Genomic DNA, 72089 nt, shown 5'->3' on the forward strand with positions numbered 1-72089 from the left:
TGAATTCAGCTTATCTTCTGCTAAGTGAATACTGGGGGCATCACTGACTCCAGCATGTATTCCTCACAACGCTGCATCTAGCAGTCTGGTGAAGTGCCTGACTCTGGTGCCGCTGGGCAGCGGCAAACAGGTGACACCACAGCTTGAGGCCTAGTCTTTGCTACGACTGAGGACACACTGCTTCCCCTGCTATTCACCAAAAAACCAATGAAGTGGACTTGCAGCATTCCACCAATGTCCAACAGGGTGTTGCCATCACAAAAAATGTGACTAGCACTCCCTGCTCGACTGCACACCTCCTCCATGAATAGATGCTTCTCTGTCAAGGGCAGCATCACGGACTGCATCAAATAGATCTCGTTCAGTTTATCCACCAATGAGCAACTCACCGATGAGGTAGACCTGCAGTACTTTAAGTTCTTAATGTCCAGCAGGGACTTGCAATCGTAAAAAGTTTCATTTAAAAAAAGACAATGACACCTTTGGTTGATTCCATACAAGTCTGTGTGCACCACCATGTTACTGGAAGTCTATTTCTAATTCTTAATTTCCGATGAAGAATAATAGAAATGTTTAATGTGAGTACTATGTTCTTTATTTTGTCTCCTTAGTTACCGCAACTCACGTTTTCTTACTTATATCAATCAGAACTGTCACCTTGAAAGATTTCTGGATGTGTTATCACAGATTCCTCTGTTCTTGTACCCCATTAAAGACAAAGCTGTTTAGATTATGGTGCCTCTCCACACATTATTTTTCTTCATAATTATCTGCCTTGAGTAATGCTTGTTCTCCACGGCCTCATATTGCTATGCTACATTTTCAACTTCAATCTGAGTATTTGCAAACTCATTTGTATTGCTCAAAATCAAGATTGTATATATCCTAATTTCAACAAGTATACAGTATCTTTCTCCCCAAACAGAAAAGCGTCATGACTATCTCCTTTCCTTTAGCTAATTACCTATCTATACTGCCAATCCTTCATTAATACAATATGCTTCTAATTTTAGAATGTCTACTGTCATCAAATACAAATCTGCAGCTAATCTATCTAACACTGCAAGACTGAAGTGACTAAGATTGATAAAGACAGGTCTACTGCCCATGTAGTGCATTGTGTACAAAGCTGGACAGGCAGTACAACACCTTCTCAAAAATCACTTGAGCTGGAAACTTTCTGCAGGGTTTTTAATGAGAAAACTTTGTGAAATTGCAGAAAGTTAAGTAAAACACAGATTAGATTCAATACAGAATCATAGTGTGTCTGAATATACTAATATTATCGATTATTCTCACGACCAGTACCACACACATGCAATATTCTATAGTTATGCTGTGGACTAGAGTGGACTCATGACACAATAATAGCTTAATAGTGATGAACAATTCAAACATTCATTTTGTAAAATGTCGTATGACTTGGGCGATCATGGTCTTTCCATGATTATGATTGTCCCTGGCAAATTTCTCAGTTTGCCCACTGCCTTCTTCTGTGCAACGTCTTTACAAGATGGGTGACCCCAGCCATTATCAATACTCTTCAGAGATTGTCTGCCTGGTGTCAGTGCTCGCATAACACCAGCAGCAGATATGCACCACCTGCTCCCATGGCTTCACATGACCCTGATCGGGGTCTAAGCAGGTGCTGCAAGTTGACCTGCAGTCTAGCGGATGGAAGCAGTGCCTTACACCTCCTTTGGAAGAGATGCATCTCCAACCCGCCACCCAGAAAGAACAATAAACCTAATATTTACTTCAAAGTACATCTACTAACTGTTTACCAACATTAAGAAAGTTTAAGACTCACAAATATTACTGTTTCAAGGACAAATAGAGAGTGGATGGAGATGCTTGCCTTTCTATTATATTTGCTCCAAGTCAAAATCCAAAGTAACCTGCACAGGAAATGAAGTAAAAAAAACAGCTTATGAACAGGAAGTGATGTTTGTACAAAAAGAATGACATACAAAACAAACAGTGCCTCTAGAGGCAGAACAGGGCATTTAGCTCTTTGAATCTTCTCCACCATTCACTCATACCTCATTTATTTTCCCTCTCAACTCATTCTCCTCCCTTCTTTCCATAACCTTTGACACCCTTACTAATCAAAAACCTATCAACCTCCATTTTAAATATACCCAATGACTTGGCCTCCACAGATGTCTGTGACAATGAATTCCACAGATTCACAACCCTTTGGCTAAAGAAATTCCTCCACATATCTGTTCTATTCTGAGGCTGTGTCCTCTGGTTCTAGACTCGCCCACTATTTGAAGTATCCTCTCCACAACCTCTCTATATAACCTTTCAATATTTGATAGGTTTCAATAAAATACTCATTCTCCTAAACTGAAGCAAGTAACGATTAGCTGTATTTGTCACCTGTACATCGAAACATACAGTGAATTGTGTTATTTGTGCCAACTACCAACACAGTCCGAATATGTGCTGGGGGCTGCAAGTGTCGCCATGATTCTGGCACCAACATAACCTGCTCACAGCTTACATCTTTGGGATGTCAGAGGAAACCACAGCACACAGAGGAAACCCATGTATTCAAAGGAAGAACATTTAACCCTGCACAAATGGTGGCATGAATAGAGATGGTCCCGTAATAGTGTTATGCCAGCCAGTCTGCTACTGCACTGCTCCAAAATATGGATGGCTTCATGAATTTGCATGTCATCCTTTCACAGAGGCCTTTCTAATCCTTTCTGTATTGTTCCAGTTTTAGTATATCTGCTGCCAAAGTGAGTGCAGGCCCCAAGCTATCAATAATAAACTGCTCCTAATGTGTTAACCGAAGATCATTTTCATAAAATTCCTTTGCACCCTTTCCAGTGCCAGCATTTCCTTTCATAGAAAGGTTTCCAGAACTGCTCACAACACTCAAAATGTGGTCTCACCAATCCCTTATAAACTTTCAGCATTATATCTTTGCTTTTATATTCTAGTCCTCTCAGAATGAATCTTGAAAATGCATTTGCCTTCCTTACCACAGCCTCAACTTCCAAGTTAAACTTTAGGGAATCCTGCACAGGGCCCCCAAGTATCTTTGCTACTCCATAGAAACCATAGAAACCACAGCACAGAAACAGGCCTTTTGGCCCTTCTTGGCTGTGCTGAATCATTTTCTGCCTAGTCCCACTGACCTGCACACGGACCATATTCCTCCATACACCTCCCATCCATGTATCTGTCCAATTTATTCTTAAATGTTAATAAAGAACCCGCATTTACCACCTCATCTGGCAGCTCATTCCATACTCCCACCACTTTCTGTGTGAAGAAGCCCCCCCTAATGTTCCCTTTAAACTTTCCTCCCCTCACCCTTAACCCATGTCCTCTGGTTTTTTTCTCCCCTTGCCTCAGTGGAAAAAGTCTGCTTGCATTCACTCTATCTATACCCATCATAATTTTATATATCTCTATCAAATCTCCCCTCATTCTTCTACGCTCCAGGGAATAAAGTCCTAACCTATTCAACCTTTCTCTGTAACTGAGTTTCTCAAGTCCTGGCAACATCCTTGTAAACCTTCTCTGCACTCTTTCAACTTTATTTATATCCTTCCTGTAATTTGGTGACCAAAACTGAACACAATACTCAATTTTTGAATTTGCTCCTTATTTAGAAACTAGTCTACATCTTTATTCCTTTATTGGTTTATTGGTTCCTTTATTGGTTTGCATGACCAAACACTTCCTTACACTGTATTCCATCTAACAACACACACAAAATGCTGGAGGAACTCAGTAGGCCAGGCAGCATCTACGGAAAAGAGTTCAGTTGACATTTCAGGCTGAAACCGTTCAGCAGGACTGGACAAAAAATGCTGAGGAGTAGATTTAAAAGGTGGTGGAGGGGAGAGAGAAACTCAAGGTGATAAGTGAAACCTGAAGGGGGAGGGGTGATGTAAAGAGCTGGGAAGTTGATCGGTGAAAGAGATACAGGGCTGGAGAAGGGGGAGCCTGATAGGAGAGGACAGAAGGCATGGAAGAAAGAAAAGGGGGGAAGGAGCACCAGAAGGAGGTGATGGGCAGGCAAGGAGATAAGGTGAGAGAGGGAAAAGGGGATGGAGAATGGTGAAGGAGATGGGGGGGGGGGGGAGCATTACCAGAAGTTCAAGAAAACGATGTTCATGCCATCAGGTTGGTGCTACCCAGATGTGTTCTGTGGCCTCATCATGACAGTAGAGGAGGCCATGGATAAACATATTGGAATGGGAATCGGAAGTTGAATTAAAATGGGTGGCCATTGGGAAATTCTGCCTTTTCTGGTGTACGGAGTGTAGGTGCTCAGTGAAGTGGTCTCCCAATCTACGTCGGGTCTCACTGATATACAGGAGGCCACACCGGGAGCACTGGACACAGTATGTGACCCCAACAGACTCACAGGTGAAGTGTCACCTCACAGGGAAGGACTGTTTGGGACCCTGAATGGTTGTGAGGAAGGATATGTAGGGGCAGATATAGCACTTGTTCCGCTTGCAAGGGTAAGTGCCAGGAGGGAGATTAGTGTGAGGGATGAATGGACAAGAGATTCATGTAGGGAGCGATCCCTGTGGAAAGTAGAAACTGGGGGTGGGGGGGGGGGGGAGGGATAGATGTGCTTAGTGGGGATCCTGCTGGAGATGGTGGAAATTGCAGGGAATTATGTATTGGACACAGAGGTTGGTGGGGTGGTAGGTGAAGACAAGAGGAATTCTATTCCTAGTAGGGTGGCAGGAGGATGGGATGAGAGCAGACGTGAATGAAATGGAAGAGATGCAGTTGGGGGTAGCGTTGATGGTGAAGGAAGGGAAGCCCCTTTCTTTAAAGGAGGACATCTCCTTTGTTCTGGAATGAAAAGCCTCATCCTGAGAGTAGATGTGGCAGAGACGGAGGAATGGAGAGAAGGGGATGGCACTTTTACAAGTAACAGGGTGGAAGGAGATTTAGTCCAGGTAGCTGTGAGAGTCTGTGGGTTTGTAATAGCCATAAATGTCATGGTCCGGATCGGGGTCTCTTTAAATTTACTATGTTTATGTTACGATCTGGACCGTTGACTCCCTGTTTCCCTCTGGTTCACTGTCTTCCCGTGTCCCTTGGCCTTGGTGATAAGAGGCAATTTACTCTTGGCTGAACCAGTAGTTTATAGTCTCCGGCTTTCAACTGTTCGGTGCGGGAGCGTCTGCAAAGTCACTAAAGGTACGGCGTGCCAATGTCATCTGGCTGGAGCAAGCCTAGTCTCCACCTGAAGCGAGTGCCAGTAATTCCCCTTTCCTCACCAGAGCAACCCTGTCAAGTTACCTCGCCAAAGCGAGCCTGCAAAGTTTCCTCACTGAGGTGGGGCCGTCAGTTAACCCGCCAGAGGGAATCAAGAACTGCTGTCTACTGTTCCCGGGCCGAGTCGAGAGCTCGCCACTACCCGGAGGCTCCAAGTCAAGTCCTGGCTCTGGGGGCATTCAAGTACCAAGTCAAGTCCTGTCCCTGGCGGCATCCACATACTGAGTCAAGTCCCAGTCCTGGCGGCATCCAAGTTCCGAGTTGAGTCCCGGCCCTGGCGGCATCCTAGTTCCGAGTCGAGTCCTGTCCCTGGCGGCATCCAAGTTCTGAGTCGAGTCCTGGCCCTGGTGGCTTCCAAGTTCCGAGTTCAAGTTCTGGCCCTGGCGGTCTGTGATTCCTGTTCTACCCCTCTGTCTGAATCCCTTCTCTGCCCCTCTCACCTCTAGCCCTGGTCTGCAGCCCTCGCCTGCACTTCGGTCTAGTTCTATCGCTGGAGCTAGATAGGTACTGTCTGGTGTTCTTTCGTGTTGGTCTTGTCTGGTCCTCGCCTCCATGGGGTAAGTCAGGCTGTCTTGCCGTCCCCCACGGGGGATCATGTCTTGTCTTGTCTTGTCCTCACCTCCGTGGGGTAAGTCTTGCCATCTTGCCGTTCCCCCGTGGGGGGTCATGTCTTGTCTTGTCTTGTTCTCGCCTCCGTGGGGTAAGTCAGGCCATCTTGCCATTGCCCCGCGGGGGTCATGTTTTGTCTTGTCTTGTCCTAGCCTCCGTGGGGTAACTCTTGCCGTCTTGCCGTTGCCCAACGGGGGGTCATGAGTCCCGGCCCTATGCCCTGTAACCAAAGAGTGGTCCCGGCTCTCTGTTCTGTGTGTGAGTCCTGGCCCTATGTCCCATATCCAAGGAGGGGTCCCAACTCTGTGTTCTGTGTATGTGCCCATGGTTCCATGTACCTGCTCTCCCGAGACCGAGGCTCTGTTTTTCCATGTTCCTCCTCTCCCTAGCCCAAGTCATGTCCATACCTGGTTCTGGGGTCCGAGCCCGGGGCACGACCCAGGTACTGGGTCCTTGCCCAGTCTCTGGCTCAGAGTCCATACGGTAGCCTCTTCATGTCGCCGCTAGTTCTGGGATTCAATTCCGAGTCCTAGCCCAGACCCCTAGTCCCAGCCTAGTCGTAGTCCTGAGACCTTGTCCAGTTCGCTATTCCTGCTTCTGCTTTGCTCTCCTGGTATCAAACAATAAACTAAATTTAATTAACCTCACAAGATGTGTCTTGCATTTGGGTCCACCCTTGCTCCCAATGCCCCACCATTGTGTCATAAATAGATAAGCTGTATCCAGAGATAGAGGCAGAAAGATTGAGAAAGGGGAGGGAGGTGTTGAAAATGGACCAGGTAAATTTGAGGGCTAGGTGGAAGTTGGAGGTGGATGAAATTTGAGTTGAGGTTGGGTGTGGGAAACAGCCCCAGTACAGTTGTCGATGTAACAGAGGAAAAGTGCGGGATGGTCACCAGTGTAGGCTTGGAACATAGACTGTTCCATATAGCCAACAAACAAGCAGGCATAGCTGGGGCCCAATGCTAGTGCCCATGGCTCCACCTTTTGATTGAAGGAAGTGGTAGGAGCCAAAGGAGAAATTATTTAGAGTGAGGACAAGTTCCACTAGGTGGAGGAGACTGGTGGTAGAGTGGAACTGATTGGGTCTGGTATCCAGAAAGAAACGGAGCCCTTTGAGGCCTTCTGGGTGGGGGATGGAGGTGCGTAGGGACTGGACATCCATAGTAAAAATAAGATGATGGGGCCAAGGAACATGAAATCATTGAAAAGATCCAGAGCATGTGAGGTGTCACAGATATAGGTAGGAAGGGACTGAACGAGGGAGGATAAAACAGAATTGAGGTATACAGATATGACCTCAGTGGGGCAGGAACAAGATGAAATAATAAGTCTATCTGGATAAACGGGTTTGTAGATCTTGGGTAAGAGGTAGAAAAAGGAAATGCAGGGTGCGGGAACTATCAGGTTGGTGGCGGTGGATGGGAGATTCTCAGAGTCAATAAGGTTGGGGATGGTGTGGGAGACAATGGCCTGGTGTTTCTTAGTGGGGTCCTGTTCGAAGGGTAAGTAAGAGGAGGTGTCTGAGAGTTGGTGCTGGGCCTCAGCAAAGTAAAGGTTGCTTCACCAGACTACTATAGCACCTTCCTTATCTGCGGGTTTAATGGTGAGGTTAGGATTGGTGCAGAAAGAGTGGAGAGCAGAGCGTTCAGAATGAGTCAGGTTGGAATTGGAGAGAGGAGTGTTGAAGTCTAGACGGTTGATGTCCTATTGGCAGTTGACAGTGAAAAGGTCCAGAGCAGGCAGAAGAACAGGGCGGGGTGTCCAGGAAGAGGAGGAGGGTTGAAGATGGGAGAAGGGTTCATTGGTGCGGGGTGGAAAGTCCCTGCCTAAGAAATAGGCTTGGAGATGGAGGTGGCGGAAGAAGAGCTCAGCATCATGGCAGGCATAGAACTCACTAAGGTGTGGGTGCAGGAGGGCAAAGATGAGGCCCTTACTGAGGACAAAGGAGAGGGGAAGGTCGGAGAGGATGATGAAGACTCAGCGTGGCTGCGAGCTGACCCTTCTTTGCCATTCTCCCAATCTCTCTAAATCCTTCTGTTGACTCCCTACTTCCTCAAGATTACCAATTCCTCAAACTATCTTTGCATTATCCACAAACCTGGCCACAAAACCATTAATTCCACATCCAGGTCATTAACATATAACATGAAAAGAAGCGTACCTCACACCGACTCTTGTGGAAGGCCATTAGTCACCAGCCAGCCAATATTCTGTCCATTGCAGCATCTTTCTGGTAATACTATGGGCTCTTATCTTGTTTAGCACCCTCATGTGTAGCACCTTGTCACAGGCCTTCTGAAAGTCCTTGTAAACAACATCCACTGACTCCCTTTTATCTGTCCTGCTTGTTATTTCCTAAGGAATTCCAACAAATTTGTCAGGGCAGATATCCCCTGAAGGAAACCATGCTGACTTCAGTCTATTTTATCAAGTGCCTCCAAGTACTCCAAAGCCTCATCCTTAATAATGGACTCTAATGTCTTGCCAACCACAGAAGTCAGGCTAATTGGCTATAATTTCCTGTCTTTTGCCTCCCTCCCTTCTTAAAGAGTGGAGTGACATTTCAGATTTTCCAGTCGTCCAGAACCTTTCCTGAATCTTGGAAGTTCATTTCTAAAGATCGCTACTGTTTTGAATCTCTTCATAAACTGTGACTTGTCTTCCAAACATTTCTCAAATTGGATGCCTGTCCAATAGTGTCCCATCTTGGCGCTTGTTTTGGATGTTTCACAAAGAAGCACATTCACTGTGGACAATTTCTTTCACCTCATCATCAATCTCTTTTTTGAGGATATGTTTCTTTCCTGAGGTTGGAAATTAATCTACAGCTAAGTTGACTGTGTTCCAAAGAGGACCGTGAGGCTGTATGCATTCATTTTAGTTCCACTTCATTAGTAGCTAATTAGCTCATGGGAGAGACCATTTATTTTGAGGCTCATAAGTGTAGCTTGTGTTACATTCTACATTGAAAAATATGCTTCAATTCTCAGTACAAATCCTTATTGCCTGACTGCCAAAGTATTTACTTCAGCTTGTTTATATTTTCAATTAGTCAATTAGGTTATTCTCCTTATTACAACTTAAGAACATTCCACTCCTTATGCCTGCTCGGCACCCAGTAAAGCCAAAGCTGAACTTATACCTCAGTGCGATTTTTCAATGTTAGTCTTGATTCCCTTAATCTCTCTTCTATGCAGTCAGTAGCTGAACACCCACAGACTGTTTTGGGCAGAGAATTCTAAAGATTCAATGCCATTTTTGTGATGAATTTTTCTCTCTACTTTTTCCATCTGTCTGATGCCTTATTTTGATACGGTATGACGTATTTCCTGATACCTCAGTAAGGGGATGGACCCTGTCAAGGTCAGTAAGTGTTCTAAAGGCTTCAACCTCTTCCTTTTCAAAACTCAAGATCTTCAGAATCTTCAAGACAGAGGAAAACACCGTGGCCCAAGAGTCAATGTGAATCTTTGTTGCATTCCCTTTATCACAAGAGTATCTTAGACTATAAGGTCATAAGACATAGGAGAAGAACTAGGCCAGTTGGCCTATTGAATTCGCTCTACTATTTGATCATGGCTGATTTACTTTCCCTCTAACTTCTCACCATTCTTCACATCAACAAGGAATGCTGTTGCAGGAAAGCAGCATCCATTATCAAGGACACCCACCATCCACGTCATGCTCTCTTCTCACTGCTAGCATCGGGAAGAAGATACCAGGTCCTACACTAAGTTCAGGAGCAGTTATTTCCCCTTAACCATTACCTCTTGAACCAGAGGGAATAGCTTCACTCCACATCACTCACCCCAACACTGGGCTGGTACCACCACCTATGGAATTACTACCAAGGACTCTTCATCTCATGTTCTTGATATTTATTGCTTGTTTATATATTATTATTATTTTGTTTTTTCCTCTTTTTTTTTTGAACAGTTTTACACATTGGTTGTTTGTTCCTCTTTGTTGGGTGCGGGTTTTCATTGATTCTTTTATGTTTCTTTATATTTACTCGGAATGCCCACAAGAAAATGAATCTTAGGGTACTATATGTTGACATATACAGTATGTACTTTGATCATTAATTTCATAGTCATAGTCATACTTTATTGATCCCGGAAGAAATTGGTTTTCGTTACAGTGCACCATAAATTATTAAATAGTAATAAAACCATAAATAGTTAAATAGTAATATGTAAATTATGCCAGGAAATAAGTTCAAGACCAGCCTATTGGCTCAAGCTGTCTGACCCTCCAAGGGAGGAGTTGTAAAGTTTGATGGCCACAGGCAGGAATGACCTCCTATGACGCTCTGTGTTGCATCTTGGTGGAGTGAGTTTCTGGCCGAATGTACTCCTGTGCCCAACCAGTCCATTATGTAGTGGATGGGAGACATTGTCCAAGATGGCATGCAACTTGGACAGCATCCTCTTTTCAGACACCACCATCAGAGAGTCCAGTTCCATCCCCACGACATCACTGGCCTTACGAATGAGTTTGTTGATTCTGTTGGTGTCTGCTACCCTCAGTCTGCTGCCCCAGCACACAACAGCAAACATGATCGCACTGGCCACCACAGACTCGTAGAACATCCTCAGCATCATCCGGCAGATGTTAAAGGACCTCAGTCTCCTCAGGAAATAAAGATTTACTTAGAACTTTCAACATTTGACACCTTTACTAATCAAAAACCTATCAATCTCTGTTTTAAATATACCCAATGACTTGGTCTCCACAGCCATCTGTGGCAATGAATTCCATAGATTCACCTCTCTTTGGCTAAAGAAATTCCTCCTCATCTCTGTTCGAATGGGTCATTCTTCTATTCTGAGGCAGTACTCTCTGGTCCTAGACTCTCCCACTGTTGGAAATATCCTCTCCATATCTTCTCTATCAAGCTCTTTCAATATTTGGTTTCAATGAGATCCCTCCATCATTGTTCTGAAGTACAGGCCTAGAGACAGCAAACACTCATTAACCCTTTTGTTCCCAGGATCAATCTCACAAACCTCCTTTGGACCTTCTCCAATGTCAGCTCATCTTTTCTTAAACATGGAGCCCAAAACTGCTCATAATACTCCAGATGCAGTCTGACCAATGCCTTATAAAGCCTCAGCTTTATATCCTTGCTTTTATATTCTAGTCCTCTCAAAATGAGCTGACATTGCACGTGCCTTCCTTTCCTCAAGTAAGAAGGTTTTCATAGCTATATGCCTAACAATTCTTTAAAGCATCCATTCTTGCCATTGTAATCCTTGTAAGCCCAAAGGACCTACTGAACTACTCCCAGCAGCGACGACCTAATCTGGAAGCTGATTTACAGAATTCCATTGTTGGCCCAGGTCATCTGCCTTGCCCTTGGGTGGGAGCCATTTCAGCAATCACGATTTTACAGTAATGTTATGTTTCATCCGCTGGAAGGTCAGTCCTTGGCTCCCTGTATCAGCCTTTGTACTTTCTGCCAAGCTTTTGTTCTACCTTTTTTGTGTTTCCCCTTGGATGTCTTGGTATATTTAACATTTAAATAAGATGAAGTATCATCAGTTAAAAACATACAGTAGCGAAGCAATTTTCCAGTATTATGTCTCAAGAGTGGTGTTGAACCAGAATAGGAAATATTAATTTTTTTCATTGTTTTTAAAGTTCGGCTAAAGTTTACAGGCTTTTTTCAGGTCATGAAACAATGGGATACATTACATATATCATATTACATGCAACTTTCAAATGCATATGCTGACGGCTTAGCTAGTTACCAGACAGACTTTTCCTAAACCCCCTACATTTGACCTCAACCTCTGGCAAGGATTAACCCTGGCGTTGCCAACTAGGAAATATTCAATCGATAAAACTTAGCACTTGCTGCAAAGTTTACGTTAGCATGAACCTAGCCAAAATTTCGACCCAGGAGTCTTTTTTCTAAGGTAGTGATTCTTTCCTTTCTAATTAAAACATATATTTTTCTGCCTTCAGCACTACACCAGAAGCTCTATTTCTGTTTGTTTTCTTTGGCTCTTAACCTGCCATTTAATTTTAATTTACAGCCAACACAAGCAAACAGGTAGCAAATCTTGGACTGTGCTGTATAACTGCTGCTGAAATCATTTTCTCTGGGATTTTCCCTCTTGTACATAACATGAATTGTACTTAAATAAAGTTAAAAATACCCCAAGGCACATTGGTAATTTTAGGCAAATTTCACATTCACTTTCCAGAGTGCCCTTATAGAATTTTTATCTTTTTCAGAGTGTGCAGTGTAGGCTTGATCTGTTAAGTATATAGATGTGTGCTTTTCAAACAATCTGATGTTACACATTCCCAACAAGTATATTGTTGGGAAAGGGACCTGTTATCTCCAGGCAGCTTCCATGTGTACCAGGAGATGGCAATATTGTTGCATGTTTCAAACACGGGATATAAAAGCTCAGCTGTTGAAGAATCATAAATGGAGAATACTGTATACAAAGCATTTTTTAATAGGAGCTTGATTTACATCTCCAGTTATTTGTATCTAAACTTTATATGAGAACTTATGGATGGACAATAATTTCCCCAGGGTTGTAATGGGGGGGGGGGTTGGTTATGGAAGTGGAATGGGGGTCTTCATCAGCTCCTGTAACTGAGAGTGTATTAAACCCAGTCAAAAGAAACCAAGGAAGTTCCCAGTATAATCTATGATCATTATAAATTCTAGGGAAATTTAAGCCTTGACCAACGAAGAAACACTCAATTTCCAATTGCATTTATTAAAACAGGAAAACCACCCTCTTAGAGACTGAAGCCACTTTCCAACTGAACGGTCAGAAAATCAGTGATGGTATTAAAATCATTTTAATGTGCATAAGGTGCTGGATGTTACTGAAGGATTTTTTTAAAAATTGAAAAATTAACATTATTTATAATTATCTCTTTGCTTCACATCTTGTTTTAGACCAGTCATTGCAATAAATAATATAAAACAGGAAGATTTCAGTCAGTCTGTGTTTAGTCTGTCGTCCATGGGTTGACATATAGAGGATTATTTTGCTGCATTTTGTGTATGTGTGTGCGTGTGTGTGTGTTTGTTTGCATAAATTTTAATTGCATGAGACTTCCTCTGCAAATGATATTAGCTAAAATGCAGTTTGAATATTTCACTAATTTACCACCTGTACTTTCAGAGGGATGCTTTGTTCAAACTACTTTAAGTACATATATAGGGCTAAACTACTGACTGTGGCAGGCAGTTCCAAACAGAACCACCAACATTCAGCCATTTAAACTGAAGTTCCGGACTTCCGCGCGTGAACTGTTAAACACAGAAGGTCAGGACTTATTGAGAGATTCAGACAGCCAAGTCTATAAGTTTTGGAATTTCTCATGTAATGTTGAACATTGGGAAATTGCCACAAGGCTCTTTCATAGGATCCAATTTTCCCTTGATTTCATGAGGGATTGCGGAGCAAAAGAAAAAGTAAGCTATTTTTCAATTTTTTTTCCCTTCACATTAATATTTTAAGTGATCTCTAAATCAGTTTTTTTAGTTATTTTGAACAATTTTTATCTCTATTTCTTTCTTCATTTTGATCCAAAAGATTTTTTGAACTAACCTTAGATCTCAGGTGGATGAAAATAAAACATTAAAATCAATGCTAAGTTTCAACACAGGCACAGCTCTACTCCAGCCCTGGTTTACCAGCTGAGAAAGGTTGGCGAGGCTGTCTTGGAGGATTGGAGAAGGGCACTTTTCAAAATATCTCTGTCTATTCTGCAGCTAAGCAGAAGAGACAAAGATCTGGAGAATCAAGTGGGTAAGGCTTCCATACCTGGCCAGGTAAGTGGAGGTGTGGGCAGACCCTGGGCATGAATTCCATGTGATTGGACCAGATCACAAGGGTTCAATCCAATGGATTATTTTTAGTTTAAGAACATAACAGCATATTACAGACCCTTGAGCCTATGATGTTGTGCAAACCTTTTAACGTACTCTAGGATCAATCTAATCCTTTCCTCCTACAAAGCCCTCCATTTTTCTATCACCCATGTGACTATCTAAGAGATTTTAAAATCTCCCCTGTGTGTCTGCCTCTGCCACCACCTTTAGCAGGGCATTCTGTGCACCCACACTGTGTAAAGAACTTACTTTTGATATCATCCCCTCCCCAACGCTTTCCTCCAATCACCTCAGAAATATGTCCCGTTGTATAAACCATTTTCTCCCCGGAAAAAAAAATATCTCTGGCTATTCACTGGGTCAATGTCTCATATTGTCTAGTTGCACATGTTTATGAATCGAAATCAGATTTTAGATTTCATATTAAAGAGAATGAAAAATAAAACTAAGAGGATTGTGAAGAATGGGAGCTGAGAATGTATCATCTGTTTCACTAACTGAAACAGAAATAAAGACTTGGCTTTCTAAAATGCTTTAGAGGCTTCATATTATCCCAAAGTTGTAAGGCAAATGAAGTATTCTGGATGTGTGGTGACTATTGTAATGTACAACATTGTGCAAAAGTCTTAGGCATATATGTATACTGTATTGTTGTTCATTCATCGTCATCGTCGATGAAGACCTTGGCACCATTACGATGATGATGGTGTCGAGACTAGCGCGTGACTTGGATTTAAGTGAGGGAGAGTTGCGTAGCGTCAGCCTCACTCTCTCTTCCCAATTCCCATCTGGATCCAGTGGCAAGACAAGAGTCAAGATGACTGGAGATGGGACTAGGCACAGTGGATGACCAGGACATCTTCTGTGTCTTGTCCTACTCTACACGTTCCACAATGCTTGCAGAGACCGCCTTCTTGACTATTGGACCTTCCATTGGTCTCGTCCGCTCAATCCGCCGGAGTCTGTCTTCACATGCTGGGATAGACATCTCCCTATCTCACCGAGGGTTTGAGACCCGTCGGCTACCCTCACCTGGTTTAGCCGGCTTGTCGAAGCCATTGCCCGGGGTGTGGCCGCTGTCGCATGCAAACAGCTACAGGGAGCCACAGGTGAGAGCTGAGTGCCAGGTGGGGACCAAAGGTGGACTAACTGCCCTGAAAAGGACGCGACATGTTCCCCCACCAGAGGTGCTACCCCTCCCTGACACCCCATACACCCCTTATATACTGTATAGCTATATATAGCTAGGGTGTATAATACTTTTGCACAGTATTGTAGTAATTTTATGTAATGCACTGTACTGTTGCCAGAAAACAAAACAACTTTCATGATATACGTGAGTGATGATAAGCCTGATTCTGATATGAGTCTCAATTGTGGACTGAAAGTGGGAAGGGGACAGGGAGAGGGGAATCATTGTTGGGAAAAAGGGAAGGGAGAGGGGAGGGAGTGGGAAGCACCAGAGAGACCAATTGTTTGGAATCAAATACCATTGCCTGGTGTTGCAGGGCTAGGTGCATGTGCGTCTGCACCACCCCCTACTCTTGGCACTCCTTCTCTGCCACCTGTACCACTCCACCCTCGCTATTCCCAGTATTCTTTGCCCCTGCCAGATTTATGAATTCAATCTCCGCTCCACATTGGCAAATACAGTACTGCACAGTCTTAGGCTAAGATGGCCATGACTTATGCACGGTACTGTAGAACGGATGGTAATCAATGTGTAAACAGTAACGTGATATCGAACAAATTGTTTTGTTTTAAAATCATGACGGAAGGATAAATATCTCTCAGAAAACCAGGATTAACTCACAGTCATTTAAAGAATCTACTACACTTACATGAGAGGGAAGAAAGCCCACACTTTTTTCATACTAAAACCTTTTGTTTCACAGAATGTGAATGTTGCCAATGTGGTCATCATTTTGCTGTCTAGCCCTTGTTATCCATTGAACAGAATGTCTTTCCAGGCCATTTCAGAGGGCATTTAATGTTGGGTCTCCAGTCAGACATAGACCAGACATGATATTGAGCACAACTACAAAGAGTTCTGCCACAAGAAAGCAAAATCAATCCTACTTTACAACTCCTCCCTTGGAGGGTCAGACACCCTGAGCCAATTGGCTGGTCCTGGACTTAATTCCTGGCATAATTTACATATTACTATTTAATTATTTATGGTTTTATTACTATTTAATTATTTATGGTGCAACTGTAACGAAAACCAATTTCCCCCGGGATCAATAAAGTATGACTATGACTATGACTATAAAGCACTCCCACCATCCAAGCCTTGCTCCTGAACCAGCATGGATAACTTTGCTCATCTCAACCACCTCAACATTGAACTGAATCCGCACTATAGGTAGATACTTTATTGATTCCAAAGGAAATTACAGTGTCACAGTAGCATTATAAGTGCACAGATATACACAGATTAGAAGAGAAGTAAGAAAGAATAAAAATAATTTACCTCAAATAGTCTAACAGGAGGGGTTATCACTTCCCTGTCAACACTCACAACACGCTGGAGGAACTCAGCAGGTCGGGCAGCATCCGCAGAAACGATCAGTCAACGTTTCGGGCCGGAACCCCGCGTCAGGACTGAATCATACCCAGAATCATTTCCCTGGCTATAAGTTGATTCATTATAGAGCCTAATGGCCAAGGGTAAGAATGACCTCATATAGTGCTCTTTGGAGCAGCACAGTTGTCTTAGTCTTTTACTAAAGTGCTCCTCTGTTCAGCCAAATTAGCATGCAGAGGGTGAGAAAAATTTTCACCCATTTTCCATCGGGCCCTTTGTTCTACCATAGCCTCCAGTGTGCCCAATTTGACTCCAATAATAGAGCCAGCCTTTCTAATCAGTTTATTGAGACTGTTGGCATTACCCATGTGGATACCATTGCCCCAGCACACCACCACATAGAAGATTGTACTGGTGACAACAGACTGGTAGAACATGTGAAGGAGATGCCTGCATACTCCAAAGGACCTCAGTCTTCTCAGGAAGTAAAGGTGACTCTGGCCCTTCTTGTTCACAGCCTCTGTGTTGGTGCTCCACTCAAATCTGTCATCCAGGTGAACCCCCAGGTACATGTAGGTCCTCACACATCCACGTCCTCACCATCAATTTCAAGGACTCTACAGGATGTTTCAGAATTATTTAATTATTATTATTATTATTATTATTATTATTTGTTTTTTTTTTGGTATTTGCAGTTTGTCCTCTTTTGAACATTGTTTGTCCGTCTGCAGTTCCGATGAAGGGTCTCGGCCAAAATGTTGACAGGCTATTAACATCCATAGATGCTGCCTGACCTACCGAGATCCAGCACTTTGTGTGTATTGCCAGTCTTTGTGTGCAGATTTTCATGGACTCGATTGCATTTCTACTGTGAATGCCTGCATGAAAATGAATCTCAGGGTAGTATATGGTGACACATATAGAGTTTGAGAATAAATTTGTTTTGGACTTTGAGAACAATTGCAGATTTCCTCCACCAAAGGACACCCTTGAACCAGCAGTTTATTTGTTACAATGGAACTTCCCCATGTATCAACCCACTAACTACAGACTGTAGTGAATTAATCCTCACATCCAATCCTTGGAGCATACTGCAGTGCAGAAATCTGAGAAACATCGCTGAAATGAGAAGAAAGGCCAAGATCCATTAAGTAATGCACCACCGAATCTCAAGAGGGATGATCAAGTAAAGTTAAAAGCTAAGGCTGAATGGCATCATGCCCAAGTTCTTTAAATACTGCACACTGTGGGTGGAAGGAATCTGGAGGGATAGGAAGTTCATGGTATGAAGCATTAGGAAAGAATGAGCAAAAGACAGGCAATTGTGCAGTGCAGAAGGGAGGAAGGATATCCTGGATAGCACACTATTTTGTACTTTGAAGGAACAAGACAGGAAAGTTCAAATGAACAATGGCCATAGTAATAAATTAAGTCATGACAAATATGAAGAGTTGTAATAGAGGAAGACTGCTGGTTATAAATAAAAGATTGCTGGGCACACCCCTTCCACAGGTATGAGAGGAATGTTTGAGCACACTCCCCAGGTGTGGGGGCAGGGACCCTGCAAATGATTTAAGGTTCAGCACTTCTACAAAGGTGTTCTAAAATACGCACTCACACGCAAACACGCGTGTGCACATCTGCATCGTTTAAATGCTTAATGCTTGTGAAGGATCATTGAAAGGGGGTGTCTGTATCTGTGCATGCCCCGCTCCTTCACCCAACCCCTGGTGGGATTAGAAATCTGTGTAGGAACTCAGCGATCACTGTTTTAGGATGTATGGGTGCCAACGTTTGCCAGAAACCTGCAGCCTGAACTTGATCCATAATTAATTCTCAGGCCTCCTCTGGAGCAATTTGGAGGAGATAGTGGTGTCTATCACACCTCCAAGACCCAAAGAAATCAGGGCTGCAGGCCTGACCAAAGGAAATCCTGTTGAAGTCCCAGGAGAAGGAATGTGGAGTGGTTGTAGAAGAGTGCAGTGTTTCTCAATCACTGTAAATTCACTTTCCAAAAGCAAACTTTCAAATAGAGCTTTCAACCTAATTTATCTAATTATTTCTTTAAAAACTGCACTTGGTGGTATTCACACAAGCCACTACATTTTACCTATTTTCCCATACATATCTGGGTGTTGGGGTGGAGAATCACCTTTACCAAAGGAGGTGTGAGGCATTGTTTCCCTCCACTAGCCTGCAGGTCACCCTTGGGCAAGGTGTAGCACCTGCTTAGCATCCCCCTGCCCCAATCAAGGTCACATGAAGCCATGGCAGCAGGGGTGGATGGTCACATGAACAGCTGGTGAATATCACAAGTCCTGGTTATGCGACCACTGACACCAGACTGACAACCTCTGAAGAGTACTGATAATGGTTGGGATCATCTGTCTTGTAAAGACACTGTCCAGAAGAAGGCAATGGCAAACCACTTCTGTAGAAAAAAAATTGCCAAGAGCTATTATCATGGTCATGGATAGAACATGATTGCCCATGTCATACAACGTGACATATAATAATGATGTTGACATTGATGACAATTAAATCAAAGAACTTCCATTGTCAAAGTACGGAGGGTCTCCAATCACTGGAAAATTTACATCATCCGGCACAAAAGTAGCTGGATACGAAATGCTATTGTCATTACATTTGGATATGGAGCAAGACACCGAAGTGGGTTGATAGTTCACAGACTTTGATGCAAACAGATTTAGAAAGAAAAGAAAACAATAAACGCTAGGCCAAACAGGACTGTTAACTAAAACTCTCAATTGAAAAACAAAGCCAACACTGAGGCTAAAAGGAATAACTAAATATAAAACAAATAGTGCTAGACTTCAGAGTCAGTTAACTCGACAGTCCAAGTTCTCAGGCAAGGCATGTTGCAAGTAGGCGGCGAAACATTGCTGTACTTTGCTCAAGTCTAAGACAAAAAGTGCTAAGGCAAAAAGAATGGAGTTAAATACCATCACAATGAAACAATAATTAACTGACACATGCATATTCACAAGTGCAATTGTCGTATCTGCTGTGCTGCCAAATCCGTGGTTGTGACAGCTACAGTCTTGTATGGTCCAGTTCATCTTCTGCCTTCTTTAAATCCTTCCAATACCCACATTGCTGAAGAGAGCACACAGTATTTCTCACTCACATAACATCTTCTTCCACTGTAATAAGCTCAAGACACTCAACACTATTGGGGGACAAGGAGGCTGTTTGATAGGCCTCCATTCATTTCAGTAATCTTTCACTTGCTTCACCACTGGTACAATGTCAAACATATTTTTATGACAACATTCACCAAAGCTACTCTGATCATACATCTGAAACCAGCAATCTTCATTATTTATAGTGGTGTTCAGGGCAGCAATGGAGGCCCTCCATCTCTGGCAGGGTTCAGGGCTTGTTATTGAAACAGCAATGAGGAATTTCCACTATGAGGAAGGTTAAAAGCAGCAGTTCACTGAAGCATTCTCATCTGGGAGGTCTCATCAAAGTCAAACATCATCCTCCCTTCCTTCATTGTTAGCATATCTAAATTCTAAAACACTCTACTGTACAACACTGGTTCTGCAGAGACTGAGGTACAGATCATCATCTCATCTTGCAGGGTAATTAAAGATGGACAATAAATTCTAGCCCAGCTAGTAGAGTTCTCATTGTGTAAGTAAAATAAATATGACATACAATAGCTCTTATTAATTGAAAGTAGCCAGTACTACCGAAGGGTCTCAGCCCGAAATGTTGACTGTATTCTTTTCCATAGACGCTGCTTGGATTTCCAGCATCTGCAGATTTTCTCTTGTTGAGGAATGATAATGTATTACATACCCAGTAATATAACTGGGCTTGTAATACAGATCTACTTATTACAAATGGATAAATTTGTATGCATTTCATAATTAATCATAAGATCTTCCCGATTTTTTTTGTTTCTCCATCTTCCAATTTGCCATTTAAAATCCCTCTTAATTTTCAATATTTTCCACATGGCCTTGGTCATCTGTTCTCATTCAGCTTGGCCCACTTTTACTCTATGCCTCCGCAAAGTTGTTTGGGGCAACAACTATGTTAAGAGTACCATGGAGAAGTGAGATTCTGATTATTTTTAGAACAGCACCAAATGATGTCTTCCGGATCATCCTCTTTACCCGTTCAGAGCATGGAGCCCCTCCTTAATGTCAAACAAAATGCAACTATCTATAACCTCTAACACCCACACATTGCTATTGTGAGAAGTTAAAATTGGAGAAGTATGTTCCCTAACCTACTTCCCATAATCCTGTTCCTTCAAATGTTGAGCAGCTTTTTTTTATGGGAAGTATGTTAGGAAACATATTTCACCAAGTTTTAACCCTGATTATAAAGAAATCCCTCTAAGAGGATCATAATCTTGTCATAGGGTTTTGAGGCTTGCATGCCTGAATGACCCAGAGAGCTATGTTGGTTGGAGTCAGGGCATTATACTTTGGCTCTTGGTAGGTTCACCCATGTCAAACAGGTCAAACGATAGAGGCCAGACTAAGAGTGGCCCACCGGTCCTCCAGGTTCGGAGGGGGGGTGGGTTCAGCTCAGGGCTAATAACATTGACGGGTAAAACATACTGTTAAGGAAACAGAACTTCTACATCTGAGTGCGATGGTATTCCTGAGTCTCCAGCTGGGGCTTGCATGACACACAGTAGGGAAAACCAAGAGGAATCTATTGACATGATAAAGGAAGCCCTGAACACCGCCAGAGATGGAGGACCTTCATTGCTGCCCTAAACACCCGTAGGTTAATAGGCAGCAACTACTAAAGGAATCACAAAATATGAGACATTGTGTCATTTGGGATCAAACATATTTTCGCAAGTTCCAAATAGTCAACTGGATTTACTCTCTAGTTGGCTGTCACTTATAACTAACTGTAGAATCTGAACAGGAAATATTCATTGGAGACAAAAGAAAATTGCAGTTGCTGGAAGATAAAGGAACAAACAATTTGCTGGAGGGAATCCATGTGGGGTGGAGGGAGGAATTGTTGACATTTTGGGTCAAAATATTACATCAGAAAATATTCATTGATGATTACAGTTCTGTGCATAATACTGATTAGGTACTTAGCTTAATCATCTCTTATAAAATTAACAATTATTCTAGGCCAACAGTAATATCTCAACACACACATCACCAGTGACTTTCTGACTGTGAATTTAAAATGAATGAAAATCTCCAGTGGAAAAGCAGTTATCAAACAGTATCAGTTAAATAGCTTATTACCAGCAAATTCTAGTTTTTGTTGTTGGGGAGAAATAATGCTTCAAGGTGCTATTTTATGCCAAAAATTCAACCTGCTCTGAGCAGAGGCTTTCTTCAGTCTATTCCAGAGTAAAAGGGAGTGAACCTGACAATTGGAAATACATTCTGTCAAAACAACTAATTAATACTCTTTATAAACATTGTGCCAAAAATAATTAGATTTTGTTGGAAAAATTATTTGTTCAGAATAGGGCATCATTCCACTTTTCCTTTAAGGAAATGTTCAGTGGCTCTCCAACATATGCTTGAATAAAGTGCCAGAGTAAAAATCCTGTCAGAATGAATTCTTCAATCCTTTATACTGTGTGATCAAAGCTCAAAGCAAATCCAAAGTAAATTTATTATCAAGGCATGTACATGTTACCATATACTACTTTGAGTTTCACTTTCTCGATAGCCCTAATATTGTATTTCTTCATTACTGGTAGGATGCCAGTATTAACATAGTTTAAAACTGTTCTCAGTCCTGTTTGGTTGTTAAACGACACTACTTTCTGGTAAGTCGAATGGCTTGTAGATCTCTGCTCAAAGAAAGGGCTTTCCATTTGACAGCTGTCCAGCAGAGCTTTGTTCCATTTATTTCTCTGCTTTGGCAGCTTTTCAGTTGGCTAACAAGCACAAACAGTAAGGAGCGTACATTTACTTCATATAAGTTCTTAGCAAATTGAATCTGAAGGATGTTAGGATCTTGGGAGATATTTGTTTTTTGTTACATCTTAGGAACTCATGTAATTATCTCCCCTTATCTTCTTCAAACCAACCATCTCCCAACCCATATTTTTTTCCGTTGACTTTAATACAGGAAAGTTAGAAGCTGGGGACACAATTACTGAAAAACACACTGCTGGCATATGCCAAAAGCAATGCAGCAGAATATTTCTTTATCTCCAGATGGTTTCTAATACTGATTTTAGACATTACAAAGTGCAGTTAAAATGCTGTTGTTCTCAATGAAATGTATTCAAAGCATTAAATTATTAATAATGCTTATTTTAATAGAGTGACATTGACTGAGAAACTTTCACATCACAGCTCTTGCTAATAATAGTGTAAATGATCTTAATTAATTTACTCAACACAGGCCAGGACTTTTTCAGTATTGTGTAAGATAAACCATGCTATCTGGTATCTTCATGTCCCATAATGCGCAAGTAAAGGCATCCGTTAGTCTTGCGAGACCATGGATCTGCGCCTGGAAAGTCTTCACTCTCCAGGGCGCAGGGCTGGGCAAGGTTGTATGGAAGACCAGCAGTTGCCCATGCTGCAAGTCTCCTCTCTCCTCGACACCAATGTTGTCCAAGGGAAGGACATTAGGACCCATACAGCTTGGCACCAGTGTCATCGCAGAGCAATGTGTGATTAAGTGCCTTGCTCAAGGACACAATACGTTTTCTCGGCTGGGGCTCAAACTCACGACCTTCAAGTCGCTAGTCCAATGCCTTAACCACTTGGCCACGTGCCCACACATGTGCAAAGGCCTCTACATTACGTAGTAAAGCAGCTTTACATTTGGTTCAGCTGGCTATTTTCCTCACCATTTGTGGCACCAGTCCATTTCTGGGCATTTTTGAAATGACCAATACATAAACACAAGTGATTCAGCAAATACTGTGTACATCTTGAGCATCATGCATAAAGTGCTGGAACTCTGCAGGTCAGGCAGCATCCATAGAAAAGGTTCAAAGTAAAATTTATTATCAGAGTTCATACATGTCACCACATACAGCCCTGAGATTCTTTTTCTGCAGGCATACTTAGCATATCTACAGAACCATAACTGTAAACCAGATCTGTAAATTGTAAACAAACTGTATAAAGCAGATATAAATAAATAGCAATAAATAGCGAGCATGAAAAAAGAGTCCCTAAATAAGTATAGTGAACCCCCTTTTGTTCAAGAGCCTGATGGTTGAGGGGTAGTAACTCCTCTTGACCAGGTGGTGTGAGTCCTGAGGCATTTGTACCTTCTGCCTGATGGCAGCAACGAGAAAAGAGCATGGCTTGGGTGGTGAGTATCTTTGATCGATAGATGCAGCTTTTCTACGGCAACGGAGATGAATAAAGAGTTGATGTTTCAGGCTGAGGCCCTTCACCAGGACCAAATTGGTGTGAACAAGTTGCCCTTTCCCTGCCCTTCCTCCCACATTTAATGTTAAGCCCCAGCCTGCTCAGTACAGGTGGCCTGTGAGTTGAATTTTATCATGCCTACCCCATTCTACCTCATGACCAACCACAACAAAATCTTCCATGTATATGTTACCCTTATATGGCAAGGAGGTCTAATGGTGTTTCAGAGGAACATAATCATGCAAGCAATTGACATAGTGTGGCAATGAGAGATATTGATGCTCTCTTGATCAAAGGTAAAATCAGAATTTATGCTTTTAAGATAGTCAGATACTTGGAAAGTCTTAAAGGAGCGAACTTTAGAGCTAATTGCCTTGTTAGCTGAAGGCATGTACACCAATGACTTGAAACAATGCAAAAGAATAGGCGCATTGCTCGGCCGGCCTAGAGAAATTCCAGTTACAGTAACGTTTCAGATGAGTTTGTAAAAAGCTGTGCAAAAAAAAAAGGTTCTGTAGGCCAAAAGGCTGTTTATATCCTGTCATTTGAACTCTTTGATCCATACTCATATTTTTGGCATCTTTGTGTGAAATTTGTAGCAGCTAGTTTGCTGCTATATAGGGATTTACCAACATCAGAAAACTCGTAAGCAAAAAAACATTTTCAGCCAATTTTGTCAATAAATTCCATGGAATGAATTTCCTTGTTGAGGACAGCTCAGTCAGCTTGCTTACGCATTTATTTTAAAAGGTTGTTGGCAGGCCAGTTATGTGAAAGAGTCTTCTCAACTACTGTTGGTCTTTTCCACAGGAAGCAACTTCTTCTGAGAGCATTATTATATGTTTATTTTGTTCTATGCTTAGTGTTGCATCTTTCGACCTTCAGTGTGTGCAGACCAAGTAGATGTGATCTTTCATGGATTTTGTTATGAGTATTATTTATTGATTTATCTATTTATTGAGTATGCCTGCAAGAAAATGAATCTCAGGCTTGTATATGTACTTTGATAAGAAGTTTACTTTCAACTTTCAATTTTGTGTGTATTGTGGCAAGTACATTTGATTACTCATTTTATCCAGTTACCCTGGCTCTTCCTCCTTCCTTTCCAATAGCATCTGAGGTAGGGAATTCCAAAATGCTATACAGACCTCAGTATCTTTTTTTATCAACCATTTTAAAATGATTTCTCAATTGTTGTAATGGATGGGATTATCTACAAAAACTTTTATTTAAAGAGGGTACTTATTGTGCTTTAAGCTACCTTAACGTACTTCATAGGATCATTATTGGGATAAAAGTGGGCACACTTTATGTAAGTATTGCATGTTTTTTCAGCAAATTGCATAATATCAGGAATTAAATACTAAGTCTGTAAAAATAATTCTGGTTATTGGTCTATGATGTCTGGTAAACATCTCACACACTGATCAGAAACATCATGTCTTCTCTAAGCTATTGATAAAAGTACTATGTGTTTCTCAGAGGCAAAAGGTACAGGAGATAGCACTTCAGGTCAGTAATCTTTGATCAGAACTACCCATGATAAAAGGTCATTGATTTGAAATATTAACACTCTCTGCAGAGGGTGTCCAATTTCCTGTGCACTTCCAATGCTTTATGGTTTTATATCCACTTCACCAAATCTTTTTTCAGCGGCATTACGTAAAATTTAGTTTTTATAGTTATTATTTGTTCTTTTGCTTCTCTGCTATTTTGAATCATTTTGTCATTAAGAATACTGCAAACTAAAACTAACGACAACTACGTGACAACCTGTGTTGGGTTGCTGTCTGGAGTTTTGGGTTGGAGATCCAAACAGCTTCTCCCTTCATTTCAAACAGTGTTTTGGCATGCAGCACGCCAGCTTAAGCAAGGGCACTTTTTAATCTTTCATTCAAGAACCATCATCTTAGAAATACAGTGCTCCCTAACCACTGGAACAGCAGCTTTATGTCATGTACCTGAGTCACTAAAATGCAGATCAAACGTAAGGCCTTCAAATTCCCCAACTGGCAATTGTGGGTGAGGTAAGGTTGCTGCAGGAGTCATACGTAAGATCAGAGAAACTAAAAAATATAGTAAATATTGTATGATCAAACTAAAGGGTTATCTTTAAACACAGTTTTATAGCAACTGAGATTTCAATTAGTATATTTAATAACTGTAATTATTGTATTTCAGAAGCAAATCATTCCAGGTACTAGAAGCCTGAATTAACATTTTCAGTTCAATGACCTTTCAGAATTGATAATAGATTATTAATTCAAAATGTTAACTTCACAGATGTTGTCTGGTCTGCTGAGTACGTCTTGTATTTTCTCTTTAATTAAATATCCTAAAATTTTACTTAATATTTTAGTTTAAACTGTACATTCACTAAATCACTTTGAAACTATCTGGGAGGAATTAGTAAATTGCCAATAAGATGTTGCAAATGCAGTTGAAACAGATAAATTCCCCTAAGAATCCTTGGTGCAAGATAGAATCACGTTTACTTATGACACTGAAGGAGGCAACGTCGGCCCATCGAATCAATGCCAGCTCACAGACTAATCTCCCTCCCTCCACTATTTTCCGTGATTTGCTCTCTCCACGTTCATGTCAACTTCCCCCACCCCAGATTCTACCGCTCACTGGGTACAATTCACAGTAGCCAATTCACTAATCTGCAAGCATGTGTAAGCACCGGAGAAAAGCCTATGCTGCCATCGGGGGAATCTGCAGACTCCGCTTTGACAACAATTAGAGGCGAGGATTGAACCCCAGCTGCTGAGCTGCGTCACTTCCGCCAATTCAGTCTCGATGTCAATATCATCAGATGCTCGGGTTCAGGTGGAATGATAGAATGCCTCGAGAGGTTTGCAAGGGGCTTAGCAGGCCTTGACATATTTTGTTCATTTATATGTGAGGATTTCCTACTTTGGCACTGGCTGTTTCCCGATTTTCATCCCAATAATATGATGGATACGAGATGGGATACATTGAATCATCCTCTCTAAATGCCGACAAAGACAGTTTAGGCCGAATCGGCTCTGCTTGCGCTTTAAGAAACTCTGCTGAAGACGAACCAGCTGGAAACTGCGAGCTGGTGAACGCACATGCATAATTTTCTCCACCACTTTTGCTTCGAATACAACAACCTGGTTAAAATACTGCTTTCAAACAGTGCCGAGTAACAGCAAACCATTTACCTTATCACATTGTCACCTGTCTTCCCATTAAGAGCAGAACTTAAAAAGGAACTTAACATAACGAAAACATTCAAGGTATTTTTGATTCTTACTTGGTGGATATGTGATTACAAGTTTTCATCAGACGCACACAGATTTGACACATATAAGTGTCGTTTTACAATCTGCCAATGTTAACTTGATTTCAAACCTGCGCAATAGTAGACTCAGTATTGGATATATATCTTCAGCCACGAAATTCCCCTCGCTAAACCTTTCCCTTCCATCATATCTCTTCCCTCTTGAAAACCTTTCTCTTCAATCACACCAATGACTTCTTCAGCTGTATGTAAGTTACTGTCTTATAATATTCCTGCGCAGCGTCTACGGATATTTTACCCTATTAAAGGTACCACAGACATGTACAGTAAGTGGTTGAAGATGCCCTTAAATGTGAAAAGTATGGGCCAGAAGGGCTAACGTGCAGAGCCACGCGATGGCGCTGCAGAACAATTTTTTTCTCCAGTTCCGTGCATTGATTGCCTCTGTTCGCACTGAAAAGTTTTGCCTCAAACCAGAGGGCTCCATGGTTCGCCCGTTGCGACCTACTAACGCTGCGAGTAGAGACAAATTTACAAAGTTTTGTTTCCAGTTTGTCGGGGATGATTCTGAACATTTTAAACATTTTACCTCTCAGATAAGCACCATTTCATAATTTTAATGTCCATATATATACAGATTACATTTCTGCTCAGAAGATACACAAATGTACGGAAATAAATGTAGATATAGATTCAAATGTGATGTCAGCGACTTAGAACAAACGATGAATAATCCGTTTATAAATTTAACAATCTATTTACATCAGTAACTTAAAAAATATTCAATACTTAAAATACCTTCAGATGTGTGACCAGTACTGCAAGAATATTGGAAAATATTGGGCAAAAGTTGAAGAAATGATGACAACTCACATCGAAGTGGAACTGGAAACAATGATTACAACGCTTTTAAGTTTAATACAACTACATCCACATCCTTGGAAAGTATATTTCTTAAATGGCACAATTTGTTCAAAATAAAGCATAAAATACAGACACATCAGCGTTCTGTTGTGTACTTATTAATAGTTATAGTTCTGTGACCATAGACCTCAGAGATATTTCAGTGTTATGTAATGGACCTCTAGTCACACTAGAGTGGATGTAAATGACGATGGTGCACTGTCTATGTTCCGCACATATAGAAATTTCTGGCAACTGTAGAAACAGTCGGCATCAGGATTTCATTTCTACTTTGATTTAAAATAGACGTTCCAAATTTTTCAATTTTCCGAAATAAATAAAAATCTCGGAACTTCCTACCGAAGTGGGTTGTTTTTGAATCCGCTACTTATTTATGTGACAATTACAGATTTAAATAACACTGATAATCTGTGAGGAACTGGCTTTCAAATAAATTATGCCCGCGTCTGAAATGTCAAGTTTGAAACTCTGCAGTTTTAGTTACCCAGCTCCTCAGGAGTACAGCGGACTGTGGTGGGTCCACACACACACAGACACACACCGCTTGTGGTATAAACTACAATACTCATTCCAGGCTATGAAAACTGCATGCCAGGTTTTATTTTATTTTACAGAATTATACAATATCATGTAGACCTCTTACACGGAATAAAAGGACACATCCTTTAGGCCATCTACTTTAGATACAAACCTCTATAAATTCACATGAATTACATTGTATACAGTGCATAAGATTAGGTTAAAAATGTGTCACAATACTGCTTCCAAATCCTTCCAAAGAGCAAAAAAAAGCTAAATATGTATTTTCCAATACATATTCAATTTTTAAAAAAAGAATGTTCCTTTTTAATTAAAATTGTGTTATGTTCGATTTACATTAAATGACAAAACTATACAAAACAAATATTGCCAGCAAAATTCACGGTTTTGGAGACTATTTAGTGTCCTGTATGAAGGTTAGCTAACATTTAGAATAAATAGTAACTATTTAGATTGAGCTTCGCTGAAAGTGCCTTCACAGATCGTATCTCTCTCTCTCTCTCCCTCTAGCAATAATCCTGGATCCACTTATTTCTTTAAATAAGGATCAAAATAAAGTTTATATAGACAGGAACACATGCTGCTGCAGATGAAGACCATTGCAGTGCAAGGCAGGGGAAATCTATTCCACCGAGTATCACATTACACAAGGTTTGATATCTTGGTAAGTCATTTGCTGATGATAGTAAGATCCATTAGTTGATGGATGCATCGAAGGCGACGTCATGGCGTTGAAAGAGAAGACAAATTCTTTCCTATCACACACGCTGGGAGACTGTGAGTGATATCGCGGGATTCCTGCTAAATAAAACAGGGCAAAACACACCAATGAGGAAATGGTTTAAGTATAATGCTTCTGTTAATATAATGTTTGCAGTCTTAAGCTTACAAAAGAGCGGCTCTTCCAAATAAAGTAAGTACGTCAAGTATAGAATTAGTTGACCAAGGCAAGCAAACCCATTCCCAAAGCATGATAGGCCCTGAACTTATTATATAAGGGTTTGCTTTTAAAATCGCTTAACTGCATTTCAAACGTTAACTGCAAGACAGAACTGGTTGACAGATCTCACCACTTGAAATTAGTGATAAGTTATTTCTTAGATCTATATTCATAAGCTTGAAGGTCATCATTATACTGACGGTTCAGTCGCGTTCAACACATTGGTAATCATTGGAATGCTACACTTGGCATCCTAGTTTTTCCCGCCGTTTTCTCGCGGTTTATATCGACGCACATTTTGTAATGGAGCCAAACCTCTCCCGATTATTGACGATCTTTTTTTTACTGTCATCGTCACCGAATCGGTGAATTTAATTTAGCCTGTTACGCTGTTTTAGTGAACCATGAAATTATGTTAAATTTCTCCAAAAATATACTCCAAATTAACTGCAAAGATTTCTGTAGGCCTTAGCGGATGTCATTGCGAGTTCCAATTAGCATGTATGCAAGATTTCAGGAATATATGTTTAACCGAACAGCTATTTAAATTCAACATTATTCCACTGACTGTAATATTTTAAAAATCGTCATGCTCGGAATTTTAGCGGGCGCTTAAGCTTTTAGAAATTACAAGTAGCCGTCTTATCTACATATTTGCTCATTTTAATGCAATCGTGCCACTTGAACTTAATTTAATTACGCGGCTATAACGTGACATCACGCTGATAATCACTGTAATATGTGCAAGATAATTCACAATATAAATGACCTGGATTTAATTTCATCTCGGTATTGGTCGCTGCACTGATTTACAGACAGGCCTGGTTGATAAAACAGCAGAAATCGGCAATTGATTATAGGCTACTGGGAACTGTATCTCCTAGTGCGTGGGTTAATGTGGTGCCTGTCGCAGGCAAATAAACCAACTTGGTAGAAATGCCTTTCGGTTGGATTTTGCAAGCTGCAGTTAAATAATCTTTAGGTTTATACACAAAAAAAACCCCTGAAATCAGTTTATTTGCTACCAAATTTTTGCTGCTTATTTCAGATCCACAGCAGCAGTTTTTTTTCCACACAAAAAAAGGGTCTGTTCTCGGAGTGATTGGGAACGGGATATTGTGCAACAGCAGAGTGGCTTCCCCCCCCCCCCCCCGCACCACCCCCATCCACCCACGACACTGCAGATTCACACAGTTAATCGTGCTTCAGGCAGAGTTACTTTGGCGCTGAGCTCCGGGCTGCGAATCCCCAATAGGCGGCTTCTGCGGCGGGGAGCCGGCACTCTGCATTCTGATGTTGTTTTTGCCGTCGAGTTGGCACCGCAGTAAACGCTGTCTCTGCGGGGATGGCATCGAGATGTTTTCTTTGACTAAGTTTTGGAATTTGTTGGAAAAACAAAGGGCGGTTTATTCTTGTTATTTATTCCAGCCAATAACCAATTACGTGTGGGGAGAGGAAGCAAAAACAACTCACTTCCTTAACTTAATGACACTTTTGAAACTCTTCTACAAGAAAACAACTCAATCCCAGGCTCTATCATTTTCCTAATTAATCGTACTGGCGCATCGCCAACCAATAATACGCGGGAGTGAGCCTGCGTTCGAAAACTTCTTAATTTTGTGTTTCGCACAGGCTGATTTTTGACCTTTATCAGAGTGACCAAATCAAACTAGATTTAAAACAACATCGTGGTTTTTTTTCAGCGATATGGGGAAATCTTTTGAGCCTTGGAATTATCTTTCACAGAAACAAAAAAAAATCTTTCAGTAACTACTGGTTATAAAGGAAGCCGAGCTGTAGTAATCAGTGCTAGAATTTTGATTTAACCCCTTGCATTCATTAACTTAACGTGCATTAATAATATTTTTTCTGTTTTCCCGTCATATTTGCGCTCAAGATCTTCCTCAAGTAATGATTTATAATGAGTAGTTATAATAATCAGGAAACGATTATATCGTATGTATTATGAGATTCTGATGCAGATCTTCTATATATTCAGGTTAACCCGTCTCGCCATAATAGCGCAAATAAAATGTGCTCTCTTTCACAACTTTGATTCGATTACACCAAAGTATGAACATTCTTAAATACCTGATTCAAATTATAGACACAGATTACTGTCAGTCGCAATAGATCCCGTTACTGTCGTGTTATTATACAGTAACCTTTGCACAGTAAAAGTATTTATATTTCTGCTATTGTTTAACTATAACAGCATTGCTTTGTACCTTGTATATCGGCGGTGTTGTGGCTATTCTGATGTAAATAGGACTGATCTAGAGAGTGCGCTTGCAGGTTTGAAGTTATATTCGCCGACGGGTTGCACGGTGAGAGGGGCTGCTGTTTGATATATGAAGGCCCGTTATTGAGAGCGGAGGCCGACGGAGCCCACGCTGAAGTCGAGGTAGTGTACATGGAGTGTGTGTCCATCACCCCGCCGCCGGTCAGCAAGGGAGACGCGGACACCGAGCTGTCGGCGTGGTTGGGGTAATCGCCAACGGAAGATCCCGTACAGCTTCCCATATAGTGACCGTTGTTGGAGGAGAGGTGAGAGACAGAATGTCCGGGTAAACTCATCCCGTCAACGTTGCTGGGCAGATGTCCATTCATCATGCTTATACTGCTATCTAGAGAGAGTCCGTTTGGAGCACACGAAATGGGTCCTCTTGACCCCTGGAAGTTATAGGTCTCTGGGATATGGTTGAATCCCAATCCGTTCACCATGCTATACATTGGTTTAAGAGCTTGGCACTTCCTGCGAAAACCCCTCGGTCTCCTTCTAAAGGAGCCCTCCTCAAACATGAACTCGCTGGCGGGGTCAATGGTCCAGTAATGGCCTTTGCCCGGTCTGCCTAGACCCTTGGGCAGTTTGATGAAGCACTCATTCAGGGAAAGGTTGTGACGTACCGAGTTCTTCCAGCCTTGGTAGGAGCCTCGAAAAAAGGGGAACCGGCTCTGTAGGAACTGGTAGATTTCGCTGAGCGTCAGCCTCTTGGTTGGAGAGCTTTGTATGGCCATAACAATCAGGGCTATGTAGGAGTACGGCGGCTTCTCTGGGCGCCGTATGCCAGCGTTTGTTTTCTTAGTTTTGGTGGTGGAAGTCGCTGATTCCATCACAGAGCTCTGATTGTTCGGCTTTTCCATTCCCGCAGACATGGGACTGCTCTGGGCCGTGCTGTGAGCCGGCGGCTGCTGAACCTCGGCCGTCATTTAACAACAATTCTCAGCAAGCAAGTCACTTGAAACCGAAATCGCGGGTCCGCCAAACTCTTGAGTCAAGCCGGTTCCTTCGCTATTTCCAAATCTTCAAACTTCTTGCTTTTAAAATAAAGCTTCCTCTTGGTTCGGGAATATCCGGATTCCCCCTCAAAATAAAAAAAAGTATCACTGTAGTTGTTGAAAGCGCGAAGGAGGGAGCCCTTCCCCCGGCACGGTTATTTCTTCAGTGCTGAAGCCCTTTGCAAAGGTCGCCGAGATGTGGGGTAGCTTTTCATCGCAGTGCTGGGATCTGCCACGCCAAAGAGATCGCGTTTACTTATCTCTTGTCATCAGCGACTCGAGCCTCTCGGCTGTCAGACGTAAGGAACAAGAAACTCCCCGCCCCGACCCCCACCCCCTCCCACCTCGGTCAGGACTGGTGGGCTGTTAAAGGATTCAACACCCGCCTTCATTACCGATTTGATCTGGTATCTACGTAGTCCAAACCAGCTTTTTATTGGGGGTGGGTGGGGTGAGGGGAGAAATCAATCTCTGTGGCTGACTGTCCTTCTGTTTGTGTGTGTGTGTGTGTGTGTGTGTGTGTGTGTGTGTGTGTGAGAGAGAGAGAGAGAGAGAGAGAGAGAGAGAGAGAGAGAGTAGATGGATATATATTAAATGCAACCAATTCATTAAGGAAGTGGAATAATACACATTTGTGCAGTTACCAAACTAAAACGACCCATATTATTGCGATATAATTATTACATTTAAAACATCATTACCTAATTAAAAATAATCTCAGGCCAAAAAATAATGCTGGAGAAGGTAACAAAGTAAGGATGTAGTACAAGTTATTTAATACATAAATAAAATTATTTCTGGTTATTGCAAGGAGTTTTGCACTTGAAGAATACGGTTGCCTGTTGTGAAAACAATCGCTGATAATGTACTGGGTTTATATTTTCAAAGAGAATTAGAGATGTACTCTTTATGAAAGCTGGAGTTTAATAGACAGGAACATGTACAGGATGTTTATACAAAAACGATGTAAACATCTGCAATCTGCTCCTTTAAAGAAAATTGAGCGAAATCCCATCTAATACTCTTTCCTTTCTGTTACTTATAAAATGTTTTCTTGTAGCTTCACGCCTGACTGTTTAGATATTCTCTTCATATATGTATTTATATATAAATAAGCCAGTTCGAGCAGGGTTGTGCCCATTTGCTGGCCCGCAGTGTTTGCCACACACACGTGTATACACACACACACACACACACACACACACACACACACACACACATACACATACACACTGTCACTGCAAGAGAGAGAGAAAAATAGAGCGACATGAACGAGGAGCCTCGGCGCCTGGCATCGTTTGCAATAACGTGTCGCATCCCCACAAACATTAACCAAGGTAAGGGACATCACAAATATTTCTGCAAGTCTTTCAAGTGAAAATGAAAGCTTCTTAGACGATTAGAAGGCAAGTGTGAGAAACCCGTGCTTTGATTCGGCGTCGTGGCTTAGAAAGTGCCATTCTTATTGTTAGTTGCCATGTTTTATAAAGATGAACTACAAAAGCAAATGCACAGGGCAAATCCAGACGGCGCCTGCATCTCTGAACATACTTCCTCCGGTAGGATCGTGGGATTTTTGCTAAAGTTGTACGTGTATCGAATGTCTATGAAGGACGAGATTCCCTGGAAAAGCCGAATTCTGCAATCGTTTTGCAGTGAAGGTAGGATTAAACTAAGTGTCAGCGACTCGATGTTAATACAATTGAAATCAGTTTGCAAATAGCAAGACCGTTAAGGATTGGTAAAAAAAAATGAGATGTTCTTTAAGTTCCAAAAATATATACTCATGCTGAATTATACGGTTAGGAGACGGCAGAGAATAGATATTAAAAGTAATACCATTGCACGATAATGCGGCTCGTTGTAGAGCACTTTTTAAAGAAAACAACAGCCATCAATAGCATACTGTTGCTAATCAACTTGCGCCAGTAACCCCAGCTTTTCTATAACAATAATAAGGTCGTTAAAAAATTAAGCGTACGGTAACGAACACTTTTTCCATGCCTCTTGCAAAACCATATAAAACGCTTAAACCATAACGTCAATAAATGCATCGTGTTTTCTTTGTGCCCGGTGATAAAAAGAGTATGAAGCTAGGGATTTTGCCGAAGTCATCAATAATCAAAAAGCGGACGGAGCTCGTAAAACTAGATCTGTGCTTCAAGGGGATAAGACAAATTGGAACATTATAAATATAGGTGCATTTGCTTAAACAATTTACAGATCCTTTTGTTAATACTGAAGGCAGATTATTGAAAGGTATTTTGTTAAGAAGTTTTTCGATACATTATAGTTTCAGAATTTAATTTCATTGTTTTGATAGAATGTACGCCTGCGCCTCCTTACACGCACGTCTTTAATTCCTTTGGTAATATTCGCAAACGTTTTCCACCTGCCCGTAGCCAGCACATTCATTACGAAAATTACTATAAGTAATTTCTTATCCGTAACTGAGGAGCATACCTAGATGCCACGTCCTAAAACAACTCTGAATGTTTTATTGCCATCACTAATATATAATCCATTGATATTATGGAATTAAAATATGAATAGGCAAAATTAAAATAATGTAGTTATATGCTTTAATAAATCAAGTGCCAAAGGTGGATTTAGCATTTCTGCACGCATGAACAAAAGAAAAACCTATCGTTATGACTGTCAATATTTCTAATATTTATATATTAATCAAGTTATTTTTGAATCTTCGGAACTAAACAGTGTCCTTTTCTGTTGGACACTATAAGCGATTAGATATTGTATATAACTTTTCTGAGATGAATTAAAATAGCATATATTAGATAAATAAAAATACTGTTTATTGGAAAAACCGATCAGTTTGGTGTTCACGATTCAGCTTTAAGTGCATTTAGGCAAAAAGAACTAGGAACAATTGTTGATGCCAGCTACATGCAAAATTACTAAAACAAAAGATTATTGATTGCAAATCAAATAGCTTTAAGAGACAAAAATTATAGCTTGCATGTGTAAAATTCGAGTGGCTATGTTAATTTTAGTGGCAATGTTACGTTTACTTCATTTAAACAGCATCAGACCATTCTTCTTTATCAATAATATCCTTCAAAATATGCTCGTGAGACAACTTGACCTCCCATTGATACGCAATTTTTAAAGATCAAAATCAGATTTGACAGAGTCGTGTTGATTGTATGCGGGATGCAAATCAAATTAATAAAAAGGGAATGCACGTAAACGAGTTTTGGGGTTAAGTTATTGTAAACAGGCTGCGCAATCACTGACCCTGATTAGGCCCGCGTTCAGCATTTATCAGCGCTCAGGGCTGAGGGAGAGCGCAAGCCGAGACCACCCACGGTAGGAGTTAAGGCACGCGTGTGCCCCTGCTTTAATTAACATCAGCCGCCCCCAAGATCCCCCCACTCTCCCAACAAGGCGCCCCCTCTCCTCAACTTTCATCAATTTAAATAGAGAAAAAAGTTTTAAAAAATGTTCTGTCGTCCCAATAAAAATTCTGGGTAATCACGGGCAATCCCAAATCCAAGGGGAGGGAGGTAATGTCAGGAGTAGTTTCATCAACTGTTAATAAAATATCCATCACTCCCTTCCCCTAAAGTGGTGACAGAGTAATATAGTGTCTTCTTAATTGTCACAGTGACAGTTCGTCAACCCGAGGAAAAAAATTGCAAATACCATCAACTAAACACGGCTCAGAATGTGGGGATGATCTGGTTCTCCTCTGTCTCCGCTCTATAGATATTTTTTGACTTGCCTAGTCTTTGTTTTATCTATCTCCATATCCCGCTGACGTATGCAAAACTCAAAGTAATATAGAAAGGAAAGATTCTCATGAAGTAGGAGACAACACTTGCTCCGGGCCTATTACCCTCAGATGAGCACTGAAAGAAAAACTCGTTTTAAACCTTGTCTGTGTCCAGATAAAAATATGATATGCAATTCGCAGTTGAAAAATATGCACAACTCAAACAGTGAACTTACAACTTTTTAAGCAAGTATAGGTTGTGGTTACCAGAAGGTTGATTAAATGAATTCATACACTGTATGGAAGTCTTGATGGCACATGATATTCCATTAACTAGACTTTATGAGATGAGAGAGATTAAGGTTTGCGTTGGCGTGGACTTAAACAACTATGTTTTCTGTAGTTCAAGTAATATTAAAGCTATGTTGACAGGGGGGAAAACCTACTGAAGCGTTAACATAATTTAAATTGATGCCACAGTATATTATAGATGGGCATTTGTTATTATACTTAGTACAGTGGTTAGAAAGGGGCAGGCACTTGGAGAATAGTATCAATATCTATCGTTTAAACTGAAGTCTCAATTTGGCCAGAGCGACGAAAACGTACTATATATATATATACACACACACAAACACACACACACACACACACACATCTCTCTCTCTCTCTCTCTCTCTCTCTCTCTCTCTCTCTCTCTCTATATATATATATATATATATATATATATGTATGTATGTATGTATGTATATATGAAAGCATGCATCCGGTTGCTTAAACATTAGGGGAATTAAAAGCGCCTCTGAACGAACTGGATGAAAATAAACGGGACAGATTTTGGATGACAATGTTGACAGTGTTTTGTAATAAATTCGGGTCTCATCGTGTACCCGTAAGAATGAATTGCTAATAATGCTTTGCCCTGGATAGCAATATGCAACTTCACCTTCAGTTTATGGTTTGAATGACAATTGTGAGCAGGCCAATCCCAGTCTCCAATAACATGGAGGCTTGGACAAAACCATGACTTCCGAAGAGAAGCCAGCGTTTTTTTTTACCACAACCTCCAATTAGAAAAGCAGGGGTGTAATTTCAACGTCAATACTTGAACAGAGCCCAATATTTTTTTAAGAGATAAATCTTTTTTGATCCAGAAGATATCAATTATTTTTGTGGCGTCCCTATCTCGACCCATTTCGGCAGGCTCTTCAACTAAAGACACAGATTTTCCATGACGTTATTCCAGTGAAATATGTGACAACGATGTAATTGAGGGAATTTATAGCCCCCTCCGCTGCTTAGTGATGTATTTTTAATATTTGCATCGTTGGTTTTTAAACAGAAGGTCCAATTCGAGTCTGAATTAAAGTAAACAATAGGACGCCAGTCAACAAATAATCATGTTCAGTTTTTGTATTAGAAATGCAAATTGCATGGGAAATAGTTGTAACTATATCATGTATTAACCGCTTTAGCTATATGGGTACTTTGTTACAGGACGGGCAATTATTTGGGATTGCGTGACGCCTTGGTGGTAATAAATAAATAGAGACACAGTATAAGCGGATGTATGTTAACAATGTAAATTAATTGCACTTATGAACATTTTTTTCTCTAAGACACATTCAATCATCCCCTTTTTAGATGCTCCGAACCACGGCGATATCTTTTGAAGTTTTAGCGGTATATGCTGGTGTATGTGTGTAATGTGTACAGTATTGCCCTCTGATTTTTCGCTGGCCTCCTTTACACTATAATATTCTTAATGCTCTAGCTTCCATATTTATTAATTGGACTATAGAGCTTAATGACTAGCAATAGCAAATCTGGAATGAAATTATCCAGCAACTGCATACAGTTCGAAGGACGACATTTGCGTTTGTCGCAGCTACAACACAAGTAACCATTAAAAAAAATGCACAATTTCCATAACATCAGATTTGTAGCAGTTGAACACGTTTTCTCAGATTCTGCGAGTCAAGCAGTTGTTACAAGTGAGCCGACTCACTGGGTTCCAGTCTGGTAATTACTTTACTGTTACGCTCAAGTAACTTTAACTGTAAATGCGAAATATTTTAATATATTTATTGTTAATTATATTTCTTTTGGGTGATAAATATCATTGTTTTTCAATTATAGATTCACATTTGAAATCATTATACCCAAATTTGTGTTACCCTGTATATATCAAGGCTTTTGATTGCACACGGTGGGACAGAGGGGGAAAATTTTGTCCAATAGTTTGATGCATGACCTAAATATAAATTGCGTATCTAATATTTTGACTACCTTTATCATAGAATGCCTCGCAGTAACTTAGATTTTTTCTCAACTATTAAGCGAAGTATGACAATCTTTTATGGTCTCTACGTAGCAGATTCAGTTATTCAGGAGAGTTGCCAGTCTAAATTCAAGACGATTCTACTTTTCTTTGGCAAGTCAACAAATTAGGAGACGAACAGAACGAGTAAGGTGAAGTTCAGTATACAACGAAGTGTTCGTAAAAAATAGAGACTGAGAAACGTGTCGGCTGTTTAATGGTTAAGGGCTAGCGGTATTGTAGTGAACAAAACCGCTAGCTGCTGTAATTCCTACAATATAGGAATTGGCTACGAGCATTCTCAAAGCAACCGTAGTAACGCGTAGTGAAAGAACATGCGTTTGACTGAACCATTATCAGCCAAAACAAATCAGAAGCTTGAATGTAATTATAACTACAGTTACATCAACATGTAGATCTATTATCTGCGTTTTTTTCGTAAATAAGCATCATGATATTAAGTGGTAACTAAATTTTGAACTGCAAACCTGGCATAGTTACCACTTGCCTCCTAAACAAGTTTGACTAGTATCAATGTATTCCAATAGTTCACATAAATATACGAAGAGTGCTTTTCTATTTTCTTATGAATTATTGGCCACTCATGCATGAATTTTTTCCCCATTCCGGTTTAATCATATGCCAAAATGCAGTCTCCCTGTTTCACATTGTCATTTGTACCAGCTTCGATGAACTGGTGAAGAATTGCTTCGATAGGCTTCATGTCTTGTATCGAAAATCGTGCTGACACATTTGACAGAGCATTAATTAGTAAAACAGTGGTGTTGTAATTATATATCGTGTTGCTATGTGCTGTGTACATTGATTAGGTAATCCTGCATTGAAGGGGGATGGGAATGTGTTAAATGGGCGCCATTCTATGAAGCAGCACTAGAGGGCTCACTTCAGGGTTCTCCATTGGTTGAAAAGTGCACTGACACAGCCTTAAGTAAACATATTTGATAAGGGACTATCACTGTTAAGTAAACATAATTAGAAACAAATGTATATCTGTAACTATTTCACCGATGGTGGTTTGGCCAGCTCAAAACTCAATTTGTTCTCTGCCTTATGACGATGGACAAAATCTGAATAAAATAAGTAGGGTGTCGGTCTTCCAATAAATGATCCCACAAAAATGTATAAAAATGAGCCAAAAGAAGAACAAGCATCCCCGATATCGTTAATTGATACCTCCTAATTGATATAAAAATCAAATTTGCATCTCTTCAAATACTTCCTTGACCTATCCCAGTATCTCCTTGCAGCCCCTGATGTCTCGATTTCTGAACTCTTGTCTGATCCTCATTTCACTCGTTCCACTACTGACGATCGTGCCTTCAACAACCCAGGGCCGAAGCTCTGGAATTCCACTCCTCATCTTATTTTCCTTTGAAGCATTCCTTAAAACATGCTGCGTTGACAAACTCTTCCTAATATCTCATGTGCTTTGCCGACCACTTTAGTCTGATGTAGAAGTATATAATTTTTCAATTGGAAACAAAGGCCAAAAAAAAAATGGACAGCAAATCAATCAGCATTCGGCATGGAATGAGTAGCCTTGGATTTGCCCATCAATAGAATAGATTAGGTTCTGTATTGAAAGTCCTTATTATCAACAGAATATATTATAGGTGAGATAAAAGTGATAACCACCTGAAAATTCAATTGCCAAGAACGTAACATAATAGGGTAATTGACTGAAGGGCGTTTAGTACAACGACAGTGCTATACATACAGTAAATAGAACCAGTACAGAATGATGGAAATTAAATTAAGTCAATCACAAATTGAGGCAATTTCGAAATTTTCCGAATGTTGATATTTAATCCGAGTTTTCACTTTATAGACGAATCAGTTTACAGGAGAGTATTCTTTGCAACGTTGAGATTGTGTACCTCATTTAGACAATTTCTCAATAATAATCCCTGTTGTCAAAAGGAAATAAAAATGCCCTCAATGGATCCAGAACGAATACTTGTCAAACATAGAGTGCCGAAAATCCATTTATAACCACACGCAGGCCAAGTTTTAATACATACAGATCATTCCAAACTAGCGAATATATTCCTGACATAGTCAGTTATGGTGTAATCAATGCTGTTATTTGCAAATTATGCGCCAATTTTTCACCTCTCTCTGGTGTGAAATCAGGTTTGTACTGTTTGAAATCCGATTTTCCCAGGTATGGGAAAATACCGAGCAAGCTCATCTTTGGGCAGGTGTGAGAATCCAACAAATATTATCTAACATTAATAACTTGATATTTGTTGCCCTAAACGCCAGTGGCGTAACAGGCAGTAACTAACCATGACTAGATACATCGTAAAGAGCAAAATATTAAAATATGCAGGAGGCTGATGATGTGAGATGAAATGCTAATTTAATTAACCCATAATGATATGTCATGCGGAAATATCATGCATGATATTTCTGCATGACATTCTTCTCAATTCGGCGAAGGAATTAAAAAGTAACTGCGGATCTCAGATATGAAACAATTATGCAACGTATTGAGACCTGGACAATTATAAAAGAAGCGTATTATCACTAAGCGTATCCATCATTCGGGGTTCAATTAACTTTCAGACTGGTTTGTTGTTATTTTTGAAAACACTCAGAATATCATGCTGCCTGACCCTTCGAATATTTCCAGAATGTTCTATTCTGTATATCTTAAGCAATTAGATCTTGTTTTTAAATCAAAAGCCTTCCTTCAGTGAAAATAATTAGCTGTGGTTTCTTGGGATCAATTGATGTCATCACATGTTTTCTCTCCTCATGGAAAGCTCACACTTGTAACTTAGTTATAGGTCTATGCATCCCGTCCATCGCCATCTCAGATATTGTTCGGAAGGGGTCTAAACAGAAGAAATGGGGGAATTGATGAATGTTTCTGAATTATGGAACGATTTAATCAGAATGAGCTAAAAACTCAACAATTTATTCGGCTGACCTTACATTTTCCCTATTATGAGATTGTATGCCAGTCCAGTTCTGTTTTTTTGTGTTTTCATGCAGAGGTAAACTTTTTCAATCCAATGCAATTCGCAAGAATGGGTAGCACTGTCCAGAAAGCGATATTTAGTGCACGTTGTCTGATCGTCCAATAGCGTACAATTAAGCGGCAATATTTAGATCCCAGGTTGTTCTTTCAGTTTTGAATTGCGCACGCCATTACATATAAAGATATTCTCTTGTTGTCTCACCCACTACAATGATTTTGTACTTTCATTAAACTAAAGAGTGCTTCTTCAAACACTAAGAGTAAATTGACAATATTCTTTTATTTCTAATATTCAAATTGAATAGCACAAATTATATAGCGTTTGGAAGTTTATTATGAGTGGCCAAAACTTACTACAGTGACAATTTGTTATGATGGTCGCACATTAATTCGCTGCAATGCATGTGATACGTGACGCCGTGATTACCTAGAGTTGCATCTTCGTTTCAATAAAGCATTTCCAGGTACTTCCAGCCGACTTGTATAAGTCGAGCCAGTTCTATAGTTTGCATTTTTCATTGTCGGCTTGTGAAACTCTCGTAGAAACGCGGTGTATTGAGTATAAATCAGATTGACTATTGTAAACTGATTTTGGTTTATAGTAGTCTACCGTTTTCTCAGGCTTCCCTGGTTAGGTTGCGTTCGGGCTCATAATATAAGTTATGGAGAATACAAGCAGCCCCGGTGTTCCCAACCACATCTCACCCTTGGGTTTCCCAATCAACAAGCAAATACTTCGGTCATCTCGAAAACGTTTCCTCTACGTGCTCAAAATACTCTTTATATAGTACAGAGGAATTCCTTCCAGAGGTTGATCGCTTTCAATTGGATTCTGGAGTGCGTGGTATCTATATTCATAAATGTCATTACATCAAGATGTTATAATTTGTTAATTAGATCAAATGAACTTTGTTTATTATCTACTATCGGTATCTTTCTATCTCTCTATCTAGTTATCTGTTTATCGATCTATTTATCTATTTATCTACCAGTGTATTTATAGAGTTTGGTGACATTAGATCTGAACCATCCAAAGTTTGGTGATGGATATTAATACAGTCTTCAAATCTAATCGAGTGACTGACAAGCGCAATTAAACTGGGGAATATCACATCCTTCAAATAAAGCCGAATAAACCCCCTGAACATGAAAACTAAATCTCAGCAAGTTCCAACACCAGAAAAAAATAAAGTTTATTACAATAGCCACATAGCATTTGCAATGGGATTTGCCAGTAAAGACTGCGCGTGTAAATAGTGCACGTATCTTATTGAACTCACTGAACGTTACATTATCTTTTTGATGATGTTTATAAGATAGAAAACATTGCACAGTGAGAACGCCAACGATTTGGAGATCTCTATCATGTTTTCTCAAAAATAATTAAAATGTGCTGAATGGATACAACATACATATTTTTAACCAGTCGATTGATCGAAGCAACTCAAATACATCAGATAGGGCACTACTGGTGAATGTGGATGCCATTGCTTGGTAGACGTTCTGAGATATGATATCTGAACTAGTTGATAAAGACTATGTCTTAGATTGAATGGGATTCCCCATGTTCAGCAATATAATCTGCAAAATATTCTCTTCATTATCTGTGGAGAATAGTGACAATTTTCCCGATTACCTGAAGAAAACTAATCTTAATAAATGCATTCTGCTTCCCACACACCTACGGTTACTAGATTCTGAATTTTAACCTTTTAATGGCTGGTGGATTATTCGGGCACCGCACTGAACTTTCAATTCCCTTCGTGAAGTTTACTTTTTTTTTGCTTCTCAGTGACATGAGGTTATTTTCCTCGAAGTGTCTTGTTTTAAAGAGTAAATAGCAAAGAGCGGTTATTCAGTAATGAAGGCTCGTCGGGTCTAACAACGTTCATTATTTCCAAACCTATACTGCTGAAAGCTAAATAAGCCAATCATTTTCTCGATGGGTGGTATCTTTGTAACTCAACATAACTATTCTAAATTCTCGCTTTGATAAATTGATGCTGTATTCAAAAAGGGCATCAATCATAAAATACACATTCCATTAATCACGATCAATCCTGTCAGCAGACACAGCTAGCAATTTGGCTTGCGTTCAATTTCTGCATTTGTTGAACTAAACGTTTCTCCAAAAGTAGTATGGGAGGACGTGAAGGTTTATAGGGAGGGAGTCACTATTCCGAGCCAACTTTTTTTTAACATACTTTTCCACGCACTCGAATTTTTTTCTCCGATAGGACATATTTCAAAACACATGTGTTGTAAACTGAAACTTGCATTGTGTGTTTCTAATATTGAGATATCAATCTATTAAACTGAATGCAATACCAGTCTCTGAAAAGAGCCCACATCAGAATGGATGCAATTACCTTTTGGGCCACACAATCAACACTAACGAATGCAGCTGTTCTGTACAGCATCTGGCACTTTCTGGGGTTACTTTGATGTTTCTTGCATATTGGTTTACCATGTACAATTGTTACCACTGCTGGATTGTTAAACCCTTCCTCCGCCAATCCATCCTGGGTAAATTCATCGAAACAATTGTTATTTAATGCACGGCACCACAGGTTAGCATGCACTTATAGTTTAACCACATTTATGTACAAATTCTTTACTGATTATTAACTGGATATTTTTTGTGGACTCATTAAATAGACATTCAATGCGAAAGGCGCATTGTTATGTGGCTCGACTGAACCTTTAACGTATATCGCAACCTTGTTAATGCCCGTTCCCAGTAATAACCAAATTCTTGTCCTCGGGATAATCGCCAGAGTACCTGACGATGATACGGATTCTGGTTTATGACCAAACACAGTCAAGTCACGGAGAGGGTGGACGCACACAAGATTATAGAGAGATTTATTATTGAAGTCTCACTGTCGATGAATTATTGATAACGAATGATTATTACAAGAGTACGGAAAATGACGTGCATGCGATAGAATAAACGAGAGATCCTGTTTGATTAAGTATTAACTACTCAAACAGTGGCTGGCGATGACTCGTTCTAAAAAAAGTGGTTTATTTTCTTTTAGAGTCTATATTAAGTAAAAAAAAAGGGTATATTTTGTTTTTATTTATTTACATTTATTCATACGTACTTGCTTGGCTCCGTGATTAGTTCAGGATCTTTGATACAAGTTTTTAAACGAAATGAATAAGCTTTAAAGCAAATAGTTAACGAATGTCCTAAAAGTACCCAGGAATATCAGTGTTGTAGCCACATAGTAATTTAGTTTCTATTTTTTTGGGGGGGGGGGTTGGGGTAGGAGTGACATTATATCCGACAATATTCAGAAGCTAACTTAGTTTTCTGTTCATAATTTTTTTTAAAAAACTTCAGTACTATAGTATAATTAAATAATAATTTTGGTTGAAGTGTCCAACCTGACATCTCACTTGTGATGTCTCACAGCCTATCCAAAGTGGCCTCATATATCATGAATAGTTTTTAACGTCAGGATGTAATCTAAAAACTGGCCAAAATCTGAAACATTCGATTTTGATTTGATATTAATATTATTACCCCTTCTCACTTCAATGGAGCAGAACTCAATTTCCGAAAAATTTTCACGCTTTTTCTGCAACAGTGCATGCTCATAGTCAAGCATCCAGAATCTGATTAAATTTGGAGATTTCCTTTCTCTTAGATTTTCAGCATATTTATTTTATAGTTGACCCAGAAACTGTGTAAAAAAAAGTGTTTACATTTCAGTAAAGTTGACATTCCTTGACATCTGCACGGATTCTTGCTCTAAAGCAGGTCAATAAAATTTGAGACATATTGATTTATTTGAAACCTTGATACACAAATCCCGCAAGTTTTCCAAGATAGACTGTTTATATGCAGCTTGGTACAACTTAACATCATGAACATTATATGACTTAAATTTATTGCTTGGGTTTATTTCAGCATATATGCATTATTCAGGTTGGTGTTCGCCCATTTACAGGTATGTGATATAATCTGCCCTGTTTGATTCAAATTTACATGAAAAGAACTGCAATAATGTGCAAAATTCAAATTTTTCTAACAGAAAAACCCCATTCGTTTAACAACTAATACATTCCCAAACAGTCTGTACACTTCACATCTCACACAAGCTAAGTTGACCTGACTAGCTCCGATAATTACGGATAGGTACGACTTGAATATGGGATATCAAAGACTGCAAAAGTTAGATTAGCATTTGTGCTCAAGGTATATGATAGTTTTTATTAAAATCAGTAAACCAAGATATTGGAGTGAGGTTCTGGTAGGGAATAAAAAAATGGAAGTTTTGTGATTTATTGAAATTTGTATGTCAGAGAATTATTCAGAATTGGACAGTATTTCAAAAAGAACATTACTCTATTTCTTCCCCATCAAACTGATGACAAATGAGCATCTTCTTCCTGAAGATGAATTGCAAAACAAAGCAATGCCTTTTTGTGATGAATCAGAGTTGGAAAAAGAAGTAAATTATTTGTTTTTAGTTTCATCAGGGTTAAGAATAAATGATATTGTTTGTTCTGAATGGTGTAATTGATATTATGAGGCTTCTGTTCACCAATTTGTAGAATTATAGTACAATAATATGAAGGATGAATAACGCAGCAAACACACATAACCCCAATATAACAATTGCAACCCATCTGTAAAATCTTGCTTGCCAGCTTAAAAAAAGGTTATTTCATATATGCTGCAGTGTGTTTACTTCACAATAATGTTTGACATTATGATCCAGTATGCAAGAGTTCAAAAGGCATCATGAGTAACAACGAGCGCTCTGGAAATTCATGATGAATGAATCGCAGAATTATTTGCTTGCTTTTACTTTTGGCTTAAATGAGGAACTACTTGGCCATTATAAAATAAGGTGGAAATTTAGTACACCTACTTTGTAACTGCCTGTTATGCTGCAGGCATTTAGGGCAGCAATGAAGGTCCTCCATTTTTGGAGGAGTTCAGGGCTTTTTTTAAGCACAAAATAATCTGCAGATGCTGCGGTCAAAGCAACACTCACAACACGCTGGAGGAACTCTGTACGTCGGGCAGCATCCGTGGAAAAGATCGAAAAGATCTGTCCTGATGAAGGGTTCCGGCCCGAAACATCAACCGATCTTTTCCATGGATGCTGCCCGACCTGCTGAGTTCCTCCAGTGTGTTGTCAGGGCTTTTTTTATTGTTTCAGTAGCTTGGTTTCCACTACTGTCAGTCACGCAAGTCCCGCGTGGAGTCTCAGGAATACCACTGCACTCAGATGTAGAAGGATTCTTCACTGGTGTTTCTGTAACAATTTTGTTTGACCGGTCAGGGTTGTTACCTCTGAGTTGAACCCCCGAACCTCTTAGGTTGGCCTCTACCCTATGGCACCTGTTTGGCACGGGTGAGTGACCCTCCCAAGAGCCAAAGGATAAAGCCCTGACTCCAGCCGACATAGCTCTCCAGATCATTGAGGTACTCAATCCTCCAAACCATGACAAGTTTGTGGTCCTCTTGGATGTTACTACACTACTTGTTCACATAATTAATTTATTATTGAATCTGAAAATGAATATGGTGAAAACATTATTTTCATCTTCTGTAGGGTAAATTTATTGTATGAATGAGGGTAAAAATTACTATTCTGACTTCCATTGTAGCTGCAATTGATATCTTGGAGAATGGGAGGTTTTCAAACAATCCCATATGTTTAGGTAGGCAAAGCAATAGCCTGGATACTTCCACTGCTAACATAAACAATTACCATAATGTCTTCAGTATGCATTGATTTTAATAAGTAATATTACTTGTTATTGGAAACCAATTGGATTAGAAAATATGGGGGAAATACTTTGGTCACCTACTGTTGTGATATTACAAAAGCATTAACATATGTTTAAGCTGTGCCTGTGTGTAGAGGAGATGAACTGTGGCTCACATTCCCAGGGTGTTACAGGGTTCTCCAGTTTTGAAGGACTTTGCTTTTCCCTATAGCTACTAAAAAGGTAGGTAATATGTGCAGATGCAACTTTGAGGTAATGATCAGTGAATCATACATGGCAATGTTGTTTGAGGAGATATTATTACTAAGAGAAATGTGAAGGACTTACTTTTATATTATAATCAAGAAATTCTTCTTTATGTTCCCTGAGCAGACATGAAAGGTTTTATGTGCATTCATCAAAAGTATAAAGCATCCAAAGAAGCCTAAAGTTATAAAGCATAGTGTGTTGGAATGCACCTGTCCTTTGCTTGGTAAGAGAATCACTAGAAAGGTGCTCCTCATGAGTCTATGCAGAAAATGGATTGCTAAGCTAATTGAGAGTAAGTCTGACCCCCCACTTCTGCACTTAGCCCAGAGTCTAGGAGCGCAGTATTAATGTGCTGAACTCAGGACCTGTGTGCATTTTGTATCTGGTCCCTCAGCTTTATGGTTGGCCTGTCAAACACTTCCCCATTCTTTGGAACGGAGTCACCTACTTGAAAACCAGATACGTCTTAATATTGTTGCTAATGTTTCTTAATTAATTTATACGATAACATATTTTGGAATCATGTTATTATATTTTAAATCATAGAAACATAGAAAACCTACAGCACAATACAGGCCCTACAGCCCACAATGCTGCGCTGAACAAGTACTTACTTTAGAAATTACCTCAAGTTACCCATAATCATTTAGTCAGAGTTAACTTTCCCATAAAAGAACAGAAATAAACAGGAGCAGGGGTAGGCCATCAAGTCTTTCAAACCTGTCCCGCCATTCAATCTGATCATGACTGAAATCTATGCTGACCTCAACTCCTCTTCAGTGTCATTTCAAAAGGCTCAACAATACCTTGTTCCCCACTGCCATCAGGATCTTGAATTGATCAGAAAAATAACCTTAACACTAACATAAAAACATAAGAAATAGAAGTTGGAGTGGACCACCTGGCCTGTCGAGCCTGCTTGGCCATTCAATAAGATCATGGCTGATCTGGCCATGGACTCACCTCCACCTACCTGCTTTTTCCCATAAACCTTAATTCTCCTACTATGCAAAAATCTATCCAACCTTCTCTTAAATTATTTACTGAGGTAGCCTCCACTGCTTCATTGGGCAGGGAATTCCACAGACTCTCCACTCTCTGGGAAAAGTAGTTCCCCCTCATCTCAGTCCTAAATCCACTCCCCCAAATCTTGAGGCTATGTCTTCCTAGTTCTAGGTCACTACCTCACATTATATAATTTTTTTGTCTCTCTCAGCCTGCAAAAACGTCATTATGTTTGCCATACGTTATGTTTAATTTATGTTAATTCAAGTTTATGTTAACTTATGTTTGTCATATTTGTAATGCACTGTGAATGTAAGGCTATGACAATAAACTTGATCAGTTCATCATACCCCTCTGTTTCTTAATTCATCAAATATTTATTCTCCTCCATTTTAAATACTTCTAATGATCAAGCTTTCTCCACCTGCTGAGGCACAAAATTCCAGAGATTTATTAACTCCTGCAAAAAATTGATATGGAGCTCTGTATTAAATGCCCAACCCTTTATCTTGTCGGTAGCTCTCTTGTTTAAGACTCTCACGCTAGTGTAAACATTCCAGCATCTCGGCCCCCTTACAATCTCATAAATTTAAGTAAGATGACTTAATTTAAACTTTAAGCAATGTAGGCTCAATCTATTTAGTTTCTCTTGGTAATTAATTTTGAATAAATTTTATTCATTATTTAAATTTCAACCATTTATAAGTATATCTGATTGTCAGACATCTATTAAGAGGTCAAAAGCACAACATGAGGGGGATGAACCTCAGTTTCTGGCTTCTGAACCCTCATGGCTACTCATAGACTCATTTGCCCGACTGGGCTGCCAAGGGTGGGAAGACTTTAAGTGTGATTAACCCCATAGGATATCAAAAGGCAAGAGATCCCCCAGAGGATGAATACAAAACATAAGCTGGGTCCATTGTTTTCTGTGGTGATAAAGACCTGCGAATCAACTGAAGAATTGAAAGTTATGTGGCAGATTCTAAAAGCAGTACACTTTGTCCAAAGATCTTCAGAATTAACGTCTGACTCCCATAAAAATGCTCTCATCATTTTCCAATAGAATAGAATTAGATTTAACTCAATAGAAACAGACAGTGGACCAATCTTTTATGTCCTAGTAAAAACAAAGCTTAAGTACCAGGAAATGGGGGGCATGGGAGATGAAAATTACAAATTATTTAACTGTGCACGTCTGCTCACTTTATTATTCTAACAGTAGAAATGGAATCAAGCACGTTCAAAATAAAATTAAGAAAATTCTCCAGATACTGCCAAATTTAACATCCACCTGGCCTCTACAATTTTTAGTGGAAGTGTATACTGCATTATGATTTTTGTTGGATTCCCAACAATATGTTTAATGATTTTCCATTCAAGCACTGTGCTTAAATTAGAAACTTTACCAGAATAACAATGAAAGGAGAGCGACTTGAACTATTATAACTATACACAGATTGATGGTTCAGCTAATTCAGACAGTAAATAACTGAGACCACGAAGGTGCCAGGTTTGATTACCAGTCTTTGCTATGTTAATTGATCCTATTCAAAGTAGCACGAGGAATGTTATATTTAACCTCATAGTCTAAAGTCATATCTTAATTTGAACTCAAAATGCCTTTGTTATTGCTGGAGTAAATTTGTTTGTTAAGATTCTGCTAAAATTAATTTGCGCAATGACAAACACAAAATCTATGAACGATACAGTTAGTCACTACAGTAGGATGTGGTTTTTGTTTTGCTGTTATGTCATTTTTAAAAAATAGCTTAATTGACATATGAGAAATGTGGAAATCTGGAGAGGTTTTACTTACACTGCATAAAGTTGGTTTATGGTCCAAATATTTGTATTTAATAAGGCTGTCTAGCCAGTAATTTTTGCACTGTACTGCCACCTCAAAGTGACAAATTTCACAACATATGTTAGTGACAATAAGTTTGAGATTGATTCTGGAACTGCTGGAACTGGTGCTTTGCTGTTTGGAGAGCTTTCAGCACTCCGCAGTCTCTGTGAGGATTCTGGGAGGCAGAGAAGAACCTTGTCAGAACCTTGTGGCTGGAAGGCATGCTAGATGGAGCGGGGTGCGAGCGATGTTTGGCTCCATTTTATAGCTTGCATTGTTCGCCAACTAAAGCAATGAGGGCAATTGAATCATCAAGGCGAGTGTGGAAGTTTGGAAATCATTTGGGTGTTCCAGTGCTCTTCAGTCTCTGAGAGAATTCTGGTGAGCGAACCTTGTGGCAAGAAGGCTGCAAGATAAGGTGCAAGCCAATGTTTGGCTCCATTTTCCTGACTGCAGTTTCCACTGAGCACCGAGTGACGAGGGAGATTGAAGCATCGAAATGAGTGCAGAGGGTAAGCGCCAGCTGCTTGCCTTTGGTCAGTTGCTCTATACCAGAGAGGGGAGAGCATGTCGCTGTGCCCAGAGAGTATTGCCCAGTTTTTCCTGCATTTTGGACGTGGACTTTGGACTATAGACTCTTTTTTCAGTCTTACAGTATTTATGTTCTTTTTTTTCGCCTGAGCTTGTTTTTTTTTTGTGTGGGAAGGGGGAATTGTGGGTTGAAGTATCCGATCTGTTTTGTTTGTTTTTTTGTGCGGGAAGAGGGATTTGGTGGCCAATGTGCCTGATCTGTTCTGTTTGTTTTGTTGTATGGGAGGAGGGACTTGGGGGGTTGATGTGTCTGATCTAGGGATTGAGGTGCCTGATCTATTTTGTTCGTTTTTTTGTGTGGTGGAGGAGGGATTTGGGGGGAATCAATGTGTCTGTTCCATTTTTGTTCATTTATTTTGTGGGGAGGTGGGATTTGGGGGTGGATGATCGTGCTGCCTTTCTTTTCTTTCCTGGTTTCATGACTACCCAGAGAACTGGAGAATTTCAGAGTTGTATACTTTGATAATAAACTAATTTTTGTCCATGATTGCTCTTGGCAGTTTTTTTTATATAGAAGTGGTTTGACATTACCTTATTCTGGGCAGTGTCTTTACAAGGCGGGTGACCCTAGCCATTATCAATACTTTTCGGAGATTGTCTGCCTGGCATCAGTGGTCACATAACCAGGATCTGTGATATGCACCAGCTGCTCAAACGGCCATCAACCACCTGCTCGTATGGCTTCACATGACCCTGATCGGGGTGGGGGGGCGGAGTAGTGCTAAGCCGGTGCCCAAAAGTGACCTGCAGGCTAGCAGAGGGAAGGAGCACCTAACATCTCCCTTGGTAGAGATGTACATCCACCCCTCAACCCAGATATGCAAATAAGCTCTTAAATTGCCTCCCAGATCCAATATCTCTAAGAATATGGAATAAATTGAATGATATTTATGAACCAACGCATTAGTTGTTTTATACTTGGTTTCAGGGACATTAAAACTTGAGCCATTCTGAAAGAATGTAGAAAGTACACGTGCAAATTCTATAGGGTGTGACTCACATGTTTAAAATTCCTCCAGTATTTTGTACTGTATTCATTAGCTACCTCTTCCTGGGTTGCAGCTGGACTGATGAAACAGAGAGGAATAAGTGGAAATTCAAGGGATCTGATTTAGTGAAGTGAAAATTAATACTTTCACTTGGTGAACTATTGGAAATGTGAGCATTAGGGAAGTTTAGGTTGATGTAGCTGTGAAATCTTTTGATCAAGAATTCACTTGTTGCAGTTTCAAAACTCTAACACAGAAACAGCCATTCAGCCCAATAAGAGGCCATTTTACGCAGCATAATAGAACAACATCATTTGGATGGAAGAAAAAATTAACAGAAATAAAAAAAAGTGCATACCCAATTGCAGCTGCCAGAATTGGAAAATGGCATCCAATTTGCATACAGCAATATGATCATGATGAGCTAATATCATAATGTTTCTGGAGGGATAAACATTGATCAAAGTATCCCGATATTTCTTCTTTCTTCCATCATAATGGGAAACATCCCATCCAAAAGATGGTGTCTCCAAAGGTGCAGGAGTACCTGAGCACTGCATTAATCTTAAGCCTTTGGAATAGCAGGCCATTTAATTGTTGATCAATGTATAGTAAATTCTCCAACTGCAATGTGCTTTTTCACTTTACCGCTGAAATATAATCTCATAATGGAATCAGGAGCACTATTTTCTGGCTTGCTTTTCCTGTAAGCTTATGTGTCCATTTCATGAAACTGAAGTGATTTATACATTAAATATACCTTTAATCATATGCAATCTTGTTGTGATTCAATCATTTATTCGGTTGTCATCTACCAAACTAAACTATCCCCTTACATTCTCATTTACAGCATATGAACCATTCACTGTTGGAACATGGCTGAATGTTTTTAATTTTCAAGGCATCTAGGTGACTTCAGATTATTATTGTTTTAAATTTAAATTACATATTGTGAATTGGTGGCTTTGATATGTATATTTTTAATTTCATTAACTTTATGAAATGATTCATAGACCAAGTGTAGTACATAAATCAGAATTGAAGATCGACCACAGTGTAAAATATTACAAAAGATTGTAGGTGAAGGGATATTTACACATTTTGGTTATTATTCGATTTTAATCAAAGAAAAGCTATTTCCTTCTATTATCATTTAAAGAATAATGATCATATCATTCATCAAAAAATCCCCAATTCAGTTGGAACTTACTATTTCTATCTAAAGCGCCCTTCACTGAAGCTATGTTTAATTAAGCTGAAACAAGACTATAAGCAAATAAGTTCATGGAGATCCAAGACTCCAACCAGCCACCTTCTAACTTCTCATCTTTTTTTTACAGTCCTGATGAAGGGTCTCAGCCAAAAACGTTGACTGTTTATTCTTTTCCATAGATACTGCCTGGCTGGTTGAGTTCCTCCCGCATTATGTGTTGGTATGAGATGCTCCCTCCTTTTTCAATATAAAGAGACATTGGACTGTGTAGGAGAGAGAGTTTAAAAGAAACGGGGTGGGAGGCAGTTGGTATACTTTGCGCACCAGAGTTCCTGAGGAAATATTGGATTACATAGCGGGAAAGAGAGTTAAAAATAAATGAGCAGGGCAGTCAGCACATTTTACATGCCATAGTTCCTGAGGAGACACTCGATTGAGTAGAGGGAGAGGGAATTTAGAGAATTCAACAGAAGCGAACGGGGACCTCAGCACACTTTGTGTACCTCAGTTCCTGAGGAGACATTGGATTGCACATAATTAGGCACTTAGCAAGATCCAATAAAAAGAAGTTAGGTTTCAAGGGAGCGACCATTTTATGAGTGAGCCAGTATTGGAGTAGGGAGTTGAGGCTTTGGCTCATTGAGGCTTTTGTGAGGAGAGGTGTAAGCTGTAGGTAGATTCTTTTCCTTTCTTTATTCTTTCTTTCTTATTGCACATTTAGAGCAGTGGGGATGCCAGGCAGGACAGTGGAATGTTCCTCTTGTGGGATATGGGAAGGCAGGGAGTCCTCAAGTGTCCCTGACGACTACACCTGCAAGAAGTGCATCCAGCTACAGCTTCTAACGGTCTGTGTTAAGGAGTTGAAGCTGGAAATAGTCATAGTCATAGTCATACTTTATTGATCCCGGGGGAAACTGGTTTTCGTTACAGTTGCACCATAAATAATAAATAGTAATACTACTATTAGTAAATAGTAAATAGTAATAGTCATGGAAATAATAAATAGTAATAGAATAGTAATAGAAAAATAGTAATAAATAGTTAAATAGTAAAATGTAAATTATGCCAGTAAATTATGAAATAAGTACAGGACCAGCCTATCAGCTCAGGCTTTCTGACCCTCCAAGGGAGGAGTTGTAAAGTTTGATGGCCACAGGCAGGAATGACTTCCTATGACGCTCTGTGCTGCATCTCGGTGGAATGAGTCTCTGGCTGAATGTACTCCTGTGCCCACCCAGTACATTATGTAGTGGATGGGAGACATTGACCAAGATGGCATGCAACTTGGACAGCATCCTCTTTTCAGACACCACCGTGAGAGAGTCCAGTTCCATCCCCACAACATCACTGGCCTTACGAATGAGTTCGTTGATTCTGTTGGTGTCTGCTACCCTCAGCCTGCTGCCCCAGCACACAACAGCAAACATGATAGCACTGGCCACCACAGACTCGTAGAACATCCGCAGCATCGTCCGGCAGATGTTAAAGGACCTCAGTCTCCTCAGAAAATAGAGACGGCTCTGACCCTTCTTGTAGACAACCTCAGTGTTCTTAGACCAGTCTGGATCATTCGGGAGGCTAAGAGGTTGATAGACAGGGCATACAGAGAGAAAGTTACCCCCAAGTTGCAGGACACAGGTAACTGGGTGACCATCAGGAAAGGGAAAGTGGATAGGTAGTCAGCGCAAAGTACCCCTGTGGTCATTTCCCTCAACAACTGGATATCACTTTGGATACTGTTGGGGGAAGATGACCAAGAAGAAGTCAGATCTCTAGCACTGTGTTTGGGTCTGTGGCTCAGAAGAGAAGGGGGAAGAAGATGTGTGTTGCAGTGATAGGGGATTCATTAGTTAGGGGACAAAAATAAGGCTCTGAGGGCAAGAACAAGATTCCCAGATGGTATGATGCCTCCTGGGTGCCAAGGTCAGGGACATGTCCACAGCATTTTTAAGAGAGAGAATGAGCAGCCAAAGGTCCATGTAGGTACCAATGACATGGGTAGGAGTGGTGAAAAGGTCCTGCAAAGTGACTTCAGGGAGTTAGATGCGAAGTTAAATGACAGGACATCCAGGATTATGATCTCAGGATTGCTACCTATGCCATATGCTACTGATTCCAGAGACAGGAAGATCATACTGCTTAATATGTGACTAAGGAGCTGCTGCAGCAGGGAGGGCTTCAGATTTTTGGATCATTGGGCTGATCCTGTGGGAGGTAAGTGCAGGAATTGCAGGGGCTCTAACAGAGACATTTAAAGTGCATACAGAAGGGATGGTTTGCACCTGAACTGGAGGGGGACTAATATCCTAGCGGGAAGACTTGCTAGTACAGGGAGGTTCAAACTAGAGTTGCATTGGGATAGGAACCAGAATGACAGAACAGATAATGGAGAGGTTGTGTAGACAGATGCTGTTGAGATTTCAGACAAAGTCAGGAATCAAAAGGTTCAGCATGGTGCAACTAATGTCCTGAGCATATATTTCAATGCAAGAAGTATTGTAGCAAAAGCAGATAAGCTCAGGGCATAGATCAACACATGGAATTACGATATTGTAGCCATCTGTGAAATTTGGTAGCAGGAGGAGCAGGATGGCAGGTCAATATTCTGGGGTTCCGTTGTTTTAGACAACAGCGTGGGTGAGATTAAAGGTGGGGGGGGCTATGTTATTAGTCAGGGAAAATGTTATGGCAGTGCTCAGTCAAGACAGACTGGAGAATTTATCTAGTGAGAAATTATGGGTACAACTGAGTAATAAGAAAGGTATGGCTAAAATACAGACCACTTAACAGTTTGCGGGAAGAATTAATTTATAGAGGGATCGCAGACTCCTGCAAGAAACATAAGTTAATGATGGTAGGTGATTTTAAATTTCTGCATATTGGATGGAACTCCCAACCAGTAGAAGGGCTGGATGGGAAAGAGTTTGTCAGATGTGTTCAGAAAAATTTCCTTAAACAGTACATAGAAGTCCCAAATAGGGAGAGTGAGATATTAAACCTTCTGTTAGGGAATGAGACAGGGCAGGTGACAGAAGTTTGGGCAGGGGAACACTCTAATGCTATTAGTTTCAAGGTAATTATGGAAAAGGATAGACCTAGTCCTTGGGTTGAGCTTCTAAATCAGGGAAAAGCCAATTTTGATGGTATTAGAAAGGATCTGGCAAGTGTGGATTGGGACAGGTAGCTTTTTGGCAAAGGCGTATTCGGTAGGTGAAGGCCTTCCAAAGCAAAATGTTGAGAGTACAGTATGTTCCTTTCAGAATAAAAGGCAAGGATAACATGTTTAGGGAACTTTTATTTTCAAGAGATATTGAAGCTCTGGTTATGGAAAAGAAGGAAGTGCTTAGCAAACATAGACAGCAGGAACAAATGAGTTCCTTGAGGAGTATAAGAAATGCAAGAGAAGGAAGTCAAGAGGAGTAAAAGAAGGCAGACAAGGTGAAGGAGAATCCTAAGGGCTTCTACAGATGTATTCAGAGCCAAAAAAGAGCAGGGGACAAAATCCTTCCTCAGGAGGATCAGAGTTGTAATCTATGTGTGGACCTTAAAAAGATGGGAGAAATCGTAAATGGATTTTTGCATCTTTATTTACTTGGGAGATGGCCACAGTCTGTAAAAGTGAGGCAAAGCAACAATGAGATTGTGGACTCTATACAGATTATAAAGAAGGAGGTGTTTGCTGCCTTGAGGCAAATTAGGGGAGATAAATCCCCAGGGCCTGACAAAGTGTTTCTTCAGACCCTGTGGGAGGTAACTGCAGAAACTGCAGGGACTCTGGCAGAGACATTCAAAACATCTGTAGCGACAGGTGAGGTGCTGGAGGATTGGAGGAAACTAATATTGTTCTGCTGTTTAAGAAAGGCTCTGAGAATAATCCAGAAAATTACAGGCTGGTGAGTCTGACATCAGTAGTGAAGAAGTTAATGGAAGGTATTCTAAGGGACTGAATATATAAGCATTTGGATAGACATGGACTGATTAAGGGTAATCAACATAGCTTTGTGCATGGTAGGTTATGTCTAATCAATAATAGATAGATAGATAGATAGATAGATATACTTTATTAATCCCGAGGGAAATTTAGTCTGGATGACAATGTAATTAACTGGGTCAACAAATTTGCAGATGACACCAAGATTCGGGAATGTGGTGGATAGTGAAGAAGACTATCAGAGCTTGCGGTGGGATCTGGACCAGCTGGAAAAATGGGCTGAAAATTTGCAGATGGAATTTAATGCAGACAAGTGTGAGGTTGCACCATCCAGGGTAGACAGAGGAGTGTGGTAGATCAGATGGATCTGGGAATACAGGTCCATAGTGAAAGCAAAAGTGGCATCACCAATAGATAGGATTGTAAAAATGCTTTTGGAACATTGGCCTTCAGAAATCAATGTATGGAGTATCGGAGTTGGGATATTATGTTGAAATTTTATAAGAGATTGGGGAGGCCTAATTTGGAGTAGTGTGTCCAGTTTTGATCATCTACCTACAGGAAAGACATGTTGGATTAAGATTTTAATTTAAGATTGATTTAAGGTTTAAGATTTATTTATTTAAGATTTAAAGGCTGCAGAGAAATTTTTCAAGGATGTTGCCAGGACTTAAGGACCTGAGATATAGGGAAAGGTTGAATAGGTTAGGATGTAGAAAATTGAGGGGGAGATTTGATAGAGGTATACAAAATTATCAGGGGTATCAATAGGTTAAATGCAAGCAGGCTTTTTCCACTGAGGTTGGGTAAGACCACAGCTAGAGGTCATGAGTTAAGGGTGAAAGGTGAAATGTTTAACGGGACCATGAGGGGGAGCTTCTTTACTCAGAATGTGGTGAGAGAGAGGAATGAGCTACCAGCACAAGGGGTGGATGTGGGTTCGATTTCAACATTTAAGAGAAATTTGGATCGGTACATGGGTCGGAGGGCTATGGTAGGCTATTGTTCAGGTGCCAGTTGATGGGACTAGGCAGATTAATTGTTAGGCATGTACTAGATGGGCCAAAGGGCCTGTTGCTGTATTGTAGTTGTCTATCATTCTGTCATGTTGTTGTGTTTTCATTCAAGCTTGTCCATACTGTGTATCACATTGTAGATATAAAGGGCACGTTTAGACCAGCAACAACTAGCCTGTTTAGAAAGAGAGACATGAGAGGAACTGGAAAAGCAACAAGCAGTCAGAGACATAGCAACAACAGTGAGCAAGATCAAGGTTAATTCCAAGTTCAAATATTTGAATAAATTTATTACCTACCATATACTAACCTTGAGATTAATTTTCTTGCAGACATTCACAGCAGAACACAGAAATATGACAGAATCAATGAAAGATTACACACAAACAAGGACTGACAAGAAACCTAAAAAGTGGATACTTAAGGTTTGCAAAGGATCTTCTGGTAAAGCCATAGGAATGTAACCACATGGAATTAAAGCCCTTTTTTACATGGAGGCAAATAAATTTGTTGTGAATATTTGTGCTATGTAAAATCAAATATCAATTTGGAGATAAGAAATTAAATAACATCTGTTGCAGATGTTTGTATTAACATAATCATTGCTACTATATAACTACACTGGAAAATTGTGTTTATTTAGTTTATTCATAATTAATAAATTTACTTAATGGGCTACAATTAATTGTTGTCATATTTTATTTTACAGTTTTTAATTTATTTTTGAGACTGGAATTCTATTCCAATGTATGTTCCATCATATTGGAGAAGTAAAAATATTTGATTTATGTGAAAATATTTTTTCTTAAAAAAAACACCAGTACAAAATATTTACTAAGCTGCTAAAGCACAGTTTCATGGCTAATAATTTTTCAAAAATTTTGATCATGAAATTTGCAGCAAGTTACATTAATGTATAAACACCTACGTTTAGATTATTAAGCATTATACATCTTCGTTATTGGGCCATCTAAATTTTAACTTTTGTTGCTTAATTCTGCATTGGAATACAAAGTAAACTGTATTGTATAGGTTCAAGGTTGAAAATGAAATGAAAATTTGAAATGAAATGAAAATTTCGAGATTGTGTGACAAGTAGTTAATAAACTTGTTGCTAAAAGTAGCTGAAACCCATTGCTTCATTTATCTCTTAAATCAGACTGAAAAGATATTACTTAGAACGCAAAATGGTACCATGTATTTAGACCAACTAGCTCCTTTGTGGTTGGTTTGTTTTTGTTTCTACCACTTGGGCCTGTATCACTCTGTCACTGTAAGAGAAATTCATAGTGAGCGAAGGTTGTATTCAACTCATAAAGTTTAAATAATTTCATCAAATACAGGAGAGAACTCCAAGCCAAACATGGATGTCATTTGAAACCTCAGACTGCATTACTACTTTACACTCACTGGCTACTTTATTAGATACACCAATGCATCTGCTCATTAATGCAAATATCTAATCAACCAATCATGTATCAGCAACTCAATGCATAAAAGCATGTGAACATGGTCAAGAGGTTCAGTTGTTTTTCAGACTAAATGGTGTGAAAAACAAAGAACATCCAGCTCATCCACTTCATGGCTCAGCCTGTTATATGTTCAGAGATGCTTTTCTGCACACCACTGTTATTACGTGTAGTTATCTGAGTTACTGTCACCTTCCTGTCAACCTAACCCAGTCTGGCCATTCTCCTCTGATCTCCTTCTTTAACAAGGTGTTTCTGCCTATTCTTTGTAAATTCTAGAAACTGTTGTACGTGAAAATGCCGGGGTTCTCCAACTTCTGAGATACTCAAACCACCCCATCTGGCACCACCAACCATTCCATAGACAAGGTCACTTAGTTCACACTTCTTCCCCATTTTGATGTTTGGTCTGAACAACAACTGAACCTTTTGACCGTGTCTGCATGCCTTTATGCATTGATTTGCTGCCAGATGATTGGCTGGTTAGATATTTGTATTAACGAGCTGGTGTGCAGGTGTACCTTATAAAGTGGCCACTGAGTGCATATTATTTAATCAATTGATTGATTTATTTATTTACTTGTGGAGACATAGCATTGAATAGGCCCTTCTGGCCCATTCAGTTGTGCCACCCAGTAACTCTTGATTAAACCTACCCTAATCATGGGACAATTTAAAATGACCAATTAACCTACCATGGGCTGTGGAAGGAATTTGGAACATCCCGAGATAACCCACATGGTCATGGGGAGAACGTTCAAACTCTGCAAGGAGGGAAATGATCCTGGGTGGCTGGGTACTGTAAAATGTTGTGCTAACCACTAAGCTTCCATGCCAGCCAATTCTTGATATTCCTCACACTTCTTAATCTGGGGGAAGTTTTTAAACATTTTACATCCTTAAGCAATAGCATAGCTGCTCAGCATGATGCAAGAAAATCATAGTTGATTGGATCAACATGAAATATGTATCACTATATGATAAGTTCTTTATTCAACTGAGTCTCCACCAGCTCAAACAACTTCAGTATTAAAAATCATCTCCATGCTTAATTCATATGGCTTGATGGTAGCACATTAAGACGTGGATATCAAATTACTCTAATTAGCAAACAACAAGGGTTTTTACCTTAATATGCAGTGTGATATCTCATTCCTATTATTAAAGTATTAAATTTACTCTTCCGCATAAAAAGCAGTGAATTGCCTTGGGGCAAAGATGTGGTTGCTTTTTTTTAATAATTGAAGTTTGTTGTAATTATTTTTCCATTCATGTTTAGCTCTTATTCAATATGCAAATATAGGGTTAAAGTCAGGAGGGACCGGCTGGCTTCTCATATTCTTTCCTCCTATCAGCCTCTCAAAAGCGATTTTATTCAGCCAAATTTTCCGTGGGGGGTGAAGATCATGCAGGAGAATTTCAAGGTTATAGTTTCTCCATGGTAATGTAACAAAGGTTCAAGAAGTGAAAATGATTTCACATGGATTGACTACAATGGAGCAGAACACTGCACAACTGCGTCTCACAGACCTTTGTGAACAATCAGTGTTACATTAAAATAAAATATGATAGTTATCATCCAACATTTGTCCTTTTAATTTTTTCAAGTTCAGACTGAGATAAAGTTTCAAAGATTTTTATCCTGTTATTTTGCTGAGATCATATTACAATAATTGACATCATCATCATGTGCCATGTTGTATTGATGTGGGCAATCATAGTTTACATGACCATGATTGTTCTTGGCAAATTTTTCTACAGAAGTGGTTTGCCATTGTCTTCTTCTGGGCAGTGTTCTTACAAGATACGAGGGTGAACCCAGCCATTATCATTACTTTTCGGAGATTGTCTGCCTAGCGTCAGTAGTTGCAAAACCAGCAGCTCATACAACTATCCACCACCTTGCTCTCATGGCTTCACGTGACTCTGCTTGGGGGGCTAAGCAGGTGCTACACCTTGCCCGAGGGTGACCCACAGACTAACAGAGGGAAGAAGCGCCTTACACCTCCTTTGGTAGAGATGTATCTCCACCCCGCCATCCGTATTGCAATACCACTCTGAATTAAAACAGATTTAAATATTTAATTTACTGAGAAATAAATGGTAGAATTTCCGCATTACTATCTGTAACTCTTAGAGCACCATTATGTCATGGGTGTAAAAACTTACATAACTTCTGCCGTAGTTATCCTGTAGGGCTTGCTCACAGTGTATCCAAAGATCGTTTACTTGTCTGTTGATATAAATAGTTGAAAAAAATCCAAGTAAGAACATGTAAGCAGTTTTTCCTGGTAAAGGCAAACTCCTAATGTAGATAGTAAACAACACAATATGTCATTGAACTGGCCAAGCAAGAGAAAATTCAGAATATATTACATGAACAATATCAAGGTAAATAATTAATGTCACTGTAAGATAACTCTTCAGTACCTTATTAGATTAGGTGGTAAGAAATGAATGTGTAAGCAAAGCCACGAAAAATTGTTGGACTTTGCCTATTATCGTGCACATATTGTGATGGAGCATGTACTGCACAAGTACAGCAAACTTCCATGAATCAGATGATCTTATTTCATTCGTCACTCGTTCTTCTGGTGAAATGCTAATTAATTAAAACTTACCAATTATTCTGTCAGTTTCTAGAATATGTAAGACTTCAGATCTGAATGCATATGTATTATTTTTGAAATGTACTCCAATATGAGTAGTTCTGGCTGATGTTTAAGGCAGAAATCTATATAAGCACAAATAGAAAAGTTTCCACAGCACTGAATTTACACTGAAGTCTTTCATCGTGTATGAACATAGAACATAAGTAGAACACTACAGCACAGCACAGGCCCTTTAGCCCACACCATTGTACCAACCTACTCCAAGACCAATCTAACCCTTTCCTCCTAGCTAGCTGTCCATGTTACTATCATCTATGAGCCGATCTAAGAGTTTCTTAAATATCCCTAATATATCTACCTCCCCTACCAGCCCTGGCAGGGTGTTCCACGCACTTACCACTCATTGTGTAAAAATCTTGTTCAGCGCATCTCCTCTGAACTTAACCACTCTCATATTAAATGCATGCCCTCTGGTATGAGTCATTTTGACCTTGGGAAGAAGATACTGGCTGTCTATCTGTACCTCTAATAATCTTAGAAACTTCTAGCAGGTCTCCTCTCATCTTCCATCACTGCAAGAAGTCAACCCAAATTTGTCAAACCTCTTGTGGTAGCACATGTCGTCTAATTCAGGCAGCATCCTGGTAAAGCTCTTCTGCATCCTCCCCAAAGCTCCCACATCCTTCCTTTCATAGAGCAACCAGAACTGGATGCAATATTCAAGGTGCAACCTAATTACAGTTTGATAAAGCTGCAATGTCACTTCCCCACTCTTGAGCTCATTTCCTGGATTAATAAAGACAAGCATGCCGTACGTCTTATTTACATCCTTATCAATCTGTACAGCCACTTTCAGGGAATTATGGATTTGGAACCCTCTATACATCAACTCTGTTAAGGGTCTTGTCATTAACAGTGTACTGTCTCTTTGTATTTAATCTCCCAAAGTGCAACACCTCATATTTGGACAGATTAAGCTCCACCTGCCATTTCTTCACTCATATCTACAAATGACCCCTGTCCTGCTCTGTCCTTTAGCAGTCTTCTTCATTATCCACAATGCTACCAATCTTTGTAAAACCCACTGACTTACTCACCCACCCTTCTATTTATCCTGCTATTAAAGTGTAAGGAGTAATTGATTTCAGTGTTCATGAACTCCACAAACCTTGGAAACAACACACAATAAGGTGCATCTCTGAGCAAAAATAACATCACATATTGCCTTAATTTAGCATTCATTATTACTGGTGGCTACCTATTTTAATTCCACTTCCCATTCCCATTCTGAAATGTTGGTCCATGGCCTTCTCTACGACCACGATGATGCCACCCTCAGGTTAGAGGATCTAACTGCATCTGTTTGGATGGTTTCCAAACTCACAGCATGTACATTGATTTCTCTAACTTCTGGAAATTTCTCTGCCTCCTTTTTTCCCATTCTCTGTTCTGGTTCCCCTCTTACCACTTCTCTTCCACTCACCTGGCCATCACCTCCCTCTGGTGCCCCTCACTTCCTCCCATGGTCCAGTCTCCACTCCAAAGCAGATACCTTGTTTTGCAGTCGGTTACTTTTACCACTAATGACTGCATAGGTTCTCACTTCATACCTCCTTTGCCACTCACCTGTCTTCCCCCTTGCCTGGTTCCACCTATCACCTGCCAGCTTGTACTCACCCTCCCTCTCCCATCTTCTTATTCTGCCTTCTTCCCTCTTCCTCTCCAGTCCGAATGAAGAATCTTAGCCCGAAACATTGACTGTTCATTCCTCTCCATAGATGTTGCATAACATATTGAGTTCCTCCAGCAACTTGTGTTTGCTCCTTTGGATTTCCAGCATCTGCAGAGCCTCTTGTGTTTATTAGTAGAATGCTCTTAGTTTATTCAGTATGCCTGAGATTTATTAGAATATGGGAGTGTAGTGCCTGAACAAGGCCATTTCAACTGTTTATAAAATTTAACATAAGTGAACTATATAATACAAACTCAATATAAAATAATTATAGGTCTATAGCTCAGAGTGATATTATTAGCTTACGTCAATGTGGAATGATCAGTCGCAGTGTCAATACCTGAAGTGTCAGACTTGAGTGTGTTGATTTTTAAAAGACAGCATCTTATTGGGACTTAGACTGGGTACTGAATCCCCTAACATATCTCTAGAGGTCAACATAAATCTCTTTTGTCAATCTGTCAACACTATACTTCCCCTGAATGAATCAGCAACAGGTGCTTTATACTTCTGTCACTCACACTTCATATAATCAGTCTGTGCATGTGACCTGTTAGTGAACAGTCAGCTGAGACTGTTAGTACGGCAGGAACCATTAAAAATTGTTCCAAAGGTACACTGATCTTCTATCCCCTTGTCCCAGAGGGAAGTCATGCTTGGGTCAGGCGATGCATAGATACTCAGTTTGTATGACATTCTGTGATGATTTGGAGGAAAATATAGGACTAAACACACAAGCTTCTTCCTGGCTTTTATAAATGATGTGATGTTCATTTGTGTAACTCCATACATCATTATCATTACTTGACTTATATATAATCAAACAGAAAATGACAATAAACAATAGAGCATTGATTTAGCTCAGTCATGGATTTAGTTATAATAATTGCCTCATAAATATTCAGACCCACATGCTTTTGATTCTCCAAATTCAATCTACGCTGCTTGAGTTGCTTTACTTTCATCCCCGTGTTCTCATGTTTTTCAAGATGCTTTGTACACACAAGCTTGTGTTACTTGTAGTTGTTTCCTGAACATAAGACTTGTGGAAGTCCTTTAACATTCACAAACATGAGAGAATCTGCAGATGCTGGAAATCCAAAGCAACACACACAAAATGCTGGAGGAATTCAGCAGGCCAGCAGCATCTGTTAGAAAGAGTAAACAGCTGATGTTTTGGGCCGAGACCCTTTCTTCGGGACGGGGGGTGGGGGGCGGGCTGTGCAGGTGATGCCTGAATAAAAAGCTGGAGGGAGGGGAAGGAGGACAAGCTGGAAGGTGATGGGTGAAGTCAGGTGTATGGGAGAGTTCAAGGGCTGGAGAAGAAAGAATCTGATAGGAGAGGAGAATGGACAATAGGAGAAAGGGAAGGGGGCCCTGGGGGAAGTAATAGGCAGGCGAGAAGATGTGAAAGGTCAGAGAGGATGGGTGAGGGAATAATTTTGTTCACCAGAAGGAAAATTCAATATTCATACCATCAGGTTGGAGGTTACCCAGATGGAATATAAGATGTTGCTCCTTCACCTTGAGGGTTGCCTCATCTTGGCACACAAGGAGGCCATGGATTGACCTGTCAGATTCATACCATTCATAATAGTGAATTAACCTTCACTATTTTCCTTACAAAGATATTTGTAAACTCATTTAATAGTCAGTCTTGATGATGGCCTCAGGTATTACTTTTGATTTCAAATGTCTTCTTTTCAACTCTTCACATTTTATGACATTTTAGAAATATATCTTCACATGTTGGTTCTCAGTAGTAAACCAAACAAATGAATTTTATTGAATCTGAACATGTACCCTCACACACTTAGCTGCAGCTACTTTTCATAGGACTCTTTTGTTTCCTTCCCACATAACCCTATCTGAATAATTCTTGGATACTTTGTCAGTGAATGGCTGGCTGACTTTTCACTACTTAAATATTTGCAGCAATGAATTAGTGTCCCCTTGTGTTTCTGAGAGCTCAGATTCCTTTATCATTTTGCAGGTGATCACTTACCATTCATGAATTCTTGAGGAAATAGGGACTGGTTGCTGAGGAACTCTCATTGCCCACTATTGCCCTGCATACCTGATCAAGTATCTCAGCCCAAAACGTTGGAACTTTATTCCTTTCCACAGACACTGCCTGACCTACTGATCTCCAGTATTTTGTGTGGCTGTTATTCTAGATTTCCAGCATCTGTAGACTCTTGTGTTATTTGTCCTGCATATCTATTGTTCATAGGACTCCTGATTCACCTGATATCATCACTTGCAACATTTGAACTTGAAATAGTTTAACTTGCTCCTTGACTTTCAGGCCTGCTCATTCATCCTACATGCCCCTGGTCATGACTTTCTGATTATCTCCAGCGTTTTTTGTTTAAATTTCAGATTCCCAGCCTCTGCAATTTTATTTTGCTTTTTGAAGAAATATCATATACCTATGTTTGTGTGCTTATGATCATTGATACTAGGAAGTAGTTTGCCCAGGAATCTGACTTATTTTAGGAATTCGTACAATGCACCACAGTTTCATTGTTGTAAAAGTAAGCTTTAGACAAGGAGCTTTAAACCCTCATACTCCCTCCCAATGACTCTCCAACAATATTTGTCAGTCTCCTAAAGTCACCCCTCAATAACATCTATGTATATCTGACTAGCCTTTATTTTCATTGTTTTTTTCACATTGGATTAGACTACACTTGATTTTGGTCAAGCCTTGCTTCATGGTAAATGAACACAGCTGTTAAAGACAGAACATTACAGCTCCAGCGCCCTGGGTTCAGCCCTGACCTCTGATGGCGTCTGCGCTGAGTATGTATGCTCTCCCTGTTTTCACCTGGGTTTCCCCCAGGTGCCCTGGTTTCAACAGGTGCATTTAATGTCAGAGAAATGTATACAATATACATCCTGAAAGTATTTTTCTTCACAAATATCTATGAAAAACAGAGGAGTGTCCCAGAGAATGAATGACAGTTAAATGTTAGAACCTCAAAGCCCACCAGCTCCTCCCTCCCACGCACAAGCAGTAGCAAGGTAACGAGCCCCCCTCCCCAACTAGGAAAAAAGCATTGGCACCCCCCCCACCTAACACTCAAGCATGCAGCAAAGCATCAATAAAGGCACAGACTTGCAGTACTCCAAAGACGACTCGTTCACCCCGTAATTTGGCATACCACAGGCTCTCACTCTCCCTAATAAGGGAAAAAAAAGATGTCCCCATTTCACACCGAGAGGGAGAGGGGAGACATAAAAAACAATTCGCTGATTTATGATGTTAAAAGTTTGTTGCATCGCTTTTTTCGAGCTCTGCGCCCAGAGAGCTCAGGTCTCTGGATGCACCAGCCCACGGCAGCGAACCCGCTGCTCCTGATGTTCCGTGTTCTCCCGTGACGCCTCATTCAGGGACACCAGCCTTGAATCAGCTCGTTCTTGAGAACCATAAAAATCTGTCACCCCGAATGTGTGCCAGTCTTCCAGGCTACATCCTTAGGATAACAAAGAGCAGCCGGTTGTGAGGCCCTGAGAGCGAGTCCCATTATTGCAAGGAGTCAAAGTTAGAGTGTAACTCCAGGTCAGCGTCTTCAAAAGAACATTGAGAAGGAAAAAAAAGAGATATCAAAGATAGAAATAGAACTGTCCAAAGATGCAAGCAAAGGAGTTGCCGTTTAGTGCCATCATCACTTCGTTCTGCCCCTGTGGTTTACTCCGACAGTCCAAAAGTATGGAGGTTATGGACACTGCAAATTATCCCAGTGTAGTAGAATTTGGAAAGAAAACAGACTGGGTGTAGGTAGGTACTTAAGGGTTGTTGTGGACTTGGTGGGTCAAAGGGCATGTTTCTGTGCCATAGGAGACTGTTTTACACCAATATCTATGGCTGAACTAAACGTTTATGAGTCTTACTGAAAATGATACTGTGAATATCCTTTGAGTGGAGCAGTCATAATGATGACAAGGTCTGAAAATTTGAAATGCCACCCCTGCACTGCCCAGGTGACCTTTTGTGTCAGAAGTACAGTATTTTCCACTGTCTCTAACTATTTCTGTCAGTCAGAGACTTTTAAAAGAGTAAAGGTATTTTTTAAAAATGTGCCATCTCATATTACATGGGCGATCATGATCTTTCTATGACTATGATTGTTCTTAGCAAATTTTTCTACAGGCGTGGTTTGTCATTGCCTTCTTCAAAGTGGCAGCTTACAGGATGGGTGACCCCAGGCATTACCAATATTCTTCAGAGATTATCCATGTCATGTCTGTGCACAACTATATATCAGTTAAATAAAAGCAAGCACACTGGAGATTGGTTTAACTGGTGTATTCACAATGCAACTAGAGAAACAACAAAGAGCGTGCACAGACAACAGATCAATATGTAGTGCTAGGTTGGGAGGGTCATTGTTCTGAAAGAAATATATCCGTACATTACACTTCTTTCCCTTTAGATTAGTGCAATATAAAACTGTATGTGCAAAACAATCTCCCTTTCATAAACCCATAATCCAAATAAACATGCTTTTGCAATAACAGTCCATAACTAACGTCACAGTTCTAAAGGTTCAGTCTTTTGGGTGGCACCTTATTTCTTTCAGGATAGCATCTCTGGACCTGTGGAGTAGCATCAAGTTTGGTAGGTGACTTGCCTAAGACTGCATTCTCGGTTTCCGGTGCCACGCTGCTGTTAGTGACATTATCATCACTGAGAGGTAAGTCTGGTGACTGTAATGTGTCTGTTTTGTTGGATGCAATTGACTCAGGTGTGTTCTTCAGTTGTGCATCCAGTATCTGGTCCACATGACATCTCCATGTCTGGTCTCCAACATCCACATCAGTGGTCCAGTTCGTGCAGCTATCCTACTGGGTGTCCCCTTGTCTTATCAATAATCATGTGTTAGGACCTCCAGTCCAATCTCAAAGCTCCTTGCTACTTCACTTGGTAACTGGCTAACTGTTTATTCTGTACTTCCCTGTGGAGGTCTTATCTCAGGAGATCTATGCAAAGTCTCAGATTCCTGCTCATGAACAGCATTGCAGGTGTTCGATTTGTTGTCTCATGAACAGAGTTCCAATACACAAAAAGGAAATGGTCCACCTTGTGTTGTAGAGAAATAACCTCTTTGTCCATAGTTTTAATGGACTTCTTGAAGGTTTGGATAAATCTTTCAGCTTTGCTGGGCAGTAGGGAGCTGACTTGGAATGTCTGTTGCCATTTTTTGTTTATGAACAGTCAGAATTCTTCTGATGTGCATTGTGATCCATTGTAACTCACAATTTGTTCCGGTAAGCCACTTCTGGTGAAGATAGCTCTCACAGCAGAGACAGTTTTTGTTGAGGTGGTTAACATCATTGGTATAACCTCTGACCACTTCGACTGAGCGTCCACAGCAATCAGGCACATGGAGTCCATGAATGGTCCAGCAAAGTCAATATGTACTCTTTGCCATGGTGAAGATAGCCATTCCCACAGGTGTAACAGTGCCTGTGAGGGTGCACTTTGAACTCTTTGGCATTCTGAAATGTTTTTGGCCAAGTCTTCAATCTGTTTATCAATTCCTGACCACCACACATAGCTCTGGGTGAGACTCTTCATCTTGATTGTACTCAAGTATACCTGTGCAGATTTTCTAACACTCTGGTGCACAGTTTAGAGGGAACCACAACACAAGATCCACATATCAGTATGACGTACTGACGGTGGTATCATCTTGTTGAGAGCTCTGGAAACATTATTTCATAGACCTTTGACAATGTCGGGTCATTCCTTGTTTCCCTTTGCATTTCAAAATTTGTTACCAGTAACTGGTCCACCAATGCAGCGTGGAATACTTCTGCTGGGTTACAGTATGAAGACTTTTCTTCCTCATTTGCCAATAGGGGAAGACATGATAAGCCATCAGCATTGTTGTTTGGTAGTGTAAACTTTTGTCCATTGAGGTAGTGGTGGAACTTCTTTATTCCCCATACTAGACTTAGGGCCTCTTAGTCAATCTGTGTGTAGTTGTTTTCCATGCTCACGAGTGATCTTGAAGCAAATGCAATCAGATGTTCAGATCCATCTTTCATAATATGTGACAAAATGGCTCCAATACAATAAGGGGATGCATTGCATGCCAGTCTGATGGGCAGGGATGGGTCATAATGGGTGAGCATTTCATCATATGTTACTAGTCTCTTTGTTTCCTTGAATGCTTTTTCACATCTTTCTGACCATTCCCACTTTGCTTCTGTCTGTAACAGTGCATTTAATGGATGCAGTACTGTAGCAATGTTTGGGAGAAACCAGTGGTTGTAGTTTACAAGGCCCAAGTGTGACCAGAGTTGTGACACATTTTCCGGTTTGGTTGCCTGTAGCACTGCATCAATCTTCCCTTGTGACTTATGTAAGCCACGTTTGTCAATGACATGTCCACATTATGACCTTTCAATCTTGAAAAACTCACATTTCTCTCTCTGGTATCTGTATTCCTGGGATATCTTGGAGCATTTGGTCCATTGCTCTTTGCCAAGTTGCTGGAGCTGATGCAATGCCAAAGATGAGACGATTATACTGGAATAGCCCCTTGTGAAAATTGATTGTGAGGAACTTCCTGCTTGACTCCTCAATCTCCATTTGCAGATAAGCTTGTGACAAGTCAGTCTTTGAAAATCTCTCCCCGCCTGCCAAAGATGCAAAAATGCTTTATATTCATTGAAGAGGATACTGCACAGTACACACAGCACCAGGTTGATGCACACCATGAAATCCCCACAAATGCAAATGACTCCATCTTTCCCTTTCTTGATCACCGGGACGATGGTCATGACCCAATTTCTCCACTCAACCTTGGAGAGAATTTCGGATGCCTCCAAGCTCTGTCTGCAGTTCAGCATCTACTTTAGGACGTAGTGCATAAAGCATTGGACACACTTTATGGAATCTTGGTGTTGCTGCTTTATCTAGTTCAATTCTGGCCTTCATGCTTTTGAGTTTACCAGCCCCATCTTAAACACCACTTTAGCATTAAGCAGCAGTGCCAGTCTTTAGTTAGTGCTACCATTTGTGCTGTCATTGCCTATTGATGTCACACTGACAGCTTTGATTGAGCGGCAGTCTAGTTGGATTTTTCTCAACCATTCACATACAAAAAGTAATGGCCCTCCACTTTTCAATACATAAAGCTCTAACTGTTGTGTTAGGCCTCCATAGATCACATTTACTTTCAGTTTGCCTTTGGGAGACACTTTTTTGCCTGTGGAAGTCTTTAGCACCACTGTGGTCTTCTCTAATGGTATCATAGAAAACAGACTGTTGTAGTCAGCCTCTGGAATTATAGACAAAGCTGACCCTGTATCCAGCTCCATTGTCAATAGATACATCAATTATGACCCAGATGGTTTTGTGATCTGCTTCAGTTATACTATGCAGTTCTAGGTATAACAGTTCATCTTTGTCATACTCTATGTTGTCTGATTCCATTTCACATTTGGTACCTTTATGCATTTGCTTAGTTTTGTGTTTGAGACTTTTCACTTGGTTGTGCTTTTTGTCTGCCTTGCACATTCTCTCTGTGTGACCTTGTCTGTAACACTTTATGCAGACTTTTTTCTTTGAACCACAGTCATTTGCACCATGGGAGGATTTTACACATCAATAACATCTTTGGATTTTTGTACCATTCAAGGATATTTTGTGCATTTTACTTTCTAACCTCCTTCTCTTTAGTTCTACTGCATCCTTTGCTTCAGTCTCTAATGATACTGCAATGTCACTACTCATTCTAAGGTTTGGTCTCTTTCAGACAGTAGTCTCTTTTGAGTCCTTTGTCTATGCATGCCTCATACAAGTCTGTCCCTTAGTCCAGCTCTAAAGTCACAGTACTGTAAAGATTTGCGCAATTCTGCAATGTATTCAGAAATGCTTTCATCTTTTGACTGGCTCCTTTTGTAAAATCTAAATCTCTCAGTTATTACCAGCAGTTTAGGGCTCAAGTGATCTTGTAAAATAATAACAACTAAGTCGAATGTCTTGCTTGCTGGATTTTCAGGGT

The 72089-nt window shown here is 40.2% G+C and overlaps 1 protein-coding gene and 1 non-coding gene across 3 annotated transcripts; both read right to left on the bottom strand.

Annotated features, from left to right (window-relative positions):
* Window positions 1-2654: 2654 nt before the first annotated feature.
* LOC134356612 (U6 spliceosomal RNA) lies at window positions 2655-2763 on the bottom strand. Its single transcript, XR_010020397.1, has one exon. It is a non-coding gene; the product is annotated as a U6 spliceosomal RNA (small nuclear RNA).
* Window positions 2764-27518: 24755 nt separating this feature from the next.
* foxf1 (forkhead box F1) lies at window positions 27519-32898 on the bottom strand. 2 transcript variants are annotated; one of them, XM_063067499.1, is made up of 2 exons: window positions 31545-32898; window positions 27519-29174 (listed from the first exon to the last, which is right to left on the bottom strand). In XM_063067499.1, exons 1-2 carry the CDS (start codon window positions 32524-32526, stop codon window positions 29014-29016), a joined length of 1143 nt encoding a protein of 380 aa, XP_062923569.1. In that variant the 5' UTR covers window positions 32527-32898; the 3' UTR covers window positions 27519-29013. The 2 variants fall into 2 exon arrangements, with proteins under 2 accessions (XP_062923569.1, XP_062923568.1); XM_063067498.1 differs by having other exon boundaries at window positions 27519-29177; window positions 31545-32896.
* Window positions 32899-72089: the final 39191 nt, after the last annotated feature.

The sequence above is a fragment of the Mobula hypostoma genome, chromosome 14 (genome assembly GCF_963921235.1).
Source record: "Mobula hypostoma chromosome 14, sMobHyp1.1, whole genome shotgun sequence".
Classification (NCBI taxonomy): domain Eukaryota; kingdom Metazoa; phylum Chordata; class Chondrichthyes; order Myliobatiformes; family Myliobatidae; genus Mobula; species Mobula hypostoma.

Excerpts from the sequence above, each read along its gene's own strand:
- foxf1 (XM_063067498.1), bottom strand. The coding sequence starts at position 32,526 with ATGACGGCCGAGGTTCAGCAGCCGCCGGCTCACAGCACGGCCCAGAGC. Across the intron at positions 29,178-31,544 it reads CAACACCGCCGATATACAAG|CAGGAATCCCGCGATATCAC; the intron begins GTACAAAGCAAT and ends TGTTTTATTTAG.